Consider the following 55,341-nt stretch of genomic DNA (forward strand, 5'->3'; position numbering starts at 1 on the left):
AAATATAAGTTGGAGACTAAAAATGCCTGTAACCCCTAAAAAAAATAAATTGATTTATCAGATTTAGAGTTTAAAATATCAAAAACTATCGGTTTTATATCTTTTTAATCAAAAATCGAATTAGTCCGGATAAACCAACTAAAAAACCGGAATGAAACCGGTTTTAAAAAAGACCGGACTTTTTTTATAAATATATGTATAAACAAACAATATCTCATAATTGATGCTTTGTTAAAAAAATTACTTCAAAATGTTAAATAGTTCTCTAGTTATAAGGCTATTTCCTTTTTTTCTATCAGCGCGACGCATAGTGCACCGGTCCAATTGAGCAGACAACAAAATTGAATTGTAAAAAGAGAAGCAGACATTCTTCATACAGCATCTTTCGGGTTGTATCCGCCTTTGCTAGCTACAGCAATAACCTATATATAAAGATTGGAAATACTTAGTAGTAAAATATTTTATTATGTTTTTTATTATTTAAAACAATTTACTTACTTAGTTTGAAAATACTGTCTTATCGTTCTTTATGAGCTCTTCAAGTGTATTCAGCTCTTTTAAGTCGTTAAGAGGTAAGTGTAGCTTATCAAAAATTCCTTCGTCATTTTCCCCCGCAGTTAAACTTTGCAGCAATTTTGTATTAATTTCAGTTTGACGTTGAAGATCTTTCGAGCAAACTTTGATCTCCATAACAACATTTACTAATGAAGTTATATCAGTTTATAAAATGTTCAAAGATGCAGAAGGAACGACAGGAACATTAAATGTATCTTTTAAATATGGGTTGTGTTGTTTTCTCGATATTGAATTGACCATTTGTTACTGATGACAATTGATCTGTATTATTATTTGGTTAAGATGTTAATAAACGTGGAGAAGTTACTCTATTAGTCATTATATCATACCGAACCAGTTGGTTTGGTATTGCCAATGATATCTTAGGAGCTTAAGGTAGAATGTGTCTCTTCAATAACTTTGTCATCTTAGCTTTGCTTTGCTTATTGCTTTTATTAAATTTATTTGTGTCATTATCACTCTCGTGCTCATAATACCAGTAATCGTTCTTTCTGAAAAAAAAAAAGTAAGTTAATGCAGAAAATAAGTTAATGTTTTAGAAATGAGAGTTTTTTATTAAATACAAGAAATTCTTATCTACTAAATACTAGTTTTATAAACTGTGCAGAAATTCTATTGAAACTAGATATAACAAACAAAAAACTAGACAAAAAGGTATTAAAAAAATAAGTAAAAAATAATAAAAATAAACAATTCTCAAGTAAGAAAATCAATAATAAGAGAAAAACATCATTAAAGCTATTTCCATAAAATTCAAAAAACTGTTAAAACATAAACCTTTTTTGGCGGCTTTGTGTCTTATGCTCTTCATCTTCTGTTTGTAAATCTGAAGTATCTTGCGCAAGCACCAATTTTTTACAAGCTTTTTCATATGTTTCTGAATAATAAATAATTTTATTTAATTCCATAAATATTCGAGGGGTGGTTTTGATATTATCTGAAGATGGTTTAACTTAGTTTGCCCACTAATTATACAAATCTCTTACTTTCTGAAAAAAAAAAGTTATAAAAGATTATACCTGTTCTATGCATGATGGAAATGGTGTGCTTTAACCAGGTGTCATCTGGGATCTCCCCGGCTTTGCTTGATTTTTTAATTCTTGCATCAATAACATATTGTGGCCAATAGCATGAACTATCATCCACTAACCAATTTTCTGGTATAACATACATTGAACCTTGTTCGTTGAGAAATGATACAAGGTATTTCATTTTTCTTTCTTTCTAAAAATCAAAAACACTACTGGGTTAGGGTTAGGGGTTAAGGTATTATGGCTAACCCTAATCCTGATGAGTAAATATTGAAAAAGATTCATAGCTGTCGAATGATTATATTGCTAAACAAATATTTATTAATGATTTAAATGTTATAAGTAAAAAAAACTAATCAATCTACAAACAAATCAAATAGTAATTAATATTTAAAAATACATTCTATAATACCAAGCAATGAGCAGTTTTTTTTATAAAACCTTGTATACAATAACTCTAGTGCCTCCTTATTTTCTTCTTGACACTAGACTTAATTAACTTATAATATTTTGCATAATTTAGTGAAACTAAATGTTTTTAAATTATTGATTAAAATAATACAATTTGAAACAAAATACAAATTAATTTTAAATATATTTTGAATTATTTTATTAATTATTTAATTATTTTACATTATTTTCGTAATTTACATGACATGAGTCATATCAGAGTAAGGCAAAACCATTTTCCTCTACATTACTTAATTCAACATATTGCGTTTTTAGTTACTAACACAAAATAATAATGCATCATCATGCTTTAAATTGACGAAAAAATAAATCGGAAATATTGTTATATTTTTATATCATGTAATTTATTTAATCACATTAACGTAAAACGAACGTAATTTATACATGATTTATTAATTATTTAGTAGCTACTTGTTACATGCTTCTTTAAAAAACGAAATTGACTTTAAAACGTTAAATACACACTACTTAATAAATTTATAAAAAATAACTAAGCAATTGAGTACAAATACGTTTCAAACAAAAAAAAAGTTAATTTACAATCAAACATGTGTATAACAAATTTAAAAATATGTAAACTTTCATCTTTTATATTGCATTAAAACGTCATACGATAAGCCTAAATAAAAAATTGAAAAAGATAAGTAGACATAGAATGAAGAGAGAGGGAGAGAAAGAAAAAAAAACAAAAAACAAACAAACTGAAAGTCATTATACCTGAGTTTCGGTAAACTTTTGTTATACTTAAACTACTGTCATGCAGCTTGTCGGTGTGGTTTTATGACGTTATTTCATGTTGGCTTTTAGCAATATTTAGTTTAATTTAAAAGACATTACAATAGATTTAAAATGCTAACTAAAAAAATAATTAATGCTTCAAATAGCCTAACAATAAATCGATAAAAAAAAAGATAAAATCAAATTGAGATATAAATAAATTTTATTTATATAGCAAAACATATTGTCTTGGCTTATAGAAAATTTTAAAAGCAGAGAGTTCAATAAATAAAACTACTAATGAATTATTTTTAACAATATATTGTTATATTATGAAGAATGTTACATTATAAAGAATGTGATTTTATGATATCATGTTATGCTGATTGAGTAATGGTTCAAGTTAACTATATCTAAGTTTGATTAATAAGTTTAATTGGTAAAAATAAACTTTTAATTTAAAAAGACAAAAACAAACCATATAAACAAAATAATTTATGGCTCATCTATACCGCCATTGGTACACCACTTATTGAAGGACCTCTCCGAGAGAGGCCCTGGGTATTGGGAGCGATAAGTCTTGTATTGTTCGAATGTTAACGGCTCTAAAATGACAAATAGAAGGATATAATAAAAATTAAAAATATTTGCAATTTTATTTAATCAAAATATAAAGCATATGCTCACCATTTCCACAGGATGAAGAGGATGCTAAAAATGTTTAAAAAATAAAAAAATAAAAAAGTTAAAAAGGATTAAACTTGTAAAAAATTTAATCTTAATAAAAATGAGTAAAATGCGAAGTTTAAAGATGTCATATTTGTATTTATATTCAATTAAATAATTCTTTCACCTATAGCACATATATCTCCAGAAAAAATATTTAAAAATTAAAACACAGTCCTACCAGTTTTACTTCTACCAGACACTAAAAATAAAAAATATACCTCAAAATAATTGATAAAATAATATTTACATAAAGATATTATAATTTTTTTTCCCCAATCCTTTCATTTCCTCCATAAAGTTGTCTAAAGTAAGAAAAAAGACAACTGAAGCTAAAACTAGCAAAAAGTAAACTAAATTTGACTATAAACTAAACCAAAAGTATAAACTAAAATAAACTTTAAATCTTAGTATCTGTACCTCAGAAGACAAAGGTTGATTGTTCAGATATGGCTTTTCACTTTTTTTAATTTTTAATTTTTAATTTTTTTCAAAAATATATTTAATGTGCCTCAAGAAAAATTAAATAAAACACGAAAAAATAACAAATTTAACCATCAAGAATATGCCAATAGAGACAAATTATTTTACTATTTTCTCTCTCCTGGACAATTTCTACGGTGTGACAACTGACCTTGGACTTTTAAGGTACAGATATAAATGCTTCATTTATTTAACTATACTAATCATAATCATATAATTTATACTTAGTTTTTTTTCCAACTCTCCTAAAAGAAAAAACAAAATAAAGGTAAAGTACTTGAAGTTTTAAAATTCCAGTTACAGTACAAATAAACAAATTCCTGTTAACAAATATCTAATAGCAAAAACACTGACTTAATTCTTCCTTGACTTCGGTATCTAAATAATAAAAGCACTTAAATGTATAAAGTATAAAACATCTACTTAGCTTTTTAAAAATAAACTCATTTAACTAATGTAACTAATACCATTATTAGCTCTTTCTTTGTCAACTAAAGAAAATAAATCTTAAACTTACTTGATATGATATAGTAAAAAGCTGTCTTACTGAGAATTTTAAATTTCTCTTTATTACTGACAATTTTAAGTAGGACCTAAGTTCTTGGGTTTATTGTAAAAATTATAAAAACCTACTATTTTACTTTAAAGTCAACAACCTTATTTTAAAAAACATTTTAGTTACTTTTTTAAAAAATAAATCCTTTAAAACTTACTATCTCTCCCTTAATTGTTGCCAACTAAAAACAAAAACAAACAATTTACAGCGAATTTTCACTATGATAGTAGGTTAAGTAGATTAAATAGATCTTTGATCTATTCAATCGGCTCTAACTGTCTACAACCTTATCATTAAACTATAACTATTTTCTACAACCTGGTGTAATTTAACATAGATACATTTTTTGATTATAAAATTTTTAAGATTATAATATAAGATTTTAAAAACCTGAGATTTTAAACCTACTTCAAAAAAAAAAAAAAACATTAAAAAGTATTTTTTCTTCCTTTTAAAAACTTACTTTCTTCAATAATACTGTTGTCATCTAAACAGAAAAGCAAACAAATATTGAATTCGATTCTTTCTTAAACCACTTAAATTACTTCAATATTAAAATAATTATTTAATCTTTCTGGAATGAATTAATTTACATAGATTTTCGTCTAAACCATTTTATTATTGTAAAGTTGATTTAAATCAACAAACATAAACGAACTGCAATTTGTAACATTTCATTGTAACAAAAGGGAACAAAACTTACTTCTTAGTAATTCAGCGACTAAAAATAAACATACCTTTAAGAACTAACTACCTAACATGATACGAAGCAGTAACATGACGCACATCTAAATAAATAAAAACCTTCATCGACGATTTGGGACATTCTATTAATTAATTCGATATAAAAATAAAAAGAAATATGATAAAAAACAAATTTAATATAGGAAATAGACTTATTAAGATATAAAAAAAAATGTAAACGATTAAAGTGATAAAAGAGTATGTAAAATCAAGAAGACCGTGTTGTCATAACAATAACAATTTACAAAATTCTCTCCTTTCTTCTCAGCTTTTACAATTTATATATGTTTTCCAAATTCATTGTGAACAATGAATATTCATTGTGTACAATGAATATTCATTGTGTACAATGAATATTCATTGTGTACAATGAATATTCATTGTGTACAATGAATATTCATTGTGTACAATGAATATTCATTGTGTACAATGAATTTCTTTATAATGAATATATGACGCACGCACAACGCTCCTTCTGATGCGACACAATAATGCAATTTTTACGCTAATTACAACACAAATTAAAACCTACTTGAAAGATATGATAAGATGTAATTGAACAGATATAATAGAAACGTGCTTTTTTAAATGACTGGAAATTCCAATCTCAAAATTCCAGAACAGAAGAAAAACTAACAGCGCACAAACAAAACCTGTTCATCACTAAGCGTAACAAAACAATCAAGAGTAACTAAAAAGTAAACGCGCATTTAACTTTAGCATTACGTTATTACAAATTACATTACGATTAGCATATTCAATTAATTACATTGTGATTAGCAATTTTAATCAATGCCTTAAATAACTCAACTATTATAATCTGTTATAAAAAAATCATCAATTTTAATCAATCCCTAAAATAACTCATCAATTCGTCTAACTCATTACGTAAATAATTAGTTTATTTACTAATATGTGCAGTAAACATATCTGGCATAAGAGCCAATTTGTCTTAACTCCATTTTTTGTGAATGAGTAAAATACAAATTTTATATTTATGTCGCATATTCCGTCTGGGCCATATTGCCTTCTAATCGTTGTTTATTGCGAATTAATAGGAAACCACAATCGATTAAGTCTTAAATCCCTTTTAAGAGGCAAAAAATCTTAAAATAGTATTTTTAGTGTACTATCACATTTAGCTTCCAAAAATGTTTCAAATTGGCTTTCAAACTATACTTTACGTTCATAGTTTTTAACTTGACATACTTTCATGTTTGTTAACCAAGCTGACCGCACCCGGGTCTTGTTAAGTCTGTTCAACACAGACCATTTTTATATTGTGGCCTCTTTTCTGACCATTTTTATGTGTGGCCTTTTTGTTTCAATAGTTTTTAGTAAACGGTAATTTGCTACCATTTACTAAAAATTCCTTTTGTTACTCGAAATTTAGTTCTCTTAAATATTTTGACACAAATAAAGGACCTCCCTTCCCCGTTTTTGCTTTAATGGCGGCCAGGAGAATGGTTATTTTTATTAAGAGAAATCAAGTTTTTGATGAAGACCATTTACCAGAATAATAAAATGTAAGACAAAGATTTCCATGTATAAGAATTTTTCTTTTTAATATATATAAGAATTTAACATATATAAGAATTTTTTCTTTCCTCAAAAGTAAAGCAAATGCAAACTAAGCTAATTAACTAGTTAAACACCTTATAAAATTTAAGTAACTCGATATTTGACAAATGCGCAAAACTACAATATTCATGTTTTTAAAGGTTTTTAGTTGCGACCCCCCGTTTTAAAAGTTCCCCAAAGTTAGTTACGACAAATTATTAGGCATAAAATAGAGAAAATTTAAAAATAATTGAACTAATTGCATATATTTATATCATTTTAACTGACAAAAATTTACAATAAAAGGAAATCAGCGTCAATCGTAAATCTTAAAAAAAAAAAAAGGAATTATGATACCATAATTACAAAAAAAAACAAAAACAAAAACAATTTATGGTAACCTATTTTGACATGACAATTAATTATAAAAATGAAAATGTAACTATAAAATCTGTTTCGAAGTACAAAAGGATTAACAATTCTAAAAAAAAAAAAAAAAAAAAGAATCAAATTAAGATATAAATTGCGTTTTTAGCATAATGTTGCCATGGCTTTTAGTAAATGAATAAAAGCAGTAAGTTCCAATAATGAAACTGCCTATTATTCATTTTTAACAATAGACACCAACGTGAAGGTAAGCCAAGTAGTCTATCAACACAAAACAACACAACAATATCACATAACAATAGAATATTTACACCCTTGATCCTAAAATCCAGCGAAAATAACAAGCCAAATTAAAATATGAAAGGCAAAATTAGAAAACCAATTCAAATTTAACTATATTTATCTTTTTACTAAACATATAAATACATAAAAGTATATTTGTTTATACATTTAATATTAGTTATTCAATTCCTTCAAATTTAGGACATTAAAACACCCTAGATTTAAAGATCAAGGTTGCATTTTCTCTCATACACATTACGCTAAACATTAACAGACATTATTATGTGTTTCCAGAATAATTAAAAAAGGCTAGACAACACAACCTAACTCTAAAGCAGTAACTCCACCTGGCACTAAATGCTGCCAAGTCACACCTCTGCTATAAGTACATCGCTTGGCTGGCAAGGTTATCAATCTTGCTCAACATAATGCCAAGTCACACCACTTTGAAAACATGGAAACAACATAATTTAAACATATCTACAACTATAAACAAATATAGTGGTATATAACACATATAAACACATTTTATAACAATATTAAATAACAGATATATTTATCAAAAACTATGAAAAAAAATATTAAAATAATAAATAAAGTTATACATACAAAATGTGCTCACAACCTACAAACAGTAAATTTTCGAAATGAAAATCTAAAGACTATAAATTAAGAACATTAGAAAATATAACATTATTTGTGTAACACTTTTCACCTACCATACCTTGAATGAGATGTTTATCAATTTTGAAAAACCAACTATTAAATGCTCTAGTTCTTGAACATGCAACATATAGTTGACCATGAGAAAAACACGGTTTTTTGAGATATACCCCAACTCTATCAAATGTTTGACCTTGACTTTTATTAATTGTCATTGAATAAGCCAATCTGAGTGGAAACTGACGACGTTTCAGAACAAAAGGTAAATTAGAATCTGATGGAGTCAACTGAATTCAAGGAACAAAAATCCGTTTACCACCAGAAACACCTGTCAAAACCTCTGCATCAATATAATTATTTTGAAGAGCACAAACCTTCATTCGAGTTACGTTGCATAACCCAGCTTTGAGATCTAAATTTCGAAGTAGCATAACTACACAACCAATATTCAATTTTAAAAAATGAAGTGGCATACCTGAAGGAGTTAAGCTGTTCAAAAACTCAACAGGATAGTTAATTCTTTCATTAAGGTCATCAGTATCAATTTGATCAGCACTTAAATAAATTTTGACCTCATCCGGCAGACATTCAAGCACTTCTTCATTGATTGATAATGAATCAAAGTTGGTTGGTGTTAAAATCACACATTTAGAATAATCATTTTGACCAGCATCTCCGAAAATCTTTTCAACAATCGATTCATTTTGTCTAATAATGCGCTGATTTTGTATTTCAATGCATCCTTTAAAAGGATCCTCTTCTTTGACAGGTATTATTCCATTCCCAAGTTTTAGTAGCCATTAAGAAAATTCACCTTTGCCATCTTGTACTCTCATATTTTCGGTTAATGCAAACTTCTGCACCCATTGGCAATGCAAAGAACATTTTATACACGATTCCACTACTTCAGCTGTTTGTCCTCTTTTCACAACAGACAGAATTTGCCTAAAGTCACCACCAAAAAGAATGGTTTTTCCTATGAACGGAAAGTTGTTATTGCAAATATCTTTTAACAACCTATCAATTGCATTTCAGGCATGTTTAGGTATCATGGATGTTTCATCAAGCAAAAGCAAACTAACTTGTCTTAAAAAATGCCCGTGCATAGAGTTAGGAGTTACATTACATGTGCTATTATCCAATATTGGAATAGAAAGTTTGAATAAGCCATGCAATGTAGATCCATTTGAAAGAAGAGTTGCTGCTATGCCAGTCCATGCAGCTGTAGCAGATTTAAAGCCCCTACTTATGGTTTCAGCAATCAAATAGTTTTAAGTAAAGGTTTTTCCACTACCAGCTGGTCCATCCATGAAAAACAATCTAGAATGTTGATTTTCTACACTTGGTTGCTCATTCAGTGCAGCAAGGATAGCATTACATAAATTTAATTGATTGACATAAAGCAACAGTCTCATTCGATTGGCTTCGTCAATAAATTGTTGAACATTTTCATCAAAATATTCTAGATTTAAGCCTATAAACTCATCAATAACAGGCAGATTGTAATCAGCCAGCATTTTACTACTTTGATTAATAATCTTTTCAATTTGATGAAGAGTAGCTTGTTCAGCTATTAGAAGTGGGACTGAGCGGTGAATGAAATCTTCCATCATAAAAGCTTTGTATGTATTCCAGAGATGTAAAGGATTGTCAGGTTCACAAAAGATCAAAATAATTGAAAACAACTGTCTAATTTGCTTTGGCATACGTGTTAAAACCGCCTCAGAAAGAGTATTCTGCCATTCAGTGTCATCTTGCAACACACCTTTCAAAACACATGCTTCACGAAACGTTTCAAGAACAATACCATTAACAGTACGCACATCCTCCCAAGATGTTGCTCCTTTTGCTTGCAAAAGTAACAGTCTAAGAAAAAACAATTCTCCAGTTGGATTAACTTTATACATTCTTACTATCACCTTATCACCGCCCCTTTGTCTAACCTTTCATTTACAATGTTTATCATCAAATGTAAAGTGATAAGGAATGTCTACATAAGAATAGCAATGTGCTCTTTCATTTTCAGTATTTAACTTAAACCATGCTGTTAGGTGCGTATCACGTTGAGCTGCACGATCTAAAGCCATTTGTTCTGCTCCTTCTCTATAATACACTAATTGATTTTCAGGTAGATGAACTTTAAGGCGTATAATAGTGTGTGACATATGACTTATTGGATACTCAAAAATTCGCCACAATGCTTCAGGTGCACTAACATAACGACAATCTAAAAAAGTGTTTACTTCATCATGATTAATTTGTTCATTTATTACAATATTGGCACAGTCGTGACCCTTGTATATGTATTTGTACAAATATTTAACAGCCTTAACAGACATGCAAGCTTCAACATTAATGTGAGCTTGATATTTCTTTGATAACCATGGATTGTAAGGTACCACCCAGCGGTTATCTACATTGTTACCTTTAATATTGATAACCAAACCATTATCACAACGTCTATAGCGTGGATAACCATTATGAACTGCTACTCTGTTAGCATTAAATTCTTTAGGATAGTTTTTGCTGCACACCCCATCTTTCATGCTGGGAGAATTTGGATTCAGTATGCCACATGGACCGTGCAAGTTTTAACAACGTCATAAAGGTCTCGATTAACAATCGGATCTGGAATTTCTGCAGATATTAAATTATTGATATCATGTGCTGTTTCAAGCTTATCATCATTTGCAAAGTGAAATAAAATATGAACATGTGGCAAACCACGCTTTTGAAACTCAATAACCAGAACATGTGTTACAACTTTCCCTAATACACTGTGCTGAAAAATGTCTTTGAGAAGGTTATTTAATTTGAGTTTAAATACTTGAATAAACAAGTCAGGTCTATCATTTGCTGTCTGACCTGGATATAAATTTTCAGTTATCTCGCGCCATTTTGGGTTGCTAGTGAAAGTAATAAAAAGATCTGGTTTACCATACATTTTAATTATAGCCATAGCATCTTCAAAGTTTTCTTTTAAAGCTCTAGGACTTCCTACATAAGTTGATGGCAAAACTACAACATGCCCTGGTCTAACATTATGATCATTTCCGAGGTTGTTTACATGGTCGTGTAAGACATCATACTGCTCGCTTCTCAGTTTGTTTTGGTTATTTCTGATGAAAGCAAGGCGCTGGCCTTCAATTTTGGCATACGTATCAACAGCATATTGCTAAAACAGTTTTTTGCCATAAAAGAGGGAAGAAAAAAATTGTCTAACTGAAAGTTTATAATTGTTATACTGAGATAATGTAACATGATTCTAACCAATGTAGCACGCTCAGGGTTGTGAACCAATTGATTATGCCAACCAGCATCACCCCTCGGAAAAAATAGAGGATAAACCATAGGATCTTAGTTGGCAGACATACTTGATATAGTTTTAAGAGGATGACCTCTTGGGTAAATAATAACTTCCCTGGAAGCAGGTGGTGCACCATCTTCACCAACAAATACAACTGCAACTTCGTTATGTGAAGGGAGATTATAGCGACGTCAATCTTGCCCTTCAAGTAAAGACATTTTTACAACTGACACTGAGCGCCCTTCTAGAGCTGCTCGACGAACTTCTTCATCTTCCACTTCAGCCATGTTTTTAAATGCAAGAGCAAATGGGTTCTCTTCACTAATAATAGTTTGCAATCGAAACATTAAATCATTTAAGCAAAGATCATTACCACGTTGTTGCTTTCTAAAATTTACTGCTGCAAGTGGATCATAGATGTATAGTTGACAATATGTCGGCAGAACATCTTGATTTGGTCTTAGATTACCTTTACGATGAAAAACGTGACCAAATATTCTAAAACATGGCGGCCCATGGTTCATGGGTTGAACTACATTAGCTTCAAATGAAGCAAAAGAAAGACAGGCATTACAGTTTCTAATATATTTAAAAAAATTCAGATTGGCATTTCTATCTGTATAGTTTCCTTTAAATAAATCTTCTAAATCTTGTGGAAATGATGAAGGTTGCGACAAAACTACCTTTCCATTATGGCAACATAAAAAATGTGTTTCATCAGAAAATTTCTTAGCACCACAATGCTGACAAACATAATTCATTTCTCCTAAATAATTATAATCTGGAATAATATTACTTCTTGCTATACAATACATTCTTTCGTACCTAGCAGCATTTCTAGCATTTTGTCGATTATTAATTTCATCTCGCCTAAGTCTATCTCTTTCATTTCTACGACAATTAACTTGCCTATTAACATTTCCATTTTCTAAACTAATAACTGCTTCTAGCCTAATATCATCCGTTTAAACTTCACTTTCAATTGAAAGTTATACGAATCAGAAAAGAAACGAATCCTGAAGATTGCGATCTTTCCTATATAATTTCCTTTCTACTCTAAATAGCACACACAAAAAAATTTTATATATAACAGACTGTCATTTAAATTAAATTATACAATAATCTTGTGACTTTAAAAAAATGTATATCAGCTAGGAGATGTTTGAAAAAAATTAGCTTAGCAAATAATTTAAAAAATTATTAAAAACATGCAATTCTAATAATAAACATACTGCTAACAAAGAAAAATTAAAAAAAAACAAAAAACGTTGTAAACCCTTTTTTGCAAACTTAATTATTATTTCTTCAAAAAAAATTATTAGCAAACATTTTTTAAAAATTCACAAAACTTTACAATGTTTTGTTCTTCTATACCACATAAATACATCATCTGATAAATCTAAAATAAAAAAATGTAATGAATAAGTAAATAAATAAGAAAAACATTACATACAAAAAATGAAAATCCATGTACCTTATAGAGAAAAGCTGTAATGATTTAACAGTGGAGTTGTAAAATATTAATATTTTATGTTAGCTTTTACAAAATAATTCATGCTGGAACATCATGATTCCAGAATATTTAGAGCAAAAATCATGTAGTAAACAGCGCTAAAGACAAAAAATCAAATTGAGATAAATCAAATTCTATATATTGCAAAATAATTTGTATTGGCTTTTAGATTATTGATTTTTAACAAAACTACCTATCCACTTTTAACAATAGACACCAACATGAAGATAAGCCAAATATCTACTAACTCAAAAGATAACAAAAAAATATCACAGCAGCAATACAAAAATAGCACACACCATAAGTTAATATAATATATGTATATAATAACTTAAGAAAGATAACATTCATATAAAACAAAACATAAGTAACAACATTACGCAAAATTTTATTAAAATACATTATTATGTATTTTTAGAATAATCTTTAATAAAAAAGGCTTGAAAACAGCTAGACCTAAAGCAGTAACAGTTTGACACTAAACACTATTAGGTAACCCTCTGTTAAAAGTTGGCTGGCAAAGTTGACAAATCTTGCTCTACACGTTTACCAAGTCACAGCACTTTAAAAACACGAAAACAACATAATATAAATATATGTACCAACTATAAACACAAAAAATATGTTTAAATATGTATATAAGGTTAAATATATATACCTCATATACATATTTAAACACATTTTTCAAACAATTATATAACACATCAACACATGCACAAACAATAAAAAAACATTTTACATTATTATAAAAACACATTGATAAAACAGCTATAGGTGTGCAAATAAAAATTTTAAAAATGATGCCAGAAAATTTAAAAAGTTACAAAATATGAATCGCTAACCGCAGAATAGCAACAAGTCCACAAATCCTAATTTTACTGGAAAGACAAAAAACTGTTTCGACCCTTTATTTTTAAACTTTGGGTTTTCAATTTTTCCTAGTTATTCAACAGTTAGTAGGGGTTTGAAAGATATATATATAATTTTTTTAATGTATTTTGTTATGAGTGTAGGACACATTTTCAAACATGGACATGATCCCTTTTTGCAGTAAACGAGGTTTAAAAATAAAAAATAAACTACAAAAATCTTAAAAAGTGATTCATTTAGGCTGCACTAATTAAATAATGCTATTTTATTGTTTTATTATCATAATAAAATGCACACTACAACTTAAGAACGTTATTTATTCAGTTGGTTGATCTTCTTGAATGGGCACAGTAGTTACAGGCCATAACGTTATTTCATTCCAAAATCGGAGCTTTTCAACCGGAATATAAACCAAAGTTTTCTTTATATCTACAATTTTTAAGTGGTTGATGGATAATACAGCTGAATAAGCTTTATTAGTTGGTAGTTCAAAGTCTCCTATAGTGTTTTTTAAGCCAAAAATGTCACTTATCAATCCAGCAATATGCATACTGCATTCAATCTCCGCAGGTTCATCAGAAGAAACTGACATCTCACGATATTTTCAGATTGAAAATGTTATTTTGTTAGATTTTAGTACCTTTTTTCCATAAGAGTCATTGCTTAAGCATGTTCTCTTGTAAAACTTGGGCCACCAGGCACCGTAGTCAATAAAATCTTCAAATGACATTTTTTTCACATTAAACTTTCCAGGAATGTTTGAAGAACTGTTAATCAGATTAATTACTTCATCAGTTTCATAATATCTCTCTACTTTTTTAGTTTTCTCCTTATAATTCCAAAATCAAGGTCATTAGGCATAAAAGAATGTCCCCTAACAGGAAACACCAAATTTATTTTATCAAATCTCTTAATTTCACAAAGAGCCATCATAAGTCTAACAAGGGTGTGGTTCTTGTTTTGACCAGCACAGTTGTCACCAAAAAGGTGTAAAGTTTTAACTTCATCTGAAATTTTGTTTTTTACATACCACATAAGCATAGAGCATACTTCGTTTGAACCTTTACCTCCTTCGCCTTCATGATAAATAAAAACAGACATTTTTCGGGAAGCAATGTCGTGAATTCCAAAAACGTTTACTATGAGTTTCCTGAAATAATAAGTATCTTGTACTGGTATGCACGGTAATGTAACATTAGACATGTAATCTATACATAATCCAACTTGTTTAGCGTCTTTTATGCATTTCTCTGTGGTATCTTTTATTTTGTTGTAAAACTTTTTAGCCCTCCTATTGTGGACCATAAGCTCTGCTATTGCATGTCTTTTTTCATTGTCATTAAGAAAAGTACTTTTTATTTTCAACTTAAGTTCCTCACAAGCAATACATGCGTCTTTTGCAGGTTGACCAAAACGTAATGAGAAATTTTCTTTGAAATAATGCCAGAAAAATTTATATGACAGCCTTTTCTCATTGCCAAGTGTAGCTAAAAGGAAATATTTATGTTTGTTTATAAACATCTCATACATAGTTTATACGTTTAAATTAGCTGGTAAGTATTCTTTATCTCTTCCAGTATAGTGTTCAGTTTCTCTAGGATATTGTTCAATATGAGCTCTCAAACAAGTGATTACAGTGCCAGGAATGGCATTACCAGAAACATTTCTACCTGTTTTATCTATTGGAGTTTTGCTTAGCTGTAACAGATGTGAGAGTCTGTAGCACTGTTTGGAAGTACATCCGTATGATTTCATAAATCCATTTTTACATATCTTAGTACGAACCCCATTGTGCATAATATGGTACTTCACTACAACAGATTTAGGTTTTGTAGAAGAAGAATCTGGTCTAGATCTTGGACGGTTAACTGGGGAAACCTCCATTAGTGACTGCAAGTAGACGTCTTGTTCTGTTTTAGTTTCCATATCATGTAGCTTGGTAAATATTGCCACCATGTCATCCGCCATGTAACTCTTCAAACAGTTTTTCTTGCAACTGAAATAAAAATGAAAAGGTTAGGTCTATCTACGTTTTAATATCTATGTTTGAAAACACATAAGCTAGGTTTCTACCAAAAACCCTAGGCATTTCCTAATTAATCAGAAAATTAGACTACTACTAGTAGTACTAGTTGTTGCATGGCTTTATTTATGTAGTTTTAATGTAACCTAGCTTTGTTCAAATATCATAAATGCAAAATGCTATGACACATAATCAATTACAGCGGCCAGAAACCTACAAATGTTGTGCATTTCCTTCAGCCAATTTATCTTATGCAAAAGACACGAAAGATAACAGTATTTAAAAAACTTTCTAGATGAATATTACTGAAATATTATAACAATTAATACAAATAAATCAATAACAGTTTACCTGCAAACATAAGATGCTGGTTTCTTGGCAGGTATTGTTTTTCCAACAATGTTTATATGTTCTTTTCCTGCCACTTTAGCCTTCTTAATTACATTCCTTTTATATCTTTCGGAATTAACAACTCCTTTCTTTCTTCTCTTTAAAGAATTGTCATCTTCATCTGAATAACTCATTATTAACAAGGAAATTTGTAAGTCACAAGCAAAATGTTATTATTTTATGTTACTAATGTTTACCGTAGAAAAGGAACAAGTCCCGGACGTGTTTCCTTTCTGCGGTAAACGCAAAATTCAAACTGGTGCCATGCCTATAAAAACTAAAGCAGGTTTATCCCTTTTAGCAGTAAATAGTGTGTCTACCTTTTCAAAACTGATTTATGTTAAAAAGTCATTTTTGAATTTTTTGGAATTGTTTCCTTTCTGCAGTTAGCAGTTCATATATATTTACAAACAATACTCTTTACCTTCTTTTTTTTTTTTTTATTCATAAGAACTGTAATCCTCATAATAAAATTTAACCTTTACATACAATAACATGTGACATGCCATGTCAGTGTTGGCACAAAATTTTAATTTATTTTCTAAATTTTCTAAAAAAGAACAATAATAGTTAATAGCATCACAGAAATATCAAAGTAGTAATAATTTCAAAGTGGTAATAACAATTTTATGGAAATAACATTAGTATAACTTTAAATAACATCCATACCCTTATTTTCCTTCTAAAAAATAAAATAACAAAAAAATAAAACTGCTAAAAGAAAAGCTAAAACAAAAAAAATATAAACGATTTAAAAAATTAAATTCCTTTCTTCTTTTTCTGATAAAAATTTAAATCCTTTCTACTTTAGCTAATAAAAATCTATATATAACTATTTTATTTACTTACTTCAATTGTAATATGATCTTAACGATGTTTATTTATCTTAATATGATTCTTTATGTAATATATCTAAACAATAATCAAATTCCAAAAGGAAAAAAGTTTTAACTCGCTCAAGAGATCTTTCTCCAATGGCCGCGTGCATTTAGAGAATGCGCTTTTTCAAAGCCTAGTAACTAATGACGAAACGACGTTAAACGTTTAACGTTTCTGTACTATTTATATTAAGATGGCTACATATATTGATATAGAATGGGAAACAGATTGCAATTTTTTGCTTTTTGACTCAAATGTTGCATCCTTGTTATATTTAACAAAAATTATTAATAAACGTTGTATTATCAAGCATACTTTTGATTTAAATACTAATTAAAGTAGTTAAACCATTAAAAATCCTAAAAAAATAATGATATTTTTTTTAAATTTTAAAAACAAATTTTCTCAAAAAGGGCTACTTATTAGACTTTTTTAAAGTTAGACCTTTAAAACATATGGTATTAGTAACCTAAATCCGTTGAAACTTCCGGGGTCACATCATTTTATACCTAAAACCTATATTTGTGAACTGTGCTAAGTGGTCCTATGATGATTAGAAATGCTCTAAAATGGAAAAATGTAGGCGAAACAAGAGGCCGAAAACAAAAAACCACTGAACTTAAAGACACATTGATAAAACGTGCTGCTGTTGCTGATCGTTTTGTAACTTCCCGCCATATTAAAGATTTAAATTTATGTGTTTCTTCGAGAACAGTACGTAGGTGGTAAGTACAAAGTAAGTTAGTCGCCAGAAGCCTAAGAAATGTTCCCCTTTTACATTTTGCAAAAACGCATGCAGATTGACCTGTTTCAAAATGGGGTAATATTTTGTGGTCTGATGAAAGCAAAATTGTTTTATTTGGGTCAAGTGGACGCAGGATGTATGTAAAGAAGCCTACTAACTCTGCATACAAACCGCAATACACCACAAAAACTGTAAAACATGGCGGAGCAAAAATAAATATTTGGGTTTTTTTTATTCATTATGGCGTGGGGCCAATCAATAATATTGATGGTATTATGGACCAAGACATAAACCTTCAAATATTACAAAATACCATGTTGGTCTTTGCAGAAGAAGATATGCCCCTAAGATGGCTTTATATGCAGGACAATGATCCAAAGCATACCAGTCGTAGGGTAAAAAGTTGGTTCATCGAGAATAGGGTTGCAGTTATGGAATGGCCTGCACAATCACGGGATCTCAATCCGATCGAAAACCTTTGGACGGATGTAAAAGAGGCAGTTTATAGTCAAAAACCAAAAAATCAGCAGGAGTTATGGCAAGTTGTCCAAAATGCTTGGAACAACATTCCTTTAGAACGTTGTCAAAATTTGATTCACTCAATGCCGAATAGATGCAAAGCTGTGATAAGAAACCGGGGGCATGCGATTAAATATTAATTTTTTACCATTGTTTAGTTAAATTCATATTATTTTTTCGTTTATAAAATAAATTATTTGCAATTTAACATTAAATAAATTAATACTACTATTAATATGTCCCACCTGTTTTTTATACTTATGTAATTATCATAATCTAGCAAAAAGCAACCCGTAATACGGGTTATGGTCGGTCTGTTACTTAATTTAGAATGACTGTTTTCCACAATTTAAAGTTGCGAAAGCTTAACTAACACCCAGTTAGAAAAACGCCTTCAAATTGAAAAAAATAAACCATCTGTAAAATTAAAAAAAAAAAAGTATGCTGAGGTAAAATAATTTATCAATTACTTAACATTGAGTAATTTACAACTGACATTGGTCATATCAGTGTAAGCCAAAACCATTTTCCTCGACATTGCTAAGTTCAAAACAATACGTTTTCAGTTACTGAGACAAAAGAATAACACTTCATCGTTCTTTAAGTTTACGAAAAGTAAAGCTAAGTTCTTGTAATATTTTTTACAACATGAACTCCGAAATAATATTCGGACATAAACAATGATGGTAAAAGTATGATCGAATTTATGCATAAAACGTAATTTAAAGTAAAAAATTGATATTATATCCATTTTCATTGATTTTAATAAGTTTTATGTCAAACAAAATTTTTATACAAGAGGGATATAACATTCTAAGTGAAAAATAATCATATATTCTATATTTTTTAAGTTTTATGTCAAATACGATTATTATACAAGGGGGATATAATATTCTAAGCAGAATTTGATACTATTTCCCATATTTTACTAAGTTCTATGTTGAAAACGAATGTTACGCAAGGGGGATATGATATTCCAAGAAAAAATTTGATACTATATCCTTTAATTTACAAACTTCTTTGTCAAATACGATTCTTACACAAGGGGGATATGATATTCTAAGTAAAAATTTGATAATATATCATATATTTTACTAAGTTCTGTCGAAAACGAATGTTACACAAGGGGGATATGATATTCTAAGTAAACATTTGACTCCTTAATCCTATTATTTACTAGCTTCTTTCTCAAATACGTTTTTTTCGCAAGGGGGATATGATATTCTAAGTAAAATTTTGATACTATATCCTATAATTTACTAGTTTCTTTGTCAAATACGATTCTTATACAAAGGAGATATGATATTCTAAGTAAAGATTTGATAATATATATAAAATATTTTACTAGCTTCTTTGTCAAATACGATTCTTATACGAGGGAGATATGATATTCTAAGTAAAGATTTGATAGTATATCATCTATTTTACTAAGTTCTATGTCGAAAACGAATGTTACACAAGGGGGATATGATATTCTAAGTAAAAATTTGATACTATATCCTATATTTTTAAGTCGAAAACGAATGTTACACAGGAGGAATATGATATTCTAAGTAAAAATTTAATGTCGGATTTGATTTTTATACAAATTGATTTGATATAACTTTTGGAATTGAATTAAAGTTTGAATAAAAATATTTTACCACATAAAAAAATAATTATTGTTAAACTTCTTTGTTAATATGACTGGCCTTTAAAAAACAATTTACAATAACGTTTTTTTAAAATTTATTTTTTAAAAATCAAAGTTTTTAATTATTTCGAAATCAACTCTTCGTGGTAGACATCTAAAAACATGATTTTGATGCAATTAATTTTTTGCTTTATTTATAAAAGCTTTTTATCTATTCAAAAAATTTAACGAAATTAAGTATAAGGTTGATAAAGCAAAAAAACTAAAATCGATTATATTAACAACTTACATTAGCAAGAGAAATGTTTGAGCAAGTAAATAAAGCACTTGTTTTTTTAGCATAACCAATGCATTCTAAGTGAAACCATCGATTTGGAATGCAGTTATTGAATTTTATCTATAAAACAGTAGTAGTTTTTTTGGGTAATATACCGTATTTTAGTTGATAAAAATAAAAATAAAACTTTAAAACGTAATAATAGAAAACGGAAGCAAATTTAGTTCATATAACCATTTATCTAAACTTTTAATTTGTTGTGTGTTTGGTCCTCCTTGATTTCCACATATTTGACAAAGTTTATCTTGCCAACTTCTCTGACCTATTAATTCAAACATGAACTATTTTTTGTCACAATTAAAATTACAGTTAAATTCTACAAAAAAAATACAATAAGTAAATGCACCACTCTCTTTCTAAACTCTATATTACCTCCTCTACCAATAAATAAATGCACCATTCTGTTTCTAAACTCTATATTACCTCCTCTATCAATAAGTAAATGCACCACTCTCTTTCTAAACTGTATATTACCTCCTCTATCAATAAGTAAATGCATCACTCTCTTTCTAAACTGTATATTACCTCCTCTATCAATAAGTAAATGTACCACTCTCTTTCTAAACTCTATATTATCTTCAATTGGAATGTTAAGCGCCAACTCTTCCCCGTTTATATAATTTTCAGCAAACTAAAAAAATATTGTTTACAAACTCTTGATTCATTTCAATGATACAACTACAATTAAAAAGAAATCATTGCCATTATTTCGTTTTAAGTAAATTTTTGAATCTTATGACTTCTTAACTTCAATGATTTCACTGCAAACCATAAATTAACAGTGAAACCATTTACTGTGAATCTATGATTTGCAGTTTTAGCATGAAGTGCTATGACGATGCAGGTTTATTTTAAGTTCTTATTATGCCATTTAAACCTTTTCCTTATCTTTTTTGTTTAAAAAAGATTAGGCTTTGGCATTCAATAAACATTTTTTGACATTCAGTCAACATTTTTTATTTTTTGCACTTTTTATTTTTTCAACATTTGTTCAATTTTATCCCAACTACGTATGTATCAATAAAATTACCTTAAGACAAAATGATACACTGTCTGTTTGTAACGCATGAGGTGATCTTTGCAGCAAGTAACTACTAAGATATTTACAAAAGAATTATTCAAATTTTTTGAAAATTTTTTTTTGAATTTAATTTCAAATTGGAAAATTTAAAGCCATTGATTTCATACTTCCATTTCATTTCTTCTTTTAGTATAGAAGCTTTGTCTTCACCAAGAGGGTTGATATAATGGATTGTTTTGTCATGTGGCTTGATAATCTTAAAAAGTAAAGCCTAAAAATTTTATTGTAGAAATTACACTACAATGAAGCATCAGATCAAATGTTCATTATTGTCCCACTAAAACACTAAAGAGGCTATTGAAAATTATAAATATGTAGACTGTTTTAACATTGGTTAGTCAACAAAAACAACTTAAAAAAAGTTTTTTAATAATTTTACTGTAAGCGTCCAATGAAAATTTGCTTAAATGCAGCCCCTTTGTTTCTTCTTCCTCTTATATCCAGAAGTAAAACTTTATCTCCTACCACAATTTGGTCTAAAGCTACTTGATATTTTTTCAGAACTCTAGCATCATAGAATTTTTATTGTTTTGCTTGAGCATCTTTGATATTCTAAAATCAATTGAGTGTTGAAATACAACTGCAATTTTCTAAAGATAATGTGTACAACTATTGGTCAGTCATTATCTCAATTAAGTAACTTCAAGTAAAATATACCTTAACAATTAGATTTGTTAAATTTTCAACATGGCTCCTATTTTTTTCAACTTCAACTACAACTTCTTCCTCTGTAGGACCAAAAACGGTAATTTCCTTAAAATATTATGCAATTCCTTTAATAAATACATTTGTAACATTTGAAATAAATGTAATTAAGTGTTTTTTTTTTTTTTACATGTAAGAAAATGTATTTACTTGTTTTAATTCACAACTAAAAATAGGTAAACGACCCCCAAACATTATCTCAAATGGTGAGCTTGCCATCTACAAATAATTAACAACTTAAAAAACAATTTTGCTAAAAAAATGTAAAACTTGTATACTGTTAATCATCATACTTTCTACACAATATTTTTTTGCCACACTTCGAAATGAACGTTTTTCATTTTTACCAAGACCAGGTGGATATATTTTTTTTGTCAAATAGTGGATAAAATTATCGAAGTATTGTGGGTTTTTCTCTTCCTTTTTTCATTGTAGGCTGGAAAATAATTAAAAGTATACATTTTTATATAATAATAACATTTAAAATTTTTATTATATATACTAACACATCTTGCGTATTACTTAATAAAATATTGGTTCTATTTAATATGTATCATTTAAACATCATTGAACTCTTTCTAATTTGAATTTGAATTTAAAAATATATTTTACATAACTCGTGTATTTTTCAAAGTCTTTTCATTATTTATAATATTCCAACTATTTAATTTTTATTTTTCTAAATGCTATAACTAAAAGTTTTGCTTGTATTTTTATGAGAAATGTCATTTTCTGTTACGGACAACAACATAAATAATTTAATTTTTACTTTTTTAATAATTATATAATAATTAATTTATGTGTGCGTGTATATATATATATATATATATATATATATATATATATATATATATATATATATATATATATATATATATATATATATATATATATAGAGAGAGAGAGAGAGAGAGAGAGAGAGAGAGAGAGAGAGAGTGAGAGAGTGTATGAGAAAGAGAGAGATAGGGAGAAGCAATTTCATCTTCAAACTAAGTTTGAGAATTAAAGTGCTAATATGTACAGTATAAATTTTATTGTATAAATTAATACTATAAAATATTACTATAAAAGTAGTAAAAAAACAAACCCTAAAAAACTATTTAATAGATCTGTTTTATCTTTATCTATATATATATTTGCTTCATATTGATACTTATATTACTTGCAGTATACGTGGTAGTATAACCTTGTATATCAAATACATAAATAATTTTGTTACAAATTGACTTAAACAATACTTTAATTTCAATATTTTTATATGACCAGTGCAGAATTTGTTGCTTAGAATATCGTATCTCCTCAAGGGAAGTTTTATTTGAACATCATTGACCATATGTCATATGGTCAATTATTTCATATGATATGACATATGACATGATATTTACTATTTTAACATTATTTAACTCTTTCTAATTCAAAAGTTAATTTTTTCCACTAATATAAATCTTCCACTAATATAAACCTTCCAATAAACTCATTTGCTTTCATTTCGGACGGCTTAAGTGCACGTCTAAACACTATAATTCTCAATGATATATTATATATACTAGATGTCTAACTTGCGGGATTTTATTGGGCGAAAAGTGAAGCCGCTTTTTTTGTTTACAAATTGAATCCGCCATTTGTAATAAGGGCAAAAACTATATCCGCCATTTGTAATAAGGGCAAAAACTATATCCGACGTGCGAAATAAAAGATAAAAATGCATGTTCAGAGCATCTAAAGTTACCATTAAGTTAAAGATCATTCGAAAACTCGTTTTAATAATTATCAAGATAAGTATTTTGTTAGCCTAGGTTCTTTATAAAATATCATAACTCATAGAAATGCTCTAAAAGCGTCTGTCCCAAGTTAAATAACTTGGAGCTTTTTTATTTAAAACTTTATTCCCTACCTTATCAGAAAAGAATTTAGGAAACATTAATCAAAAATTCTCGTATGTTTTTTTAAATGTAATAAACATTTTTACAAACCTTTAAACAAAAGGAGTTTATTTGTTTGTTGTCTTAGCCCAAGTGTAGACTTTTTTAAAATTTCAGTGTACACCTGTGCATACCGAGCAAGTCTCATATTAAAATAAATGCTACATACTTTTTTAATAAGTTGGGTAGAGTGAAGATCTTCAAATATAATGGAGGTTTCAACATCGTGTTCATTTAAGGACTTAAATGGAGCTAATGATACTAGAGTTCGATTAACAGTATATATCAATTCAGCTTTAATTTTATTGCCAGAAGTAATTTTCAAGTTACGAGCATCATCACCACATAAAAATAGTTTAAAAACTTTTTCACATACATTAACAATATTAAAAACATCATATGAGGGAGAAACTAATCCTCCTCTATTTTTAATATTATTAAGTGATTTATATGACATAACATAAGTATGATCTTGTAATCCACATGTGTTTGTTAAAGAAGCAGAACAAGTAACGCATGATATCTCTTTTAACATTTTAGTAACAATATAACCAGAAATATACCCAAGGATGGCTTCTTTATATATTGAGTTAGAGCTTTCTAATATAATATTTACATCTTGAAAGCTCTCATGTAGAGTAACATCTGCTATTGCAATTGGACTACTGTGCTTTTTCCATTTTAACAAAAATATTGAACCTACTGAGCTTGAATCTAACACTTGACAATTAGCATGTTTTGATCCAATGATTGAGTTACGGAGGAGAATTCTTTTTAATGAAGATTTAAACTGAACAACATTGGGATTATTGTTAAAACCATTTTTACCACGAATGCATGCAAAAAGTAACTCCAGATGGTCTTGAGAATATTTATAGGTTAAAATGTATTTAAAAGGATTTTCCTTTAGAGTTAATAGTTCAATTGCTAGATTTTTTGTACTTTTTGCTGCTGCAATTAATCCCAAAACAAATGCTTTTCGTCTATGCCTTAACAATGGAATACCATTGATATCATTTAAACTAGCTAGATAGATGATACAATCATTAAAATAATTTTCCCAGTTTGATTGACTAGAAAGAAATAATGGTTTTTTAAACGATTTTCCATGAGGACTTCTTGAATTCAACATATCAAATAATTTATCTATGAAACGTATAAACTGAATAGTTGCTTCTGAACCTAAAAATGAAGGATGACGAGATACAAGTAAAAATTCTATAGCATCAGCAACAGAACTACTTAGAGTTTGGGCAGCAAGTTTTACATTCATTATATGTTTTTGAAATAAAATATGTTTTTTTGAAAGTTTATTTGCAAATTTTAATCCTTCTAATTCTTGAATATCATGCAAAGCTTTTAAATAGCTCCATTTTATATGGTTTCCATCTCTGTCTACAAATATCTCGATATCATTTAAAGCATTTCTAGCCAATTTAAGCATGTGACAAGGGTCAGGAATAACATGTATAGGATGATCAAAGTCACCATACAAAAAATTTGGCCTGATCTCATTTAACTCTTTACCAAACTGTGCTCCTAATGGTAAAACAGAATTAAAATTAGTACTAGCACCATCGAAAGTAATGCTACGAACATCAATCTTATATGAGAAAGACATATCCAAAATCTTTTTAATAAAACATGTTAAATTGGATGCTTTTATTTTATTGCAAAAAAATAACCAATTGGTGTCTTCCAGTATCCCTGAACACCAACAAACATAAAAACTAAAGCTTCTGTCGCAATGGTATCCGGATCACAATCTGTAATATCTTTGCCATAATCAACAAATCCAATATATTGTTCCATGTTTTTATCAAATAAGATACTTGATTTTATTGCCATAGCATCTATTAGCAAAGCACAATGCTTGTAATTGCTATCAGATTTTGATTTCTCTTGCAGAAAAGAAAACACATCATAAAATAAACCAGGTTCACAATTTACAGAGGAAGTCCAGTTGGCTAATGAACTTGCAGCTGGAAGAGACAGAACTTGTCGAAGAAAATTATAAGCACGCGGAGAGTAGAAATGCAGAGTCAAAGCAAATTTTTTTATTTCATCTGAGTATCGATGACCTTTAGGTCTAATGTTTTGATTATCAAATTGATTTTTAAAAAGATCAAGTGATAAACCTGAAAAATTTTCTTTAAGAGTAATTGATGCATCAGCTGTAAGCAATTTTTTATTTTCAGCTTGTGTTAATAAATTTTTCAAGGACTTTATTTTTTGATCCCTTATTCTTATTTTCTGTTGCAAAACCTTTATTTTATTTTTTAAACTTTCTTTTGTTGCTTTTCTTACACTGCTGTAGAAGAGGTATTATTATTAACACAAACTGAAGAAATAACAGACGTAGACTGTTGTTGAGATGGAATAAGAGGAGTAGGACCATCAAAAACTGAAAAATCTACTTCATCATCAGTTTCAAGTTTTTTAACAAGTAACTCATGGTCGACAACATCAGGAATGGAAGAAGAATTATTTACAACAGGAGATAGGCGATAAGTTGGATGTTTTCTCTTCAAGTTCTTTCCAGTTGAAAAAACGAAAATTGAAGGAACAGCATTAATCTTTAGGTGAGATTTAGGAGGATTCGCACTAAAATTATAATCGGAGGGTAAAAAATGATCGCTGCAAAGAACCGAGTGCTTTGATGGAGTAAATTTCTCACGTTTTAATGCGATTGTCCACTTTTTGCATAACTCTTGGTTATGAACTGGAAATCTGTGAAAAGATATGTCACTTCCTTTCACGTATCTATTAAAACAACCATACGCAGAACAGGAATTCACCATTTTAATGTTAATTTTTAAGATTTCATATACCGTCAACCTTTACTTTACTCAGTTTTTTATGGTTATTTCACTGAAGTTAAATTTAAGCTTAATAATAAGTTAGCTATATAAAATAAATTGATTTTTCAAGTTCTAAAATGTTGTTATAACTACTTGATAAAGAAAAGAAAAAAAAATTAAGATTTAATATGCACTGAGTGAGGTTTTAAAACTGGTGCAAAGTATCCCCAATAAGAGGGTTACTTTGCACCAATTAAAAAAAATATGTTTTTTAAGTTAACAAAAAATATATATATTACGGAAAAAGTTGATTTAAGTATAAAGTTAAAAAGTTAATTCAACAATTTTAAAAAACGCTACTTTAAATAATTAAAAAATTTTATGTGTTTAAAAATATGGTCTTTAAACTCTAAAAAAAAAAAAAAAAAAAAGCCTTGAAAGTTCATTTAATTATGAGGTTATATTCAGTAACTTCACAAAACAATTTATTAAACTAGTGTAATATTTTCTTTTAAATAAACAAACATCAAAAACAAAACAAAAAAAAAATCCAAAAATAGGCCATCTCATAAATAAAATAACTGAAATAAAATACCAATGTTTTCACATTATTCCACACTATTAAACAATTCTGGCACTGAGAAGATCCCTCTTTTGCTCAAAATTTTAGGAGGGCTTATTCCTCCAATGGTTGTATCCCACATATAAATTTTTTTTTTTTTTTTTCAGAGGTCATTTCCAATTATATGAAGATTTTACCATGATACTACTGTTGCTCCATTCTCATCAAAACATTTTATGATTCCAGGGAAATATTCATTTTTACAATTTATTACAATTACAAATGCATCAATCTGCCTGTTAATTGGTTTCACCAAGTCATAAAATAAATGGTTATCAAGAAGCTGGATAGCTAATGATTCTGTTTTACTGGAACCATCTAGTTCCATATCAAGTAACTCTAAATGAGAAAGACTTTTTCCTGCTGGTATGTTAACTAATTTCTTTTTTGCTAACTTTGGTTTTGTCACAACTGAAGTTCTTGTCAATTTGAGAGCATCCAAAAATGACAAACTGATGGCTGACGCCTAAATTTTTTTATTAGAAATTCTTTTCAAGCAGTGGTTGCACATCACAAGGGTAAATTCCACACTTTTGAAAACCACTTTGAAGATTTTTTTAATATTTGGTTCTAGAAAATCAAGGACTTGTTTAGTAGCGACGGAAAGTACTGCTTAGGTAAGACACCAAAACATAAAACTTCTGGAGTTCCTTTCCACTCTAACAAAACTTTTCTCCATGCTATTCTCATTGGCCTAAAAAAAGCAACATCTAAGGATTGTGTAAGATGTGTACTGTTAGGAGGCAAACATACAAATGAAATATTTTCTTGTCTGCACTTTTGAAATATATTAACATTAAGGTGAGTAGATACATTGTCAGCACTGTCAGCAATGAGAACCTTTTTACCAATTAACTTTTTTAGTTTTGGCAACATAAGACTTTCAACCCAATTATTAAAAGCAAATGAATCAAACCAACCTGATTTAGTACTTTGAAAGCGACAATATTTTGGCCCTCCCTCTGTCCATGTATTCCAAATTTTAGTGGCTTTGTACAAAACAAATGGTGGAAGCAATTCACCAGCTGCACTACCACACATCATTAAGGAAGTGCTGGACTTTGAAAAACTACCAACATTCTCTGGATACTTAATGTCATGACGACATATCACTCTTCTTTTTCCAGGATCATCAGTTAATTTAGTTTTGTCTAGGTTCTGTATGTTTTCTGAAGGTAAGTTTTTCACAAACTCCTTCAAATTTTCAATGTATGCTCGTATTGTTTCCTCGTTTACTGCAGCTCTGCAACATTTGATATTTGCAGCAAAACGTTCTTTTAGTCTGGGGTATCATGTTAAAAAAGATTTTACCCAACCATTGCCAGGAATATTATTTGAAAACTGTTTAACTTTTCAATCTACTTTGGTTAAGTAGCAGCTCACTGTAAATCTCAAATCCAACTGAGTCAATGGAAAACCAAAATCACTCATGGCTTCAATATATGAAACAAACAACTCTTCTTCAAATCTTGAAAATATAGGCTATTTACCTGGTCTCATCAAATGTTTTTGGTTTAACTTATTAATTATTGTAGTTCTTGGTATATTAAATTATTTAGCAGCTATACGTTGACTTAGTGCTCCATTTTTTATTAAATCCAAACATAATTTTAGTGTTTCCGTTGAATAATTTTTGTAACTACGAGCTCCTATCTTCCTCTTGTAATACCTTACCATCCTTAAAAACAATTTGTATCTGTTAGCAAGATTTAAAACCATAAAATGCTTAAAAATATATAGTCTGAGGTTGCTTTTCACCACTTTCTTAGCTGGTGCAAAGTAGCCCCTTTTTGGTTAAAACATGACATACAAACTATTTTGAACAGCACTTTCATAAATAATAGTCTAATTTATTTTTTTTTTTTTTTGCATAACTTAAACTACTGATAGTTTCTTCGCATAAAAAAACTAAACTTTGCTTTAGTTGCCCCGGTTGACGGTTGCTAGATAAGTTTTTTTGCCCGAAATAGAAATGGCTTCCACTGCTTCACTTTTCGGACCGAAGTTAGACATCTAGTATATATAATATATCATTGATAATTCTAAATCGGATCTGCGTTTTCAATTTACTACTGGGGGATACGATATTCTAGGCGGATACGATATTCTATTACAATCCCCACATGGTGTTCTAACTTTTTTTGCATCAACAAGTTTTTTGAAGGTTCTATTTATGTATTGTTGTCCACTATTTCTTTTAATTTAAGAATTTTTTTTTTCCACGTTTCCGGCCTCCTCTTCCCTTTACGAGTTGGCTAAAATATAATGTTAAAACATTATAATATAACCATAACACAACTGGATTATGGCTATATTAAAAAAAATAACTTAGTTATCAGAATATTAGATAACCTCTATATTAGCACCGGTTCAGTTGCACCGGTTATAATAGGATCTCCCTCGGATGCTTCCTTGTTATCCGTTACATTTACACTTGGCTGTAAAACACAGTAAATCGTTATAGCTCTATGTATCGCTAACTAATGCAGTTTAAGCTACAATGACACCACGTTACCTGAACGTCTGTTACGACACATCTTCCAATACTTCGTTGTTAACCATGTTTGTAATGAAAACCTCTCCTTCTAATACATTCAACACTAACTGGTTGAGTGTTGTCAAACTATTCACTCTTATAATTTATGTATTATATAATAGGAAGTAGATATTCTACAAAAAATAACAACTATCAACTTGTCTTACAATAATATTATGCAAATATTTTACTAAAACACAAAAATTTATGTAGCAATATAAAAACACACGTCATGTTGTCAAACAGTAAACTTACCTCCGTAAAAACAAAATTTCTCATCAAAGCAAGACGTAACAAATACAATACTCTACTCTCAGACTTTCAACGAGGAACATTAGTATTCATGTTTTTATATTATCCAATAATTTCCGATCACAAAAACACTTAAATCTCACAATTAAAATTAGCCAACACAACACCGCACTTGACCACGCCGCAAATTACAGGAAATAACATGTCATCTGTCATCCATAGAACGCATCACCTTTTTAGGACCATAGAGAAACAACTCGAATAGTTTCTATACGGTCTTCAAACGCAGAACGCATTCATTTCCATACAGCATTATTTCGAAATATTGCTTATTGGAACTGAAACATATACAATATTTTTTAATTCCTTTTGGAAATAGTTTGATTTATTACTAAAGTTTTAGGCAATGGAGAGTTGGTTCTGTATGGATTTGAAAGTTATGAGTGTTTTTAATGTATTGCCAACACAAATTCATTTTTGGAAATTGCGGACTTGTTTCTCTATGGTTCTGGGGAATTGATATGTTACCTTGCGTTTTCTTGCATTTGAGCTTGTTTTTAAAAATTTTTCAATAATATCGAATCTCTAAATTGAATTTATTGGTTCTTTTTCAATACCGTCAACATTCAAACTAAAATCAACGTCTCCATTTTGTTTAATGTTTTTAAGCCTGTCAAGGACGTATTAATAGACGGACGTTCAACGCATTGTTTCATAAAAAAGATGTGTGTTACAGTATTGTGTAGATAACAATAGCGAAACAATAGGTGATAATTGCGAATCCGGGGAGTATTTTTATTTTACTCGACGTTGAAAAAGATGGTCTCGACTATCCAATAAAACTATTTTTTTAAATTTTTTCTGAGCACCGATACATAAAATGAGTATGACAGAAAACTTTGCTATTAATCAAAAAGATTATTCTTTTTTGCTTGAAAATATTTATAACCAAATTGAAATAGTTGTGGATGATTTTATTGAGATAGATCTTGAAGAGTTAGCGGAATTGTTATCAGAGGACTTTGAATCAGAGCTCATACTACCAGCAATTCCTACAGAAAAGCTGATTGCAGAAGAAACTAAAATGCTGAAAAAAACAGAAGAATGCTTAATAGCTAAATTTATCTGTCCGAAATGTCGCAAATATCTTAGATTACCGAATTTTAAAAAGCATGAAAAGAAATGTTACATTGGTTCTAAAGGTGTGTTTATACTCACATGTTGTGGAACTTAGCGTCTTAACTGGTGCTATTTTATATTTACGAACACTCCTAGATTATGATAATATTTCAATAACTCTTAATTTTGATTTTAGAAATAATTCAAAATTATAAATTGTTGTAATGTACAATTGAACTTCCATGTTGGAGAATGCAAGTTGTCTTTATTACATTTATTACATATATTTTTGTAAAAAAATGTGCATAGTTAAAAAATGGCTCGTTAAAGGTAATAGATGATTGACTCTCTTTACTCTTTAACCTGCATTCCATTATACACAAGTTAGTACGGTAGATGGTACTAAAATTACAACAGACTTCTGACCATATTAATGAACAACCTTTATTTCTAATAACTTTAAAGTTTTCATCTGTAGTGCCTTCTTTCGTTTCAATTTTTCCAACATCCTCATTTGATATGCTTCGGAAATTTTAAAATCAGAAAATTTACTTCTGATTAGAAAGAAAGGTAGTGGAAATCATTATTACCTTTACAGATGTTTATGCATGAAATGTTGGAGAATATAATATTAGCAGATTGAAGATTTATTTGATCTGGAAGAGATTTGTTAATTTTAATGGATAATGGAACTTCACGATTTAAAACAATTAGTCTCCACTAGGGTGGAGTGATTTCCATACTTTTTTCAAAATTCAACTTTAGTAACCCGGGAGTAAGTTCAACAGGGTAAACTATGAGCTCATGAAAAATTTCAGCTATCCAAAATAAAAAATGGCACGCTTAATCGACTTTGAAAAAATGCTAAAAAACAAAATTTTTATTAATTTTCACGTTTTTCTGCAATTTATGAAATCAATTAATGAAAGTATCAAACCAGTCAAAAGTTTATTTTTTCAAAAAAATTTATTCATTATAAAATGGTGAAATAAGTTAATAAGTTATAAAAATTTTTATTTAATATAATGGTATTAAGCAATATACGCATTTAATTTATTTTTAACTCGTTTTTCATACCTCATTTCAAAGCACATCTAATAATGTAAAATACAATCAAGTTTTAAACAACAAACGTAAAATTACTTATATCACTAAACTGTATATACAAAGTTTACTTATGTAAGTCATTTTTAGTTTTTTAAAGTATAATTTCTTGAAAACTTTATATAGTTATATACAAAAGGATTTAGGTATTTTTAGTTATATAGGTCTTGAAAGTGCTTTCAAATAACTTGAGTAATTTTGACCTCAAGATTATCCTAGATGTAAGTAATTAATAATTACCAGATATGAATAAAGGATTAATAAATTGCACAATTTAATTTTGACTAAATACTTTAAACATAGTTGGTACGTGTACCTATTTGGTTTAAAATATCTAGCTAATCGTGAATTTTGATCAGGCTGAAGATCTGCATCCATTAGACTATTTGGAAAAACCTTCAAAAATTGTTTTTTTGACCCCTGAAGTGCTTAATTTTTTTATTCGAAAACAGTGATTATTACAGTGATCAACTTAATAAACGGGTGATAAAAATAGTCATGGTTAACCATCACCAAATTCCAAACATGTTTTTAAATTGTTTTTTTATTGTTTTTTCACTACAAACACTTAAATTCATGAATATAAGTGTTTACCAAGATTTCAATTGCTAATGGCTTGGGCATATGGAAAATATTTCTAAAATAAATATCTTGGAAATGTGAGTCGAACGCTTTACCACTTCCCTACTACTGCATTGGTCCTAAATCCTAAACACACTTTTATATTCCTCGCAATCAAAAAAGTAAAAGCAAGTACATTCATATAAAGATGTTTTATTGAAATCAAATGTATAAAAAAATTATTTATTAAAAAACCACGAAGTCGTTTTTAGTTTCAAAATATGGTTGAATTTTCCTGGATTTTAGTTTAGTCAAAATATATTTATGACGAGCTTCCCTGCCATATACTTGGTGATTAGCCTCTGTAACTAATTTCACAGCGCGTTCTACGCTCTGCGCGTGAGAAGGAAATTCAGGTAAGTTCGGAACTTCTTTAGCTGCAATTAGTGCATCGATTTCGTTATTCTTCAACCATATTGTTGATGCTGGTTCACTGCTTTTCTTAAAGTCAATTAATTCTGTCCAAGAAGTTGCTTGAAAATTTATGTCAACATTAGCAATATTTGTAACACGGCATTCTTTATCTTTACTCGTCCTGAGTTTTTTAATGACTAGTAAAGCCTGTTCCCTTATGTTAGAATTTTCATCTCTAAGCATACAATATAAAAAGTTCTCAGGCAATAGACAATATGAATTTTTTTAAAAATTTTTAAAACAAATATTTTGTATTTCCTCATCTTGCTTCCTTATCTGTTCTGTCATTTTAAAGAATATACTTGGAGAATTCATACATTTAGAAGACCTTTTGATAAGAAACCAAATGTATGCATACACTTGTACAATAAAATTCACAAGCCTTACATGATTTAGACTTGGTGCTTCAGTACGAGTATACAAAGCCATGATTCGAATTGCTAAAGTCAACCATCTTGAGTTGATTAGTGGACCAATTTTTCTTCTAAAAAATATGGGGATTGACAAATCCTTTAGAAATTCCAAGACAATATTCAAATAATAGTCTTTGATCGTGGCTTAAATCATTAATCACTTCAATGGGAATATTTAGTATCTCCACTGGAGTATCGATTTTGGTAAACTTCACTTGTGGGTTAAGATGGAAATCTATAGAAACTTGCTTTCCAATAGGTCCTGAAAATTTATTTAGACACTTTGTAGTGCCATCAACTATTTTGAATACTTTTCGAAATGGAAGTTCATTGTGATGCAAAGTACATCCGGTAAGGTGAATTTTTCTTCCTAATTTCTTTTCTAAACATGCAACAATTCCAGTTTTGAAACCTGTATTGACATTTGTATTATCAAGAAGAAGGGCTTGTACTGAATTTAAACTATCATATTCTTTCAGAACATCAAATACAATATCACTTTGAAGCAAACCAGTTGCACCATGGCCTTCTATAATAACAGGCCTTGACATCGCGCAAGAGGCCGCAAAAACTGAAGGCCGATTAAAATTTTTATTACTTAAATCGATACACTTTTTATGAAGAGCAAATAAATGTTAGAGTGGTTGTTTTCTCATATAAATTACTAAGAAAAATAAAATTATTAGAGAAAAAACAATAGCCGTTCAAAAATCGGTATATTTTGCGGTATTTCACATTGCCAGAATAATAACAATGTTATAATTAACACGATTTGAAGACTAAAAACATAAATAAAAATAGACCCGTTGGTAATTATTTTCTTTGAATACAATTCTGCAATTAACAAAAAGCATGGATAACTAAAAACTTAAATATAGTGATGAAAATGATCAACAAAAAATTCATCCTACTAAAACAATCTTTTTGTGTATGTATGTATGTATGTATGTATGTATGTATGTATGTATGTATGTATGTATGTATGTATGTATGTATGTATGTATGTATGTATGTATGTATGTATGTATGTATGTATGTATGTATGTATGTATGTATGTATGTATGTATGTATGTATGTATGTATGTATGTATGTATGTATGTATGTATGTACACACAGGGTTCCACACTTTTGTGGTTTGGAGGGGTCTCCATGATGTCATTTTATTTTTAATGAAGTTAATATAGCTGTATTGTATTTAAGGGGATCTTAAAGGAAAGGAATACAATGAAAATAGTAAGTAAAGCTTTGAAATGCATTTAAAAATAATTTATGCATCGTTAAAAAATTTTAAATGATTATTTAATTAGGATTTGCTCAACTTCTCAATAAAATGGAGACATCAATGAAAAAGCATTCTGAATATGAAAAAAGTGAATGTTATTTTGTTTTCTATTTGGCTTTATTGTTTCTGAAATGCATTGCATTTTATAATATTAACTTTATTATTTTAACTTATTTGCTTTAATGACTTTTTTAGGGATTATTTGTGTGTTAAGTTCATTAGAAAAATCAACCCAGGACTTATCCAATGCAGTTTTGCAGTTAAACAAGCCCCGTGATCTATCTTCTTTAACACATCATATACCAAAATTGACAAAAAGTCTTACTTCTAACTCAAATCAATATTCAGATTTATTAAATGATTCTGTTGAATTAGAAAATACATGTGACTTCAATGTAACTCAAAGTTTTCATTCATCTTTTCAGAAGTGTCTGATCAACTTAATCATTCATTTAGCATAACAAATAGTAATGCGTTTAATGACAGTCTTGTTTCTAAATCAAATCTTACTGAAACTCCTGTTTGTATATCCATTCCAATCTGGAAAGAACCTAACTACCCAGACGGATCTAGTAGAATAAGAATTTTCATGTTGCAAAATTTATCTATTTTTTTAATTTATATATTTAATTATATGAATTATATTCATAAAACTTCTACTTTGTAATTTAGAAACAATTAGTGCCAGGTCACAAAATATACATTGACCATGTAAAATTCAGCAAATGTAACAAATCGCATGGTACAAATAGATTTGTAAACGATCTTTTGGTGTCATTGGTGGGAAGCACAGACTATCTGAGAAGTGTCAGTTTTTCTGGCAAGCAAAGTAATGCTCACTCTGACAAAGTAGCAAAACCCAAAATTTGTCAAGACCTCGTTGATGGTGTTGTTGGTAAATAGTTATAGCATTTGAATTTCTTTATTAAACGAAAGAAATAATTAATTGAACTCTTTTGTATTTTTAGCTTGTGCCTGTCAGATACTGGGAGTGTCGTCAAAGGATGTGCGAACAGCAATCAAAATAAAATTAAATATTGCGTCGAAAGTTAAGAAGCGTTAAAATATGAAAGATGTTATAAGAATGTACATAGTGTATTTCTGTCTTTTTTGATTATTTAATATATAGTCATTTGTTTTAAAAGTTTATAAATGCTCTTTTTCTTATTTTTTCTCCCAATAGCAAATATTCCTCATATGTAATATACAGATGGTTTATAGAATATCATAAAAAGTCTATGAAATTGCTATAGCTAGCAATTTTATTGTCTATAATATATGTAGTATATTATATATGTAATATATAATATATGTAATATGTAATATATGTACTATATATAATATAGTCTATAATCGATGGAATATATTCCATCGATTCTATAGACCATCTAAATGATAATAGAAAATATTTTCTATTCACTCTAGAAAAATACGATCTATTGAAACTTCTATAGACTTTCTGTAGTTAAATTTCTATAGACCATGTTTCAAAAGCCTATAGAAAATAGTATTGATCTTTTTTATAGAAACTTCTATAGACTTTCAATTGCATATTCTATAGACTTTTAGCAGTTGAAATTCTATAGGCAATATGTTCCAAAAGCCTATAGAAAAAAGGTTTGATATTTTGTATAGAAACTTCTATAGACTTTCAACTGCATATTCTATAGACTTTTAGTAGTTGAATTTCTATAGAAAATATGTTCCAAAAGCCTATAGAAAAAAGGATTGATTTTTTGTATAGAAAATCTATACAAATTTTGTTCTGGGATATTTTGAATTTCTATAGACTTCAAGAAATTGTCTATAGGAATTTTATAGTTCTATAAAATTTCTATAGACAATTTCTTGAAGTCTATAGAAATTCAAAATATATTTTAAAGTCTATAGAAATTTCTATAGATTTCAATTAATTGTGTATAGAAATTTTATAGAACTCAATTATTTTTATAGAACTTCTATAGAAATTAAAAAGTTTTATAGAAAATCTATAGAACTTTTTGTCCTGGGTATTCCCAAGAAATTATGCACTTTATTTTAATTTACCTATTTTTTTTTGCACAGGAGATAATTTTAAAAATAATCTAGTTATATAGGCTTGTAAACAAATTTTGTTTTTTAATTGTTTCCTTATATTAAAAATACTAGTTAATAATTTAATTAACTGTAGAATAACAAATTAAATAAAATAGATTACTATTAAGTACTTATTTTGTACAGAAAGTCAAATTATTTAACAACTAACTAAACATTAAGTTATTTAACTATCAATTATTATTTTGTACACCAATATATATATATATATATATATATATATATATATATATATATATATATATATATATATATATATATATATATATATATTGGGTGTGACAGTTGCCCCAACTTTGTTGTATGATGCTGTTGATAATTTTGGTACTGTATTTAGTCATAAAAATAGGATATATGTTTTTTTTAAAGATTAATCCACAATTGAATGAGCACCGTAAAATTTAAAAAACAGAATTTAGCCAAAGAATGTTATGGCACACCTTTTCACCATGCTCTATTGCCTCATTTACCACCTGAAGTTTGTCGACATTCAGCTTCACGTTTTGATAGTCTTCCCTATTAATCCAATCATGTGCTAGAGCATAGAGGAATTTATAGGGCATACCAAAACTGCTAAAGAAACCTGAATGAATCCGGCCCTATAAGGTCAACTGAAGAATTACCATATTTAATAGTAGGAGGAAGGTAGGGCTTGACATATCCCCCAAAGTTAAGTCCAACTCTCTTTGTGACGGAAGTCTTTTTAAAGATAAGAATGGATTTCCTCATTTCCTCTTTAGTTTCTACTGCTACCGTAGATGAGAACAGAGCCAATGGAATCAACTCCTCAGCTAAGTACCAAGTGTGCCGACTGAATGCCATACAAGCATTTTCAACTAGAGTTGAGTCATGCTCAGCAAATATTACCAGGTTTTCCACTAAAATCAAGTCATTAACTGGTGCACTAGCTGGTACAGTACAGTGCAAACAAGCCACCACTGCACATATGCTGAAACTGTGAACACAACAAATCGTTCCAATTTTCTTATTTGGTTGCTAGTATCAATTTCAGCTTTTTGAAAATGTTCTTTGATCAGTCCAGACAGAACCACAATCTTCAGAGTATAAAGGAGTTTAGTTATCCACCTTGCTTTGTGAAGGGCACCAGGATAGCGCATCTTGAAGTTCTTTGGTTCAGATTCCTTAGTTATTATAAGCAAACAAATCTTCAGCAGGTCTTTGTAGTCACTTTGTGTGAAAGATAGTATTAAAGATTCACGAAAAAAAGTTGCCATCTCTTGCTGGCGTTCTCTTTTTATAAACATCATATTAGGGTAATGATACCTCGCTTGTTCCTCTGATCATAGTTGAGGGAAATAACTTTTGAACCTAGAAAAGTGAAAAAGATAGTAAATAAATGTTAGCTTGTAAGTTAAAAATATAAAGAGTAAGTTCACTTATCCCAATCTTTAAAATAAGTTTTTTACTATTATATGCGTCTCTTCATTAATTGAAGGTAACACTAATGGTATATTCTATTAGACTCACCTTTGAAAGATCAAAATATTTGGGCTAGCTGATGTCTCAACTTTCAAACCTTCCCAGCAGTAACTCAAAAGTAATTCACCAACATGCCTTCGACAAGAAAACCAGAGTAGGGCACGACCTAATACCTTCCGTAAAGAAACACATGCAGCAGTTCTCTTTCTTGAAAATGCATACCTCTACAGTGTAGATATAAGATCTTTATTCATATATTCTAAATTTAATTAAGTTTACCTGTATTTGATGAAGTTGTATCAAAAACCATACCAATAACATTTTCTTCAAAATTCCATAATCTAAGAAGTTTCTTAGTTGCTTTTGATATGATGTCTCAAAGAACTTTACCAGTTTCTTTAGTTGATTTTGGAAGTGGGGGAATGCTAAGGAGCTTTGTCCCATCAGCCCCAGACACAAGAATTGGATATCGGTCATCTGTTCCATTGGAATCAAGAGTGTCCATAAGTTTTCCATTCCAATGCACAAGCATTATAGGTGATGGCATCCAATTTTCTTTGATCTTTAAACTTATTTCAGGTACGATGGCGTTTCTATACGGGTGGGCTGTCCTTGCATTTAGATATAGCTTTTAAGGGTCACCCCCACATGGTGCTACGAAAGAATACACAATTGCACTAAGTTGGGTTGATGAGATGTTGTAACGGATACTGCATGAAACAAAATCAGGATTTTTCAATATATCATATGGAACAAAGATTTCTATGCCACATTTAACTAATCTTCTGATATTAATGAGAATAATATATAATATTATTTAACTCTGGTTTAAATTTTATTATTCTAGCTTCATCCTCTTGTCTTCTATAATCTTTCAATTTCATCAAAGTAATGAATTCCATACAGATTTATGCTTTTCATAAATTCAATATCATCAATGGCATCTTCTTCAACTTTAGTTATACCCTTTTTCATAGCGGCCATGTCCTTTAGAACTGTGTTCTTATAAAATTTCATTGTCAAATTCAGTTCTGATTTAAATTTTATTATTCTAGGTTCATCTTCTTGTCTTCTATAATCTTTCAATTTCATAAAAGTAATGAATTCCTTTTCATTGTAATCTTTGGTTACTCTACCAATACTGTTTCTGCCTTCTAGAGTAGGGATATTGGCTTTCTAATAGTGTAAGAGCACATTTTCTATAGTTAAAGATAAAACTTAATCCCAGTGGAAATCTTTAAGGTTTGATAAAAGGCATAACAATACTTGTCTCTGTGTTGGCAGTTTGGAACCTTTAATTTTCTTGTCATCATCTCCAGGAATGGTGCCAAGTAAAAATTTCATATATTTTTTATGTACTTTTTATCCATAATAATTTACTACAAAATACAATAATAATAACATGTAATAACATATCATAATGTTTATCTAAAGATATATTTTTTTCTGAATGGAGTTCAAGTTACAGTTCAAAGTCATTAATAAATAGTAATAAACTAATCTGAAGTAAACTTCTGATATTAATGACAATAATACATAATATTAGAAAAAATTGATAATAACAATAACATTATTTATTATGTGATACAAAATTGAAAACAAATATATGTGTTGTTTTCTTTCGTCACCATAATTTTATTGTCCTTGTTTCCACACTTGGACGGGTTAAATGTTAATACCATTTACACGACCTTGAGTACCTTCTTATTTAACTAAAGTATTTTTACTTATAATTTTAAAAAATTTAAAGATGACCTGGTGCAAGTAATGAAACAAAAACAAATTTAAATAAAATAAAGATTGTTAAAAACAATAAAATGGCTCAACTAACAACATCAGGGTTGAACTAGGGTCGAGGGGTCAGGAGTCAGGGGTATCCCCCTCTGGCCCCTGCCAGCCATGAAGGTCCTAGGCCTCACTGTAAAAAAAGATGAACAAGTAAAACACAAAAAAAAAACATATAGATAATAATAATAAATAATATTTGTATGCTTCAACTTTGTAAAAACAATGCAAAAAATATTGTATTTCTAGAAGTAAATTACTTGTCACATTTACTGAATAATATTATTAGAAGTAATATTCAGTAAATGAGACAAGTCTCCAAAAAACCAAAATTAAACCCTTAAGTGATTTAGAGTTTAATTTATTTTGTGCTTCCAACGTTTTGCTACCATAAGGGCCTTATCTATGTTTTGCCCCCAGGTCCCTTGCTGCCAGTCAGATCCTGCTCAATATATTGGATTAGATAAAAATGATAAAAAAACAAAAACTTTGCCAGGTCGGAGTTGCCACAAAAATTGTGCAATCTTCTTAAAACTTCATATAAATGCTAATTAGACCAATATGCAATACTGAAATTATGAACATCCCTCTGCGATAAAAAATTAATATGTTAGGGGCAACTGTCGCACCCTAATATATGTATATATATATATATATATATATATATATATATATATATATATATATATATATATATATATATATATATATATATATTAGGGTGTGCCGATTTTTTTTTTTTTCAAATATAAAAAAAGAGTAGTAAAATAATGTAAGTTTACGATTAGCTAACTACAGGGAAACTTTAAAAACTAAATTCCAATAAGTGCAAGCTCGGTAAATTTTGATTTCAATATTTCACATTTTTGGTCGTTTTAGACGTTTGTCATTATATTTATATTTTTTTATGGAATAGCGCTGATAATTTTTTTTTTATCAATTCACAACGCACAACATGCATAGGTGTAGGAAAAGAGTAAAAAAAAAAAAAAAGATTATATAACAATAAAGGTCAAAGTTTTTAGCTTTTTAAACATTTTTGAAAAATTATCTACTTCCCTACATTTTCACGAGGGTTGCCATATCTTTTTTGCTTCTCTTTCGTGACATTAAATGTCTACCTACAAGTTGAGCACGTATATATGATTCTTTTCGCTCATGTGTGTAAACATGGCTTGCAGCTTCAGTTATATAAGTTATATACTAGTTATATTCAGTTACATACTAGTTGATATAAGACAAGTCTCGGTCCCTCAACCCAACTTGAATGAACTTTAATATTAAACCAGTTAGGTAAATAAACACTAACAATAAAATTCACAATTATTTTTAAATTATCTAGATTTGTATCAGTAAGACCATGATTAGACACCCAATTTCTGCAAAATCGAAGTGCTGTTGTTAGCCATCTACTGTGACAGACTGGTCCGATTTGCAGCATTGCTAACCTGATAAGCAGATCTCCAGTCTTTATTGCTTGACAAATTTAATAAGCATAACTTTGATCAGTGCTTAAATCATTAACAATCTTCTGACTGAGATAAATCAAAGGAGAACCTAAATTTATTTTAGCAAATTTGGTATTGATTTCAATCTCAGTTGCTGTGTCAAGCATTTTCCTAAGTGGTCCAGACCATTTATTATGAGAAAGTATTGGACCATCTAAATGTTCAATTAAATGTCTTAACCTTAATTCACCAGTATGTAGATCACAAACAATCCAAACTAATCTTCTATTTAACTTTTTTTCTACCCATTGCATGACTCCGCCCACCCAACCAGTATTGACATTTGTGCTATATCCTCCAATAGCCATGAGATTTTTATTTTGATTTTTACTGTTTAACCAGTCAACTATGTGATCTGCAATAACTTCAGCCTTTTTTTATTATTAGTAATATCTGGAACAAAATGAAAAAGATAGTCACCACCAGGGTCTTTTACAACAGAGTAATTTTCTTCTTTAATGAGACTAGGAAAACTTCTTTTATTTGCTTCTACAAACATTTTTGTAGCATCTACTCTCCCGTCAAAAAAAAAACATGACACAGGGTTTTTTCTAGGTCAACCTCAAACTGATTGTCTAATTCTTTTGACAATTTTTCCTTAGCCATTTTTACCTTGTTATGATCTATAATAAGATGGCAATCACTCTTGCTTATAATCTTTACATCTATTAAAGCTGCTGTAGCAATTTCAGCTGTTTCTCTTAAACTTGTTTGGTGTCTCATACTAGCCAAAGCAATATCTTCGATACTCATAGTATTATAAATTGAACATGTTTGATTCAGAGAAGATTTATATTGAATTTGATTATCAACTTGGATTGTTTTCTGACCACTGCCATCTTTAAATGATGACGAGCAACTGTTTATACAAATTGTTTGAACATTTTCACTATACTCATAATCCTGAGAAATAAAATAAATTGTTTATATTTTTAATCTGTATTTAAACTAAAGTGTACACAACTAAGAGATTTTAACTTACTTGCTCAATATGTGGAAATAAAAGAGATAAAGATTCATTCTTCTGCATGCAATTGATTTGTTCTATTTGATTGAATGTTTCATCTGGCTTTAAAATAAGTGATATATATATATATATACACACACACACACACACACACACACACACACACACACACACACACACACACACACACACACACACACACATATATATATACATGCTTGAGCATGTGATGTAATTGTTCAAGCTTTCTACTTAAATAGTTACCTTTTCTTCTTTTTTTTTTTCATTGTTCTTTGTTTTTGTTGTTTTATTTTAATTTTTTTGGATTCTTTCCTATCTGCACCACCAATATGGAAAGTTCCAAAACTGCCAATTTTAGTCCTCTGAGAGTGGATGAGCTGAAGCTCTAAAATCGGTATTTTTTCATCTCTCTTACATTGACACTTTATATTAATTTTTTCCACTCTGAATCACATTTGTACACTGAAAAAAGGATTAGCTTACATTTGCAAAAGAAGATGACTACAAGATTGTCTAATTTTAAATTAAATCTTTCTTTTTCAGCTTTTTTACCACGTCCAATACTAAAAGCAACAGCTAATATCCATAAACACTTAAGTTTTTTGAAAATTGTTTTTTCATGAATGACAACAGGATACGTAAAAAGTGCATTTGCTTTCAACCATTGGCCAAGTAAATCGGGTAACATATCGGTTACTAGGTGATCTACAGTATAGTTCCAAACATTTTTATCATTAATATCTCTTAAAAATATACCATATCTTAGCATATGTCTAACTGTTGGAAGCTCAGATGTATAGAGTTCTTTTCCACTTCCTACAAGATTACTCATTCTAATAGATAATGCATTCCTTGTTCTTTTTGACATTTTTATGTCGAATTGTTTCCGGAGCTTTCCTTTTGGTCCGATTATGATGTATTAATTAGTTTTTAAAGAAAAAAAATGAAAATTTGCGAATTATTGGTTATAACCAAAATAAGTGAATTAAGAATCAAAATTTACTAAGCTAGCACTAAAATGATTTAATTTTTGAAAATATCACTTTTCTTAAAAAATGGCGAAGTTATATTTTTTCACTACTTTTTTTTCGAAATTTTACCTAAAAAACTGACAAACCCTAATATATATATATATATATATATATATATATATATATATATATATATATATATATATATATATATATATATATATATATATATATATATATATATATATATATATATATATATACTAGGGTACGTCACTTAAAAAAAAATGAGCAAAGAAACTTCTAGCATCAATATTATAGTGCCAATATGTATAATAAGTAAAAATTCGAAAAAAAAATTTGAAAAAATTTTTTTTTACCTACCGGGGAACTGGTTCTTTTGTCACCGTAAAATCGTAAATTATCCTTATATCAGAACGTAAAGTTTTCGAATTAAAAAAAATTATATCTCAGTGAACATCTGTGAACTTTTCATTTTATTTGTGTATAACACATGAAAAAAACTGGGGAAATGATTGACATTGAAAAACCAAGTTTAAACTAGGGCCGACGAGCTGGGAGCCCGGGGGGTTACCAGATCTTTTTTATTTTTTAGAAATATCAAGTAATATTAAGTAGTAATAAAAAAATTAGAAAGAACAAAAAAATTACCTACCTACCAGGGAATTTGTTTATTTTTAAAATGTCAGATATGAAAAAGAAAAAAACAAATGACATTAATATTAACCATTTGTTTGGCATAGTGACATATTCATATTAAAACATATTTACTGTATATATAATCAAATTCAAGTGTCTGTTAAAAAAATGTTTCTTAGATCTTTTTTAGAGTGCAGCTTAGGCATTAATAGTCTATGAGCCAACCTAGCCCTGACAAATCCATCTCTTCTCTCGAATCCACAAACAGATGCAGATGCATCTGTCACCTCTTTTACCGCTCTTTCGCAAGATTGTGTGTGTAGGGGAAAGTAGGGTGCTTCAAAAGGTATCTCTAAGAAATTGTCAAGATCTTTTGTAGATATTTGACATGTAAATACAGGTTCTGATTTATCTTCTTTGTCCCAGTTGATCAGTTCTTGTATGGATATAGCTCCCAGATTGAGTTGGACCTTCTTCCTTATCCTCAATTGAGTGTCTCCATACTCCGAACTTTTCCGTACCTCTTTGATGGTTTTAATGGCAAATCTCCTAGATTCTTTATCTGAGCTTGCTATAAGGGAAAGAATCAAAGATTCAGAATGAGCAAAATAAGCTCCATTTTTTATGTAGGGAGTAACAATTTCTTTTATCTCATCCTCCTGTTTTCTTAGCAGCCTTAACAGTGTTACTATGTGTTCCGGGGCCTCAACAATACTGTGTTTCACTTTGATTTTATACCACATGTGAAAATACACTTGAACTACCCATTTTAAAATTAAGTGAAATCTTCTTAGCACATCATCAGTAAAGCCATGGTTACTCATATGGAGAAAAATAATCGCTTCGCCAATAGTAAACATGTTTGACTACAGGCAAGATGGACCCAAATCTTAAAATGGCTATATGTGGCAATTTGTCTCATAGCAGATATGAGACAAATTGCCACATATAGCCATTTTATGATTTGGGTCCATCTTGCCTGTAGTCAAACATGTAATCAGTTTATAGCAGAGAGCTGAATCTGTTGACATTGAACTTAGAATTTTTTCAGGGATCTGGATTAATGGTTCCAACTGCGCAATAGGTTCAAATGTATCATGTCTTTCCATACTGTTTACTTTTAAAAGAGCTTTTCCAATTGGTCCAGTGAAACCAACATTTGAATTGGTGGGTCCATCCAGAGTGACAATAATGTGCCTCAAAGGAAGCTCATTGCAATGTGGCATACAAATAGACCAGAAACACTTTCTACCTAACAATTGTTCAAGATTTGTCAACAAACCTCCATCTTTCCCTGAACCAGTTACAGCGTTTGTTGAATCTCCTCCTATTACTTCTAGAGATTTATGTACTCCCCGAGGAACCATCCAGTTAAATAGTCCAATAGCTGCTTGTTTAGCAGGCTTATTAGGAGGTATTGCCTTCATGGGTGTAAAATGTGTAATATAGTGACCGTCAGGTTCAGAAGTAACAGTAATGTGTTCTTCTTTTACAACCCTTTGATGAAATCGTTTTGTTACAGGATTGTGCTTTAAAGCTCTGGTAAAATCTTTTCTGCTATCAGCAAATATACCTTTGATAGATTGTAATTGAAACTTCATTTCTTTAGATGTCTTTGCTTTAGTCATTACTGCTTTCCTAGCCCTAATAACTTTCTTAGGATCTACAGCCAAATAGGACATTTCAGGTGTTAAAAAGTTACCAAGAATAAGGTCTTGAAGAAAAGCTGAAACTACTGCTGATGTTGCAACTGGTGAAATATTAAATCTCAAAGAAGCTTCAGCAGTATTAATAATGGACAAAAAATTTAGTTTCCATTTATCTGTTGAAGCAGGTTCATCTTCCATTTCTATTCTATTTGAATTATCATCACGTATGAAAGACTCAACATAATCTTTACTTTTTGAAGTTTCTTCCTCTTCTTTTTTTCTAATTTTGTTTTTCTAGACTTGACTTTCTTTTCAGCTTCCTCTTTTCTAAAGAAACCTGTCTAGCTGTTTCCTTAGTATCAAGTCATTTGATATTTTGATAGTGACCCCGTTTTTTCTCTTTCAGCTTTTAACCAAATAAGTTCACTTTTTGGAATCTTATTTTCCCTCGGACAAGTACACTGAATATGTGCAAAATCTAGACAACTATTTAATTTTGAGCATTTTTCATTACATAAAGTGATTTCACATTTACAAGATGTAATGTCAAGCAATTGATCTAATTTAATTTCCCATGTAGAAGCAGTTTTTTGGGCTGCTTTTCCTCTAGAAATTTGACTAAACTTATTCCAGGCTAATTCTATTTTTTGTACCAAAGATATCTTGTTTATTACCAAAGGAAACTTGAAAAGAGCATTCGATCTTGTCCACTGTTGAAGAACCAAGTCTGCTAATTGTACACTAAGTTCTCTTACAGACATAAGCCTCCTTAAAAACAAAACAAAGTGAATACAAGTAAATACAAACAATATTTCTGCAATCTTTAAATTTAACTTTTCATTACATACTTGTCAATATCTTTTTCAATGAGCATACTTTCTTGTATTAAAAGACCCTTTCTCAGGATATCTCTAATAGTAGGCACTTCTGAAGGATTAAGATCATTACTTCCACCCAAATACAGTAAAAATTTTGACTCTTTTTTATCCAAATTGAATCTAGTAATTTTAGGAGCACTCATTCTTCCTATTAATATTAAATAAATACTAGCAATTAACAAAACTGGAAATCAACCAAACCGGAAGTAAAGTACTTTTGTACCGCATTTTCTTGTATGAGGTACATAAATGCACTTACGGAAGTAATTTATTTCCAGTTTTATTGATTGCTAGTATGAATAAACAAAAACATGGTTAACAAAAAATATTTCAGAATGTGATGTATTGTACTTTTTCCAGAGTACATAAAGAATAGTACATTAGTACAGAAGTGTGTATTATGTACATTGTGCGCAAACTACACTTTTGTATTAATGTAATAAACGTAGAAAATAATGTGCACTTCTGTACAATGCAATAAATGTAGAGATAACTGGTGAATGCAAGTAAATACAAACAATATTTCTGTACAATGTAATAAATGTAGAAATAAATATTTAAAAATAACCTACAACTTTTCCGAACTTTGCATTTCTAAATATACAGGGCAGACGACACGGTTCTCAAAGTTGGGGGAGTTGTGGGGAGCACAATCATCAACTACTAATAAAGGTCCTCCATATCTAAAAACTTCAAAACCTTTGTAAAAAAAAAAAAATTTTATAGAAAAAGTGAGGGGAGGGGGCAGTGACCCCTTGATCCTCTGGCGTCATCAGCCCTGGTATAATCTCAATTTTTCAACGCCAATCATGTTACCTTTTTTTTATTATTTGTTAGATACAAAGAACATCAAAATCGAACTAAACTCACTGAGATATAACTTTTTTAAATTTGTGATTTTTTACAATCTGACATCTTCCTAAAAGAACGAGTTCCCCGGTAGGTAAAAAAAAGTTTTTTCAAATTTTTTTTCGAATTTTTATTTATTATACATATTGGCACTATAATATTGATGCTAGAAGTTTCTTTGCTCATTTTTTTTTTAAGTGACGTACCCTAATATAATCTCGAGTCGAAGCAGGTCTTGATTCGCGAATCAAATCAAATCACGAATCGAATCACTAGTTGAAAGAAATTTAAGTTTTTATCTTTATTTTTATGTATACTATACAAAATATTACAAAATTTGAATGGTATTTGAACGAACTCTTTTTGTTACTTCTAGCCCAAATTAACCGTTCCGCATTTTGCTCGTAATGACTATTGCGTTTACTGTCGATCACTCCTCCTCCCACAGAATTAACTCGAACAGTTTGTAGCTTGAACAGCAAAAAAATCAGTTGCAACTTTGGATAATAAAGGGAAAATGTTACGTTTGTTTTTCCAGTAGAAAATAGAACAATCTGAACGTCCCAACGTTTTCTCTTCGATTTATGCAGTAGTTTCAAAATTTAATTGCTGATATAATGTTCTTTTCTCTGGTAGAGTACGATTTTTAGTGATATGTTCAAACATTTTATCAAAATTCCATTTGCTTCAGATGACAAATATTGCTACTTCGAGTTGAATTTCAGCGGGAATCATAGTAATATTTAAATAGTATTTTTTTTCAGATGCCATTAGATAAAACTTTACGATTGTATCTCTGCCAAAGTAAACATTTCTGATTTAAATTGAGGGTCTAAGAGAGTAGCGGTAAGAAAAGCGTCTTCACTTAAATCATACCTCATTTCCAACTGCGTAGTAAGATCGTCAACAAATTTACCTATCCCTCTTTTATCCATTAAGCGAAGATTGTAATGCACGGATGAACTAAGCTAATGCTTACGGTTTTTTCCCCACTTAGCATAGTAGTGGCTTCAGATTTTGCATTTAAAGTAGGAGTGACTGTTGTTAATAATTGCACTTGTGTCTCAGTTAGACAAGTCGGTGGAACTTTCATACAGTTTTTTTTTTGTGAACACTCAACTAGAGCAACTTCTATAGAACCATGATTTTTAATCCATTCCAATAAGCTAGAAGTGCTGTTAAAACGCGTTTCCACATCCATTGGAGGCTTTGACTCAGGTTTTCCTGGAGAAATCCGCTACTTTTTGAGAGCTGCCTGTTTAACTGATGATGAGTGAAAAAATCCTACTATTTTATGAGCCTTGCTAGTTAATGTAACAAGAATTGGTTGGTTATGTATAGCTGATTTCACACAAAGTTTAAGTTTATGAGCACAACAGCCTAGCCAATCAATCCCAAGAAGTTTAAGTCTGCATGGCATACTAGGAGTAGTATCGCTCATTTAGTTTAAGGCCAGTCTCCGTAAATTTCGGGTTTGTTTCGTTTATCTGATGGTGATGTAAAATTGTGCCGTTCAGATCCCGCGGGATTTTTCTAAACGTTTATAATAAAGCGGTAACTAAAAAAGTCTGACAAGAAAGTTTTCTAATTTTTTGAGTATATATCATGAGTTCATATCATGTTATGAATTCGTATATAATATAATGATTTATAACAAACCACATTATTTATTATTCAAATCTTGAATACTTATTATTTGCAATAAATTTTTTAAATTGGATGTAAATTGTGTTAGTGTATTTTACAAAATTTGTGCTCAATGTTCAGAACAGAACATAGAAAATGGAAAGTGCTCAATGTTCTTAAAGAACAAAAAAATAGAAAGACTTCTTGACGATTCTGAAAAAAGAGAAACTGGCAGCGTATATATATATATATATATATATATATATATATATATATATATATATATATATATATATATATATACACTACCGTGCAAAAGTCTCCGCTCATGTGTAATATTTGCAAGGAACAGTAAATGCAATACATTTTAGGATGATTTTAAATATATAAAAAGAAAAAAATGTTAATATAAAAAGTTGATGAGGCCAAATCATAATTTTGCATACTTTTTCCTTTTCTTTTTGTTTCAAATAATTTTGTTTACCTTTGTTTTGTTGAGTTCTGCTGCTAAAAACATGGCAGAAATTTTTCTATATGAATAACCTTTTTCACGTAAAATACATATAAAGTTCTTCAGTATTCTTTATTAAATTTAAAACTGCACAAAAGTTTTAACCAAAATATTTTTTGTAAGCTTAGGTTTGACAGTAGCATGATACTTTCCGGCATGGTAAGGATGTTTTCAGTAATTTTAATTGGTTGCTTTTAATAGACTTATGTTTATATTTATACTTGAAAATGGCATTAGTGTGCGCATTTAATGTCTTGAATTTAACAAAGAAATTGAGAAATGGTGAAAGTAAAGAAAGAATATTGTGAAGAACTTCGTGGCAAAATATGTATTTTACGTGAAGAAGGTTATTCATATAGAAAAATTGCTTCCAGGTTAAAAATATCCGAATCAGGTGTGAGATATGCTCTACAACGATTGCATGATATTGGTTCCAACAGTGACAGATCACGTTCTGGAAGACCAAGAGTTACATCACGGCAAGAAGATACGTTTATTGTTGTGTCCAGCAAAAGAAATAGAAAAATTCCAGCCACAATTTTAACAGCAGAACTCAACAAAACAAGGGTAAAGCCAGTATCAACTGATACTGTAAAAAGAAGACTAAGATCAGTCAACTTAATTGGACGCATTGCTGCACGTAAACCTTTGTTGAGGGCAGTAAATAAGAAGAAAAGATTGGAATGGGCAAAAATGCATAAAAATTGGGGATTAGAAGATTGGAAGAAAGTTCTATGGACAGACGAGAGTAGGTTCGAACTTTTTGGTACCCGACGTCGCGTGCATGTTAGGCGTTTACCTAATGAAAGAGTGCTTCCTCAATGTATAAAAAGTACTGTAAAACATGGAGGTGGTAATATTATGCTTTGGGGATGTTTTGGCAATGGGTTAACTGGAGATTTAGTTAAAATCACATCTACCATGGATAAACACATGTACCATAATATTTTGGTTAAGCACGCGATTCCATCTGGTATTCGTATAATTGGGAAAGGATTCATCATGCAGCAGGACAACGATCCAAAACATGCATCTGGATTATGCAAAAATTATTTGAAACTAAAAGAAAGGGGAAAAGTTTGCAAAATTATGACTTGGCCTCCTCAATCACCAGATCTATCACCCATCGAAAAGTTGTGGGATGAACTGGATCGGAAGATCAGAGAAGCAGGTGAAACATCTTTTATTAATCAGCAAATGCTATGGGAACGTTTGCAAAAAGCTTGGTATGAGATTACAGCGGAAACCATGAATAAATTATTAGCCCGAATGCAAAGATTATGTGCTGCTGTTATACGCTCCAAGGGGTCTCATATTGATGAAAATAAAATTTAACATTTACAACTTTGTATATTAACATTTTCTTGATTTTATATATTTAAAATCATCCTAAAATGTATTGTATTTACTGTCTAATTCATTGTTTAATAAACAATTAAAAATAAACGCAATTTTCTTGCAAACTTTTGTTACTTTATTGAAATATTACAAATGAGCGGAGACTTTTGCACGGTAGTGTATATATATATATATATATTCTATAACTCAAAAATAATTTTTTATTACTCTAAATCAATCTTGAAATAAAATTTTATAATATAAACTAGACACAATTGTATTAAAATAACACTGCTACATTACAAAGATTAAAACATGAGTTCAGTGACGCAACGCGGAAAAAAGTGTTTTTTTATCAGCACTTTTTTAAATGGAGTTTTCGCTGAAATTTTTATTCTTGCTAGACTAAGTAGATTTTTTTGTTGTATATTATTCATTTGGCAATAAGGTAGTAATAAAAAAAGCCACAAACAACAAAGTTTTCATATCGTTTTATTTTACAGAAAAAAAGCTATCAGTTCAGTGACGCAACGTTCAGTGACGAAACAAAAAGATGAAATTAAAATCATTTTAAAAAGTTTTGTCATTTTGTAATAAATTTTAATTATACCTTCACATTTTTTCACCTTCACATTTCACATTTGTTCACCTTCACATTTTTTACCTTCACAATTATACCTTCACATTTGTTCACCTTCATATTTTTTCTAAAGCTACCCTGCCACATAGGCAGCAGAGTTCTCTTCAGTTTCAAAAAGACTCACATCATAAATGCATGTTTCAATTGAGGTTGCATCTTCAATACTAATTGGACCCTCGCATATGTGACCTTTTCTATTGGGTTGCCCTACTTCCACTGATTCTAAAAATGATGCCGCAAATCTAGCTAAACGCTTTTTAAAAGTAGAGAAAACATCACCAGCTGCCATAAAAGCATTTGCCCTTGTTAATTGTCTATAAACAGAAAATTCTCCTTCTATTCTGTCACTTTGTAGCTCACGAATCAAAACATAATCAAAACCAACTGAAAACAAATGCTTGCAGATAGCTATCAACCCTTCAGTGGTTTGCACAAGGGCTTTTTTTGTATCATGGGTAACACACTGAACTCGTTCAGGTCCATGTCCTGATTTCATACATTTAAATATGTCTAAAAACAATCGAAGATTATTTGAATCTTTATTTTGCACAGATCGGTTGTGATCTCTCAGCCTAATATCTTGCCCTTTTGCAGAAACATTAATAATGTTCCACCAATCTAAAATATTCTGAATAAAAGAGGAGTTTCATAAGCTCCTTTTAGTTTTAAGGCAGCTACTACTTTCTCATTAAATACTCTTAAAACATGTTGCACATTCTGTAGTTGAAGTCTCGAAGGATAAACAGCGGCATAGGATAAAGGAATTGATTTTAAAATGTCCTCTTTCTCATATTGATATAGACCTTTCACATCTGAAAATGAAGCTATGGTTTTATTATCTAAAGATATCTTTTGACACTTTTCAGAAATCCAGTTATTTCGTAAGCATTTAAGTAGATGAACTGTGTCAAACAAAAGAAACCAAACACGATTATCGTCTAATGGATGAATGGCCTGATAGTCAGTAATTCTGTTAAATATTTTGCAGTATTGCTGATTGATTTTATGATTATCAGTTTCAGATCCTAAAACTATTCCACCGTGTTTTTCAATTATAATAGCAGCTTCTTTCACAACAATGAACTGATACAATGATGTTAGTTTGTGAACAGGAGTAACAGAAATCATTAAACTAGGTCCGCCATGTAAGCATTTCATCATAACACATAGCATAGAGGTTGCTTTGGATTCTGGATCATTTTTTGCCATCCCATTTAAAACTCGACATGAATAAGCAACTGTTGGCCTAATCTTTACCTCGTCAACTATCAAAATAACATTTTTCTGGTAATTATTTTTTACTTTTTCAAATGTTTTTTATAAAACCTGATCAATGTTAGTGGCAATAATTATAGACTGCAGCTTTCTTTTACTTGGAAGGACTAAAAAATCAGGAAGTTGATGGTAGTTGCAGTTATAAAAAGACTCGATTGCAAAGCAATAATCAGCTATAGAGAAACTTTTGTTACGCAAAAGTCTAAGTTGTCTTGTAATGAAATTCAATTTCTTTTGCTTAATATCATCATCTAATTCAAGTTCATTTTCTGAAAGAGTATTTGACACCTTTTCAATAACATCATTAACATGGAGTTTATAATTATGAACTAAATTAATTGCTTCGAAAAATTGTGAGTAGAAGATTAAGCCATTGTTTGGATTCAATATATTACCTAATGAAACACTAATTCCATGTTTAAAAGCAGAAAAAGTTAGTGGTGAACACAAGGTACACTTATCATAAACAATAATTGTCATAAAACTCTCTTTGAAATCTTTTGACATAAAAATGCATAAGAATTTATCCTCTTGTTGAGATATTACTAAATTTTCATACTTTTTGTGTAATTCGGTGTCAGGATAAAAATCAGAAAACGAATTTATTCTATCTTTTTTGATGAAATACTTCAATTGCTGATCCTCAGGCTTAGATTGGCGAAGCACAGGCTTTGGTAAACAAGAAAAAGTAACATTTAAAATACTTGGTGCACATGCTGGTCGAGTATAGCCACCAGGCACCTTTATCATTTCTGTATTTTCAGGCCTATGTTTTTCACATATAAAGAATTTAGATGGCTCCACAATAAAATTTTTACGTGAAGGAAGCACGTTAATCCATCTCTGTTTCTCAACTTCATCTTTAGGTAATTTAAAAACACGACACTTATTAAATTTATTACAATTCCCTTTACAATTTACAACGCCACATTTGTTCACCATAATAAAAGTAAAAGATTTTCAAAAATTATTACTCGAACGTAAAAGAACACAACATTATTACTGGTCTTTCCATAGGGACATTCATTTAAAGACATATTTTCAACTAATCTTTTTTATTAATAGAACAATAAAGCAAACAAGGTCCAATATATTATGTTTTTATAGCCACAAGACAATACAACAAATGAAAAAAATCAATAAATTCTAAAAAATATGTAAATGTGAATTATTTCACTTAAAAATTAACAAAAATATTTTGAAGTGTAAAAATATTATGAAGAAAATAAATAAAAACGAGACACTTAACCAATTTAAAAATTTTTGTATCCAAAAAATAAACTGTAACTCTCATGACATTTACAAATGAAAAACAATACCTCAAAAAATATCAAAAAAGTTAATAAAGAAAATATACAGTCAATCACAAAAACAAAAAACGACATCGAAACCTATAATTTAAGAATAAAGATTAGCATTGAAACATGTTTTGTTTTGTTTTTATCCATTTTCATGACTTTTTAACGGTTTTCCATTCAGATTTTATCCTGTTTGAGTGTATCTATGTACACAGCCGACTGTCTTTTCTTTTTTCCTCTGGTGCTTTCCTTTCTTTGTGGATTTTTTAGAATGGGCGAACGCTTTCAGGATAAAAAACTGTTGACGTGGACGGTATTGGATCATCTGCAAATATTTGTAGCCTGTCACTTCTGACATTTGTCTATCGTTTATCAATGGACTGTGTTCTGTAACTGGTCAGTTTTCTAAAATTGGTCTATCTTCTGGCATTGGTCTGTCCGTAACAAATGATGGTGCAAAATCTAAGTCTGTAAAAACTTGTCTATTATATGTTTAAATACTGGTCACCTAAACCCAGCTTAAATACTAGTAGACGTGAATGCTA

The 55,341-nt window shown here is 29.4% G+C and overlaps 2 protein-coding genes, 2 long non-coding RNA genes and 5 pseudogenes across 9 annotated transcripts; 1 reads left to right on the forward strand and 8 right to left on the reverse strand.

Annotated features, from left to right (window-relative positions):
- Positions 1 to 283: 283 nt before the first annotated feature.
- On the reverse strand, positions 284 to 1,794 carry LOC145187807 (uncharacterized). Its single transcript, XM_090093848.1, has 4 exons — positions 1,596 to 1,794; positions 1,354 to 1,453; positions 499 to 1,067; positions 284 to 422 (listed from the first exon to the last, which is right to left on the reverse strand). The coding sequence occupies exons 1-3, from the start codon at positions 1,786 to 1,788 to the stop codon at positions 947 to 949; spliced, it is 414 nt and encodes a 137-aa protein (XP_089949974.1). The 5' UTR covers positions 1,789 to 1,794; the 3' UTR covers positions 284 to 422; positions 499 to 946.
- Positions 1,795 to 3,290: 1,496 nt separating this feature from the next.
- On the reverse strand, positions 3,291 to 5,582 carry LOC149885853 (uncharacterized). Its single transcript, XR_016454399.1, has 6 exons — positions 5,298 to 5,582; positions 5,024 to 5,047; positions 4,718 to 4,741; positions 3,703 to 3,723; positions 3,483 to 3,506; positions 3,291 to 3,400 (listed from the first exon to the last, which is right to left on the reverse strand). It is a non-coding gene; the product is annotated as an uncharacterized LOC149885853 (long non-coding RNA).
- A 2,151-nt stretch (positions 5,583 to 7,733) lies between these two features.
- On the reverse strand, positions 7,734 to 16,851 carry LOC149885854 (uncharacterized; annotated as a pseudogene). The gene is made up of 3 exons (XR_016454380.1): positions 16,724 to 16,851; positions 12,978 to 13,114; positions 7,734 to 12,902 (listed from the first exon to the last, which is right to left on the reverse strand). The product of XR_016454380.1 is annotated as an uncharacterized LOC149885854 (transcript).
- On the reverse strand, positions 14,322 to 17,275 carry LOC149885855 (uncharacterized). Its single transcript, XM_090093715.1, has 3 exons — positions 17,133 to 17,275; positions 16,261 to 16,849; positions 14,322 to 15,882 (listed from the first exon to the last, which is right to left on the reverse strand). The coding sequence occupies exons 2-3, from the start codon at positions 16,431 to 16,433 to the stop codon at positions 15,420 to 15,422; spliced, it is 636 nt and encodes a 211-aa protein (XP_089949841.1). The 5' UTR covers positions 16,434 to 16,849; positions 17,133 to 17,275; the 3' UTR covers positions 14,322 to 15,419.
- Positions 17,276 to 19,731: 2,456 nt separating this feature from the next.
- LOC145194403 (uncharacterized) lies at positions 19,732 to 22,830 on the reverse strand. Of its 3 annotated transcripts, none has more exons than XR_016454307.1 (9): positions 22,492 to 22,830; positions 22,349 to 22,417; positions 22,151 to 22,246; positions 21,873 to 22,045; positions 21,601 to 21,689; positions 21,443 to 21,506; positions 20,600 to 20,674; positions 20,365 to 20,472; positions 19,732 to 20,229 (listed from the first exon to the last, which is right to left on the reverse strand). It is a non-coding gene; the product is annotated as an uncharacterized LOC145194403 (long non-coding RNA). The 3 variants fall into 3 exon arrangements; XR_016454309.1 differs by having other exon boundaries at positions 20,587 to 20,674; XR_016454308.1 differs by having other exon boundaries at positions 22,349 to 22,434.
- A 10,531-nt stretch (positions 22,831 to 33,361) lies between these two features.
- On the reverse strand, positions 33,362 to 34,553 carry LOC149885856 (uncharacterized; annotated as a pseudogene).
- A 781-nt stretch (positions 34,554 to 35,334) lies between these two features.
- On the forward strand, positions 35,335 to 36,439 carry LOC149885857 (uncharacterized; annotated as a pseudogene). The gene is made up of 4 exons (XR_016454306.1): positions 35,335 to 35,374; positions 35,482 to 35,862; positions 35,958 to 36,181; positions 36,255 to 36,439. The product of XR_016454306.1 is annotated as an uncharacterized LOC149885857 (transcript).
- Positions 36,440 to 42,091: 5,652 nt separating this feature from the next.
- LOC149885858 (uncharacterized) lies at positions 42,092 to 43,870 on the reverse strand (annotated as a pseudogene).
- A 1,389-nt stretch (positions 43,871 to 45,259) lies between these two features.
- On the reverse strand, positions 45,260 to 47,992 carry LOC149885859 (uncharacterized; annotated as a pseudogene). The gene is made up of 2 exons (XR_016454474.1): positions 45,643 to 47,992; positions 45,260 to 45,573 (listed from the first exon to the last, which is right to left on the reverse strand). The product of XR_016454474.1 is annotated as an uncharacterized LOC149885859 (transcript).
- Positions 47,993 to 55,341: the final 7,349 nt, after the last annotated feature.

This window comes from Hydra viridissima, unplaced genomic scaffold, assembly GCF_058129835.1.
Source record: "Hydra viridissima isolate aposymbiotic clone 2 unplaced genomic scaffold, HvirCarnegie_v1 scaffold_7, whole genome shotgun sequence".
Lineage (NCBI taxonomy): Eukaryota > Metazoa > Cnidaria > Hydrozoa > Anthoathecata > Hydridae > Hydra > Hydra viridissima.

Bases quoted from the DNA above. Each gene is read 5' to 3' on its own strand.
- LOC145187807 (XM_090093848.1), bottom strand. From the start codon at position 1,788: ATGAAATACCTTGTATCATTTCTCAACGAACAAGGTTCAATGTATGTT. The intron at 1,454-1,595 runs GTATAATCTTTT...TTTATTATTCAG, and splicing joins TTCCATCATGCATAGAACAG to AAACATATGAAAAAGCTTGT. The intron at 1,068-1,353 runs GTTTATGTTTTA...TTTTTTTTTCAG, and splicing joins ACACAAAGCCGCCAAAAAAG to AAAGAACGATTACTGGTATT.
- LOC149885855 (XM_090093715.1), bottom strand. From the start codon at position 16,433: ATGAGTTATTCAGATGAAGATGACAATTCTTTAAAGAGAAGAAAGAAA. The intron at 15,883-16,260 runs GTAAACTGTTAT...TTTTTATTTCAG, and splicing joins CCAGCATCTTATGTTTGCAG to TTGCAAGAAAAACTGTTTGA.